Source organism: Talpa europaea (genome assembly GCF_964194135.1).
Source record: "Talpa europaea genome assembly, chromosome: 10".
In the NCBI taxonomy this organism is placed as follows: Eukaryota; Metazoa; Chordata; class Mammalia; order Eulipotyphla; family Talpidae; genus Talpa; species Talpa europaea.
The window spans coordinates 110426308-110498396 of record NC_140077.1 but is presented as its reverse complement, the minus strand read 5'-3'; the positions used below and the strand labels follow the sequence as shown (position 1 = coordinate 110498396).

General features: G+C 40.2%; 1 protein-coding gene across 2 annotated transcripts; it reads left to right on the top strand.

Moving 5' to 3' along the window:
• Positions 1-23772: 23772 nt before the first annotated feature.
• On the top strand, positions 23773-47803 carry USP38 (ubiquitin specific peptidase 38; the record flags this gene model as incomplete). 2 transcript variants are annotated; one of them, XM_084245158.1, is made up of 10 exons in its annotated part: positions 23773-24610; positions 25873-26008; positions 31346-31475; positions 33196-33297; positions 35288-35446; positions 37450-37643; positions 40729-40822; positions 42955-43061; positions 44145-45504; positions 47642-47803. In XM_084245158.1, exons 1-10 carry the CDS (start codon positions 23929-23931, stop codon positions 47801-47803), a joined length of 3126 nt encoding a protein of 1041 aa, XP_084101284.1. In that variant the 5' UTR covers positions 23773-23928. The 2 variants fall into 2 exon arrangements, with proteins under 2 accessions (XP_084101284.1, XP_084101285.1); XM_084245159.1 differs by lacking the exon at positions 33196-33297.
• Positions 47804-72089: the final 24286 nt, after the last annotated feature.

Sequence of the window (72089 nt, the reverse complement as noted above, 5' to 3'; positions counted from 1 at the left end):
TTTCAATAAATGGCAGAAGAACTTCTGCTCAAGTAGCAGAGTCTTGCTTTGCAAACCTGCTCCACAACTGTTGTGTCCCTCATCCTGTTCCCATCGCAAAGTGGCAACAAAGTTTCTGACACAACAGGTGGCTTCCATCACAGTCATAAGTATCTCAGGAATGACTAATATTTCAATGTGAAAATAATATTTCAAAGTGAAAGCTGGATAAGAAAATAGAAGTGATTCTGAAAAAACAGTACAGTAACTGGATAATAAGTTAATCAAGAAGTTGTTCATCAAGATTTGAAATTTGTGTCTTATTCTACATTCCTACTACTTACTCAGACCATTTCTCATGACCTCACTTGGATTTGTGTAAGGATCTGTGTGTGTAAATGTGTGTATGTTCTTATCTGGCTGTCTAGCCCTGCATATATTGCTAAGTTCACCTTAGTAATATACTAAATTTTGTTCATATCATCCCCTTGTGAAAAATTTACAATTCTCTTTAACCCAGCCAAAAAGCATGAGGCTATAGCTATACACAATAGGCACAACAGTACACGCTTCCAAGAACTTTGCCCTCATTCAAAGCTTTTCATAATTTGGCTCCACATCCAACCACCTTAATCACATTTCTCATCAGCCCCACTAGGATCATCACATTTTTTTTTTAAGATTTATTTATGAATACAAGAACTGGGGTACAGGACAGATGTGTGGGGGTGAGAGGATTCACCAGAGACAGAGCGGGGAACGGAACAGGCAGACTGACTGAAATACACTGCTGAGGGGAGCAGCTGGCGAGACAGGAGAGGTCTGCTGCGCCATGTGGGACCCTCACCAGCAGGCCAGGATTGAACCGGTGCTGCAGAGGCTACGGACAGCTTCACAGTGCTGCGCTCAACTGCCTGCACCACCAGGGGAGGCCCTAGGATCATCACATCTTAAGGTCTGTCTCTTCTCATCTCCACACTTTCACTTTATACTCATTTTACTCACTTCACAAGGGAAAGCCACTGTTGGGGAAAGGCAGAGGTTAGTCAGGGAGTTCCTTGAAGGAAATCATGCTTGAAATGAACCTGCAGTCATCTTGATTGATCAGAATTCCCTATGCAGAGAGAAAACTTTCATTCATGGTCCATTAAGGCTGGTTATAGAGCAGTTTTAGGGCTAAATATCCAAGGGGCCTCTCTGAATCATTAAAAGGAAAACACCTATAAAACAAAGCTATAAAGAGTACTATCTGTTCTATGATTTCATTTTATTTTTGAGAAAAAACAAATTTTTGCTTGTTCCTTATAATTTGTGTTCTGAAACCAAGCTATTCTGCAAATGAAGTTAGAAAAATTCATTCACAAAACAAAATTGTTTATCTTAACATTTTATCCAGTTTTTATAAATTTTGTTGCAATCAACCAGATCAAGTGACTCATCAGTTATAAGCTCTTCACAAAGATAAAATATTTAAACTTGTCACTGGTCGTATCACATACAATAGGATCCTGAAGCTACCAGCCTCATCAAGCAATAGGACAGCTTGTTCAACAGCCGAAGCACATTTGCTTGTGGAATCCACTCTCCAGGACACAGAGTATACTTTTAATCAATCAATTTTATATGGTACCACGTCTCCAAAAGGTCAGGGAGCCAGGGGTTCCTACTTCCCATCATTTCTAGTGACCCACTAGGGAAAGTATACTTTCCATACCTAAAATCCTAGGCTTTGTGGAGTCAGAGGTTCTGTTTCCCAATAGAATATTGTTTACACTAGTTTTTACATCATTAAACTACTAGATAGGGCTCTCTGCATGTTTTAGGCAATTTATGAAAGGACCACTGAGCAAGAAGTCGCCATCTTGCATGGATAATTGTCAAGGGGAAGTACAGCTGCTGCTATACAATATGTGCAAAGGATAATATATTTGACATCAGGTCATCTGTGCGGGTATGTTGTGGGCATTTGTTGCCACATGTCTATGGTAATAGACATGTCCATAAATTCTGTAAATCAGGCATTCAGACTTCATCCAAAGGTCTGGGTTGTGCCACCAACTAAGCCACCAAGACCATAATTCTAGCTAAGGGTGAGGGTAAAACAAAATGGATAAGAAAGGAGATAGAGGGTGAGACTCAACTGCACAACCAGCTGCAGTAGCGGGGCTGTAGTTCATCCCTTAATCTTCCTTTCTTTTAAGTTTTACCGACCAGAACACTGATGGAGCTACTTCCAAAACTCTTATAAACAACTTAATCTGAGCAGCATAAGGGATGTGGAGGGTTCTATAATACATTACTCAGGCCCTCCTTCAGGAATTCATTGACCCAACCTGAGAACACTACTAGTCGGCGTTCTGCTACTGGTAGGTAGCTGTCAATGTTCTTCTAGAATCATTTCAGTGAAAGAGAACCTCCTCATTCATAATTATACTTCTTCCTAGGGTGGCCTACACCCTGGCTTCAGAAGCTACCTGCAAGTTCAGCAGGGTCCCAGAACACCTACATTCCTGCCCTAGTGGCTGCAAATCCAAAGTTCTCTTACGACCTCTTCAAATTCCGTAATTCACAGGAGAGCACTATACTTACCACTGCAGTTTTGTAATAAAGAGATGAAACTCAGACTCCTCCCAATCATGTAAAATAGTCAAAAACACTCATCTCTTTATATTCTAAAGTGTCATGTTTCCTAGTATTCTGTCACATTGTGCTTCTCTTTCAGTTCCAGAAAATAAGTTGGCAGAATGAACGTTTTAGAAATTAATTTCACCTTTGTTAACAAAATCAAAAGGTCATGTTTCCATTTGTTTATTTTATTTATGCACTGTAAGCTCAAAACAATTGTACTCCCTACTCTTATACTAGGCATAATAGTATCCTTTTGGAACATTAAAATTTTTGATGTTAGATTCTACAATCTATCTTCTACAATTGCTGATGTGAATGGAAATGAATATAAGAGCTTCAACACTTTTCCTGAGACGCATTTTTAAATATTCTTGATGAGTTTACCTATGATACTTTCATCCAAGAAATATCTTTCAAACTTATTTATTCCTTCAATGACATTTTCTATTATTTATTCAACATGGACTAATTGGGCATACTTGACATATGAGGCATTTGGTAGGTATTGGATTAAAGATCTTATATTTTATATAATTTGGAAACTGCTACAGTTATAAAATTCAATGAGCTCCACTATGACTTTTTGCATGTAAATAAAGTTTTAGCATAAGATAAAACTTATTATTCATTCAAAGTATTAAATAGCAAATGTGGTTTTTCCCCCTTGCATTACATAGGTTATGTTCTCCTAATATTATGATAGTTTCCATCTAACACGCTAAGCTTTCGGCACCAGTTAGGACTGCATTCATCTCTAGATAACTAACGGCTGAACGGACAGTTGCTGAAACCACAGGAACTAATTTATCTCATGCAACAAACCAGGGAATAGGTAGTCCAAAGACTCGGTGGTGTTGTCAAGCAGACTCCTTCCACCTCTGGTGCCAGCATCCTGAGCTTTCCCATCCACATGAGCAAGATGGTGGCTGCACCTGCAGGCACCTGCTGGAACCATGTCTCATCAGAAAGGGGGAAGGAAGCACACTTCATTTATCCTAACTATGTCACATGAAACATGAATCTTAAGAGATTATCAACCACTCTAGTGGAAGGGGAAAAGGGATAGAACTATAAAATAATCTATGATATCTGCCATACTCTTCTAAAGCAGTTATTCTCAATATATCCACCCCTCCATAATGCCTCCTCACTCTAAATCAGAATCACTCTAGGGTATCATATTTCTCAGATTAGATGGGAAAGAAAAGCTTGAAAGACATATCATTTTCCTAGAGATAGATACTGGGAAATCTAATTTCCTTTTTTTTTTTTTTTTTAATGTCTGAATACCTGATTCTTAATGTTGGGACTTCAGAGAAGCTAAACTTACCTCTCTGAGTTCTAAATTTTGAAGTATTCCTAAAAAGAACATGTAACCCTAGAATCTGTTTTATTCAACCTAGACAAATGCCAAATCATTTAAAATTCTTCAAAAGACCCTTCTAAAGTGTTTCTATGAACCATGAGAACATGGATTGGACTTGAGACCTAACTGGACATCTTACTAACATCCCTGAGGCCAGTCCTTAAGACCCACTCATGGAGCAAGGCAGCATTCTAGAGTCAACTCAAAGTCAGACAGTTGCTAGGCAGCCAGAGCTGCCAGGTAGCAAAATCTAGGAGACTGCAGCCATTCAGGCCATGATGTAACATATAACATGCTGGCACAGGCACAGGCAGAGGAGCAAGCCCTTCACACAGAGGAAGATACTTCACACAGAAGAGATACAGCCTAATCTCTTAAGATCCTATCACATAATCAGAAATACAAGGAAAATAAAGAAAGTAAGAGCTGAGGTACCTACACTCAGGGTGCAGTCTATTTCACTTTTTTCCCATTCACTAAGCAAGAACCATCAGATTAATGAGAATTATCAGATTATCCCATATTAATAAAATCATCTTCTTCAGCTAACAAGGTGCAGAGATAGAACCTTCCCTATCAGCCTATCCCTTTAGAGTAGGGGTCAGTGAGCTATGCATAGTCTTTGGGTCAAGTTTTCTTCTGTTTTTGTAAAGTTGTATTAAAGACAGCTATGTCCTATTGTTCTCTTATGGTCTATGGCAGAGTTGAGTCATTGTGACAAAGACCACATGGGCCACAAAACTGAAAATATTCGTGTGCTAGCCCTCTACACAGTAAATTCTCCTTAGAGCAATTAATCTGGCAAGTTTTTTGAGCATATTCACATAAAAAAATACTCCATCATAAAGTGATCCACTACACATAATCATATATGTACATCTGAAATAAATGTTTCATGAAACAACACTTGTCCTTTTGTATATGTCATGTGCTCAGACATTAACATCATCCCTTTTGACATTAGTTCAAATGTACATCTTGAAAAACTCAAGAATCAGTTGGCAGGCATTGCAACTGGTCAGCAATAGCATCCTAACTGCTCTCCTTGTGCCTTATCTCTCACCAGTTCATTCATCAACACGCTGCCAAAAAATTGATCTATAACACATTAGCATAAAATAGAACTGCAGTGAACTATGATGTGAATACTTTATAGCTTCTTAATTAATTACATATGGAGAGGAAAGCCTCTCCAGGTTGGATCTATCTGAAAATTAGTGTCAGGTCAATGGTAAAGACAAAGAATTGTAATCAACTTTCATACACAATCACACTTCCAAAATCTTGACAAACTTCCTCCATAGCAAATACTATTTCTATCATTAGGCTTGACCTAACCAAAGCAAATGGTTAAGGCTATTATTCCAAGGCTCTACTTCCTGATTCTTTGTTGACTGACAAAACCTAAGGGCAATGAATGTTTACAACTATCTTCAATACAAAAGGAAGTCCACTAAGAATAGCTGGGTCATAGTGAATGGTTTACAAGTACTTTTAAAATTCTAGATTATCAATAACCTAAAAGAATTTTAGGAGCTGAAAAAGATGCAGTGTGAAAAGGAGATTTTGCTGAAAATCATTATTTTAATATAAGAATTAACCATATAAAGTCTTATCATGTTGGTAAAATACCATGTTGGTAAAATACTTATCACTGTTACTATATGTCGCTATATATTATGGAAAACTTGTTACAGAGCAGAATTGCATCACTGAATCCATTATCGCTATTATAAAGTAGAAGAAATCATATAGCACAAATTAGGAGAGAATTCCTGTTAACCTAATAGACTGGGGAAAACTAATGTCATCTGCATAAATACTAATCTATTAGAGGTTAGCCTGCCTCTTATTACCTACTGCCAGTGACATTTTGTCTTATCGTCACTGAAATAAAATCATCCTGTCTCTATCTGAAGCCCTCAGACAGGAAAAATACTCCCCATGAAGGGTATGGTTTAGTTAGTTTAGCAAAATAAGAAAATTAACCTGAAAATGTACAAATAGCTAGGAAAAATTTAATCAACTTTTTGCTATGCCTGAAAAAAAATTATTCCAGGAAGCAGCATTTTCTCTATTATTCATCCAATCATATTTTTAGTCAAATACAAACACAAATTTAATATGGTTCACTCTTTAAATAAATAAGGAAATGTTTCTCTCTTGATTATCAGTGCAAAAGAGCCAAAGAAAAATTCAGAACATCTTCTTTTTAATATTTGAATCACCCTGCTTTGAAGAGATTCTGCAGCACACCCAGTCTTATAAAATGACTGATGTCTTTACAACTGCTTTCTTTGGAAGTAATTTCATCTGTCATATAATCCCATCTTGAGCTACGTTATTAAAAAGTTATAAAGATAGAGACTGGAAGATCTAGATTAGTTCCTTCACAGATGAAACCACGAAATCAGTGAAGCAGCACTATTCATAGAGATAAACGGAAATGTACAACTTTTACTGCTATTTCACCAAAAAAAAAAAAAGTTAAAAGGCAGAGTTTCCATATCATCAGACAACAAATCCTGGCCACAAATTATTTCTGTCATTGCGTGTGAATACATTTGGAGAGCTGGAAAGGGAAAGTGTTCAGAGATTTTCTAAAATGGCTGAAGATTAGAGGTAATTTTAAAAAGAAAGGTAGTTTTCAAAATTCTACTTCTCTCTAGAACACAAAACCCTATTTCAAAAAAAAAAAATACCTGTTGGTAAATAATGCATTGGATTCTTTCTAAGATATTTGGAGCCCAAATTTTTACCTTCCTAAGCCCTGTTTAGGATAAAAACTGTGTGCAGATCTAAAGATATGTATATATTGATCTTTTTTGTGGCAGTTAGACTTTTAGCACATATGGGAAAAAAACTGGTATTTTAATTCAAAATAAATTTTATCAAGAGTATGTGATGAATAATATATTTACCTTTTAGCCTACCAACAGTGGCTCCCATAGATGGGAACAGAAAAAAAATTATATAATGTGATGAAAGAATTTGTGAATACATTCCTATTGCCTCTCTAGAATTTTATGAGGTTAACAATTCCCTACAAGGCCAATTAAAACTGCTGATGAGACTGCATAAATCATTTTGAACTTTTCGATTTGGGGTATAGTTATTACATTTTTCAGAAAACCTTTTACAATAACCTTATTGTGAAAAAGAAACATTGCAAGAAGTAGTTTATCTTTCATTTGATGCATGGAGTCTCAAGTCTACCCTATCTCTGGAGATAAGTTCAATGGCGTGTTCTCAAAAACAGCCTCTCAGTCAGTCCTATTTTCAAACCAAAGATGGCTATGTTGCCAGTATATTGCCGCTGTTTTGACAGATGGCTATGCTAACATATTTTTCCATTTAGTTAAACAGGCTCTGTTCACTGCAGGCATGTAACTCTCTACATTGGAGCATCCAACACTCATTTCTTAGCATAAACTTGCTTTCCTTCACATATTGTGCAACATGTGCTTGAGAACAAACATCCAATTTCTAACACCATCTTCACTGCCCCTACCTCATAACATCTTACAATGGCAGTGTGGCATAGTGGAAAGCATAAGGGCTTTATTTTTAAAAAAGAAGATTTATTTTATTTACTTATGCATATAAGAACTGGGGTGTAGTCCAGAGGTGAGGGGGGGTGAGAGGATTCACCAGAGACAGAGTGGGGAGCAGAACAGGCAGATTAACTGAAATACGTGGCTGAGAGGAGCAGTGGGTGAGACAGGAGAGGTCTGCTGCACCTGTGGGTCAGCTCCCTAGCGGGGGATGGAACTCCTTGCTGCAGTGGCTGCAGATAGCTTCGTAGTGTTAAGACTTAGCCCTTGAGTCACTGGGAGGCCCAGTATAAGGGCTTTAAAATAAGGCAGATCTTGGTTGGAATCCCAGGATAACTTACAGATATGTTATGTTTCTTGGGAAAATTACTTAACCTAAGTCTGTTTCATTATGTGTAAATAAGAATAATAATATTTTATTTGCAAATTGGTTATGAAAAGATGTAGAAAGTACCCCTCCCCACCAAACAATAATACAAAGGCTTACACAAAAACAGTAAGTTCTCATTTTCTCTTTTTGATTCTTCTCTTTCTGCACAGCAAGGTGATGCTTTATGTGACTATCTTCACAATGCTAACAAGGCCTCCATGAACTATTTACTCTCACTCCTGCTCTCCTAAGTTATCACTGATACATTTCCCACCTTTGTTCTCTCATTCCCACTAAGGTGGCCTGTGGGAACTGGAGTCAACTCCAGGATTTCTACACAGAAGGACCTTAGAGCTGGTAAGAAGGAGGCATTAGGAAAGTTGCTTTAAAGCTGGATTTGCACACGGGAACACTGTTTTAGCACCAGTGCACGAGTCTGATGCTGAGCTCACAGATGCTGTATGTTGTACATGCTGTATGTTCTTGCACGTGCTGTGTGTTAGAGGGGCAAGGAGCTCTTCGGGAGGCTGAGGGATATACAAAGGATCCTAAAAATCCCTTTCTTCCCATCACATCATGTCAAGGCATTACTTGGTTTATCACTAAACATAATCATCTATGACACTTTTGAAAACTGCATTCTAAGGTCACATTAGTATCTATACCTAGAACTTAACTCCTCTCTCATAACTTATTTATTCCTCTATGCCTATCCTAAGATACATTAAAAGTTAAAAATGGCTCAATCCTCACCACCTAACTTTGACCAAAAGTTCAGTTTTCTTGAATCAAGGGAGCTGTAATATCTTCATTGCCAGATCTCTGAGTCAGACTGCTGGTGTTCAAACAGATGGTGACTTTGGACAGGACCTTATCCCCTCTGTGCCTGAGTTTCTTTATCAATAAAATGTGGGTGACAGTAGTAATTTATCCCCATAGAATTGTTGAAAGGACTAAATAAGTTGCTAACTATAAAGTTAAACATGGAGTGATATAGAAAGGCTAGCTAGCATTATTATTACTAAGTAAAAATGGTACACTCATATGTGTGTGTGTACATATATATGTATATATAATTTATATAAGCATATACGACCTCATAGTCAGGTTCTCTAGTATCTGGTAATTAAGTCCCACTGAGTAGTACTCACTTTTTTTCTTTTTTCCTTTTTTATTATATTTTATCTATAATAAAGGGATATTTCTTACATTCATTCCATATATATTGGGGGTGGGGGTCTTTATTATGTGCAAGACACTGTGCTAGGAGCTGGGAATATAATGGTGAATAAAAACACAGGCAGCCCCTATCCAAGTGATGCACATGCACAGTGGGGGAAGAGCACCACCAATACAACAATCATAAAACAAATGGAAAAATATTATACAAGATGAGGTACAAGATACTACAGAAGCCAATTTGGCAGAAATCAATTTGCAGAAAGCCAATTTGCCAAAAGTCAATTTTCAAATGACCAGTTCACTGAATTCCCTAACAGACAATTCAGTGAAAGCTAGTTCGCCAAAAGCCAATTTTCAGAAAATCAATTTGATAAAAAGTAGTCTGCCAAATCACCATTTTACCAAATGACCAATTCACTGAATGATGGAGGGTTGTTTGAAGCCTTCAAGTCCCAGGCATTTTGAAGCAGTCCTTTCATGTCAGCTTTTTAACCTGGAATTTCAGTCTGTCTGGGCAGAACTTCAATTTTGTGTTTTCACATTTCACATGCCAAGTCCTTCTCTAATGTCTGATGACCCAATACTCCAATGTAAGCAAGTGGTGGGCATCTCCTCCAATGCTATTTACTGTCTTCAGAGACAGAGGCCTGTCTCTGACTCTTCCAGAAAGCTGGCTACAGGGAACCACAGACCAAAGTGAGGAACTGGCCTACTACAAACTGGCTTTCGCCAAATTTGTTTTAGCAAATTGGTCATTCAAGGAACAGAACAGTCTAGTTAACTGCTACTCAGTGGAATTATCTAGAGTCAAAAATTTGAGACACCATAACTAGGGAATCTGATCTTGTCAAGCAGGTAAGAGAAGGCTTCACTGAGTAACAAGTTAGCTGAACTGGGCTGGTAGCGCAGCGGTTGAGCACTGGGCTGAGAAGCTGCCTGCAGTGATCCCCAGTCACCGGCAAGGGTCCCACATGGCGCACAGACCTCTCCTGCCACCCACTGCTCCCCTCAGCGGTGTATTTCCTCAATCTGCCTGTTCTGTTCCCCGCTCTGGCTCTGGTGAATTCTCTCACCCTCCAGCGCTTCTGACTGTACCCAGTGCTTGTATAAATAAATAAATCTTTAAAAAAAAAAAAAAGTTAGCTGAACTGAGGTCAAAAAGATAAATAAAACAAACCAAACAAGCAAGAGTGGGAAGACACAAAGGGAACAACATATGCAAAAACTATCTGGAACAAGAAAGCACTGAAATTACAAAGGTTTGCAAAGTGGCCAATGTGGCTGGAGTACAGGGAAGGAGACTTGCAGCTAGAAGTGTAGGGGGAGTTAGACCGCGCTTTGCCCCACTGGTCAGGATTGGCCTTGATGAGTTCCTGGGACAGCAGTGTACCTCAGTAGGTGCAGTGCTGCAGATAGTAAGTGAAACAATGAGTGGGGGTAGAAAATTATAATCCTGAGACATACAAAGGAGGGATACTTTTCCCACAAAAATAATGATACCCAATTTTTCCTGGTGATATCAATTGTTGTCTATGAGATCACTCCTGAGTAAAATGTGAATACAGGAAAATAACGTTGATGTTCAATAATGAAAATGAGATTATACTCCTAGTTTCATAGATAATAACAGATCTTTTTACCGTCATTGCCAAGTGTATATGCCACAGTGAACCACATGGGGAAGGCAAGTTTCACGGGTAATTCTTACTGATGCTCACTGAGCTGGACTCCTGAGCCACAAGCGTCAAGTGCACAGCCTTCCTCATATAGTTCAAGCAGAGCAAGGCATCTGTGGTTTTCTAAAGTGTTGTTAACACACTGTGAGCCCCAGTGGGCAGACAGATACAATGACGACAGGACTGAGGCGAGGAGCACATCTGTCTGTGAAGGGAAAGGGAGGAAAGTGGAGAGAGACTGATGAAGCAAGGACATACCTGATGAAGCAAAACATCACAGAAGGGGAGAAGGAACAGAAGGCACAAATATTAAAATTTACAGAAAGGAAAAAGATGAGAAGATGGGAAGAGTGATAAAATATAAAAACTTTTTCTACTGAAGAGGGAAATTAAAGGAACTCATGTGCTGGTCCTCTGTCTTTCCAGCAGAGTAAGAAAGGGATGTTACCAGGAGAGGCAGCGGGGAAGGTGCTTGAGTGCTGGGGGATACAAAATATTTACAGGTAAATATAAAACTTGTTTAACAGTAGTGAGGAATCCAGAAGGTTGGGTAACAGGAATTAGCAATGTAATGTCTGGTTTCCTGACTAATTCTTAATAATATTTTCGTGCTGAGGGAACTGGAATAGGAGAATAAAATTATAGGTTTGACCCAGCATTTTAATTCAACCATAAAAATTTAACTGAATGAGGTGATGTCAGAGGTCTGTGACTACTGAGTCACTGGAAATCTTTCCTTTCTGTAAGGAAGGTCTTTTATTAATCTTACAAGAACCTGTAAGGAATTAAAGCTACTGTGGTAGATATCATTGATAAGAATCAAAAAAATCTTGGAGTACAAAAAATAAACCATTAAAAAACTAGAACTTGGGCCTCCCCTGGTGGCGCAGCGGTTGAGCGCTGGGCTGCAAAGCTGCCCACAGCCTCTGCAGTGCTGGTTTGTTCCCCAGCCACCAGCGGGGGTCCCACATGGCATGCGGACCTCTCCTGCTGCGCCCGCTGCTCCCCTCAGCAGTGTGTTTCATTGGTCTGCCTGTTCTGCTCCCTGCTCTGGCTCTGGTGAATCCTCTCACCCTCCGGTGCTTCTGACTGTGCCCAGTGCTTGTATAAATAAATAAATAAATAAATCTTTAAAAAAAAAAAAAAACACTAGAACTTGCATCTGCTGTAAGCTAAATTGAATAGATCAGTTAATATATTCCCTCAATCTATCCTTTACAGTGAGTTGAGTAGAACCACAATAGGGAATCCAATTATGAAAGACATTAAGACAGAAAATTTTTTGGTTAAATATAGTAGACTGACTTTACCTTATAAATGTCATTAAAAGGGGACAGGCTTTCTTTAGCTCTGGAACAATACACTTGTGGATTATATTCAAAGTTTACATTCTAAGCTTAGAAAAAAGTGACTCATGTGAGTCAAGCATGTGCCCATGCTGAGGTGTGAACCTGTACACACAAAATTACACAGCTATGGAAGCTAATGCCGAATCAACATTTGATTTCAAAAGTGCCTCATTATCTTTTTATCCAAAACAAGCCAACAAAAAATAATTTCTAGCTCTCCCACTCCCGCCACACTTCTCTTTCCATGTAACTAGCACTTAGACATATCTTAAGAAGTCAAGAATAATAAATCTCGTTGATCTTCCTTTAGTTGTTTCCTTCAATGTTTTATCATATATTTTCTCACAATAAACTAATCATCTCTTTCTGTGCTTTCTAAATAATTCACAATCCTGCTATGACTAGTAAAGGAAGTATATACCCTCCACTCTTCTCATCCCCTAGTCACCTTCCTCATAATTACAAAGGACAATCCAAACCACAACCTTTATCTTTTCAGGTAAGAAAAAAACAGAAGAAAGAAACGGAGAGAGGAAGGGAAGGTAGGAAGCCAGCAGAAGAGGGAAGGTGAGGCCTGTTCAGGTGTCAAAGGGCGTGGTTTGACATCACTGTGTTTTTTTCAACCTAACCACCAATTAATTGAAGAGAGGAAGAAATATTTGCTGTGCACCATTATGTGTCAGACATTTGGCCTCCATTAGATTATTGAATCCATAGACCATCACTAGGAATAAGGGGCACTGTACTCATTACAAGGACAAGAAAAATGAGTCCAAGCACATAACTCACCCAAGGCCACAGCAAAAAGAGGGGTAGAGTCAATTCACTTAGGTCCATTTTGAAAAACAGTAATAGTTCTTCTTCACTAATTAGCAACTGAAAGTAAAAAGTATATGACATATTAAGAAACAGATAATTTCCTACCATGTTCCAAATTCTCTGTTTCTTTGCTTGCAACCACCACAGTCTACTTTTTAGAACTATGGGGGACACTTCAAACAACAGTCATTATTGCTGTTCACATGAAAGTGCTTATAACTACAGCTGCCTCAAGAACCATCTTCCTAAAATACAAATATTTTCTTCTACATTGGAATTTACACCACACTATCACATCCTGTTATCTAAGAAACAAAGCTCACTAGTGATGCATCTTTGAGTAAGAATATGTACAAAGTTTCAGAAATAAAGCAATAACATATTATTTTAAATATTTAATAAACAATATGTTGGCAATGTCCAGATGATCTTAAGACTCTTAACAATTAAGTGCACACGTACATGCATACATATACTTCCAGTTGCTGTAAGGAAGTTAACATGCATAATTTCTAAAGATTTATAATAGATTTGTAATGCCACTAAAGAACTTATTTCCTGTCAAATCCCATTTTAAAAGTATCAATATATGCCAGGTGAGCATATCCCCAAAGAGAATTTTTACTAGAACCAAGATTCATTATTCAATAATTACTGAGGCCTGGGAGATACTATGCTGGGTACAGGGTAAGGGGCAGCAAGGAAGATAAACACAGAACTTACCGCCTAGGGTGGAAGAAAGATATTCAAGAATTACAGAAAACAGTTATCATTGTGACAAGTGCTAGAAAGATAGCATACTTTCTGGATACTCTGAGAATACTTTATATTTTACTTGAGCTATTTTAAGGAGTTAGGTAAGGCTTACCCTGAAGATGGGACATTTAAGTTGACATTTTAAGGAATGAGTTAGTGAGACTTAAGAAAAGACCATGACTGGGAAGAACTACTACGATTTAAGAGTGTGTGTGTGTGTGTGTGTGTGTGTGTGCGCGCGTGCCCGCGCACATTTATATGTGTGTGGATGATGGATGTGTATGTGCAGATAGCTTTCAAGAGCTTATCTAATTAAAGAGAATTGTTGCAACTAAAATCAACCATTATTGATTTCTGCAACTCATTCCAAAACCACAGGATAATTTCTAGAAAATGCAACTAAAGCCAAGCATTGGACTATATAGCTTGCGTATTTTATTTAATTTATACTTACAACAAAACTATGAGGTAGCTTTTTTCAGACTGTTTATTCTCTCTATAATGTGTGATGCCAAAGTTAGTTGTGCACTAACTGCAATGGCAGAAACATTAAAAAGAATCTATCCGGTCCTACCTCCCATCAAAACCTTCAAAACCTGTATACAAACACGGTGCGGTAACCCACTGCAGCCTTCTCCCTGCAGTCTTAGCAAATCTGAGTTTATAGACTCTGCAAACACCCCAAGTAAATAGCAAGTAAAACCACAACAACGCCACAGCCACCTGCTTTCTCTCCACTTCATTCCGACTCACACCATTCAGATGTTACAAGTCCCTCCCCAAGCCAGCCACTGCCTTTCTTTGTTGCAAGCAGAAGTCTGTTCCCTTCTCAGCATTCAACAATAGCAGTGATAGTTCCAGGTTCCTGTGCTAAGTGGAGAGGACAAACACAGGTCTAGTCTCAGGGAGGAGACTAGAGTGGACCAAAACAAGGACTGGACAAACATTTATATTCGCAAGTACTGTTTTTTTCTGTATTTACCTGGGGACAACTTTAGGCACACCAGAGGGAAAACTGTTATTTTTTACATGCCTATGAATATTTATGTAATTTTTTTAAGTTTGGAGTTCCAAATTTAAAACTTTTCATTTTTGTTTTGTTTTTTTGATTCATGTTCAGTCCGTTACAATTGCTTTGCTCTTTTGGGATTTTTTTTAAAATCAAATTTCAAGTTTCAAACGTTGTTTGAATTAACAGTAGGTAAAATGTCTCTAAGTCAACCCAATGCAACTGCTATTCAAACTCCTCTCAGGCAAGAGGGCAGGAATTTATGGCCTAGCTTTTGAGAAAGATCCTCTTACGATAATGGAAGTCTAGATGGCAGCAATAACTGCTATTTGATGTAAATTGAGGGCAATGAATAATAAGCTTTGATTATCTTCAAGGTCTTCAGATTACTCTATAAACTCATACCACCCTGTGCCCTTTACAGAGCAGACACTGTCAACAGTCACTTCATTCATGACTAATCTAAGGCCACGTGTGTCCTTGAGTAGGCATTGAGGTAGCTGATTGCTTCATTGTATCATTGATTCTGAATTTCAAGCCTTTATCAAAGACTTAAGTCAAAATTAATCCCATTAGGCCCTTTACACCTGTTAATTTTAGTTGTCCCAAGAAACCGGTCAACTCTCATCTTTAGAGCTCTAATTCCTATAAAGCTCTGAGCAATCCTTGTTCTGATCCCATTTTCTTATCTCTGTCCAACACTTGCAACCTTCCCAGTGTGCCCTCTGAGACCCAGTCATGAGCAAAATCACCTTCACTGTATATTCCCTTCACTCCTTGCTCTAAAACCTGCTCAGCAGTACAGCCCTCTCTTTCTCAGCCCAAACTCCACTACTAGTGGGCGCAGAGGCGGGAAGAGGACATTCCTGCTCCTTGTTGCTCCTTCCAGGCCATTCTTCCTCCTCCAAAACACACCCAATTTTTATGACATCAACCTGCAGCAATAACTCCCTCCCCTGCTACCAGGCTTGAACAGTCCCCAAATCAAGCTCCCTCCACTCCAATCTTTGGGGATTTTAGTTCCCTGGCATTGTCATAAATCCTATTCCTGTCATCATTCACACTGATGGCAATGTCCACTTCGACCTTTCATTCAACACATTCTCACTCGGTGCCTTGCTCTCTTCTCCTTCAGGAGTTTATCCTCTACCCGACTCCAGCTGACTCACACAATCATGCCTAAATCCCTGTCAATCCCAACAATGACAGCCTCTCAGTCATTTCAGTTAGAAGCATCCACTTTCTAACCATCTCTTCCCTTTGCAGCTCACTATTCTCTAGAATCTAGAGAATTCCAGTAGCCCGATGACCTCACGAGAACCTACCATTCATTGATTCTAACACCTTCCCGTCTCCCACCCCAAATATCTTAATTTCTAAATTTATCTGGTTTAAATTGCATGATGAATCCAAACCCACTCCCTTACAATCACTGTTAACTCTCCTGTCCTTCTCTTGTCACTTTGAACTTGACTAAGTTGTACTGGTTATGGCCAAATATCTGCATATCCCATGCCTGTGCCTGTGCATGTAAACATACCTGGAGGAAGAAAATAAAGAAATCACTTGGTCTCGTCGGCACTCACGATCTCTAAACGCACATGGGCCCTTACTACTGCCTAGGAATCATACCGTTTTTCCATCTCCTAAACAACTATTACATAGCTTCCCCCCCCCTCCGAAAATCTCTCCTCTTTCATTCTCACTCTCGATTAATGACCATGCTGAGTGTCAGTTAATGACATTCAGATAAAATAGTAGCAACCAGAACTCCTGCAAATTTCCACAACTGCTTTCACCCACCTGCTTGCAGATGTCATCTGTCCCGTTACTCTCTCCATGTTCCTAGCAAAGGGGAACCCCTCCATCTGTGTACTCAATCTTTTCCCATCTACTCAAGTAAAATTATCTCAGCAATTCTTCCTTCTCTCTCATAATCTCGCTTATATTTTTTTTCCATTAGTCAACAAACATGTTTTTTTTTCTATTTCCTTAAAAGGAAATGTTTGCTTAATCCTGTTAGCTTTTTTCTTCCCTTAATCAAATTTTGTTTAGTCACTTATACTGTGATCACCAATTTCTTTTGCATGTATTCGAGTCTACTACCAGACTTTAATAACACTCCATCCAAACACGTCCATGTTGTTAAATTCAGCAGTCAGTTCTCAATCCTCATCTTATTAGCTCATTTAGCAAGATGTGATGCAGCTGTTTTCTTCACGTGGCTCCCAGGATACTACATATTTTGTTTCCTTCCTATTGCACTAGTCACTTCTTCATGATCTCGTTTGTTCTTTCCTCTTGCTCTTCCAAATATCTTGGTTGGAGTGACCAGCTTAGAACTACTCCTCTCTGATGTACACTAATTCCCTTAGTGATCTCAACCACACCAAAGTAAGCAAATTAGAAATGTAAGGCCTGCTTTGGTTTAATGTAGTGGAAGATATTCAAAGGCTTAAGGAGATTGGAATATTAGAGTGGGTTTGTCATTTAAGAGCTCACCGCTACTGTGAGAAATAAATTTGTGGAGACCCAGTATCTTCTCAGTCAGTGATCACTCTTCTCTATAGGTGAGCCCTTACAGTAAGACCACAATCACTGAAATGGAAAACCTCAATGAAATCTGAGTAAATGGATCCAGGGATGACAGGGGTCAAGTGACAGCCTTCAACTGCCAAAGACAGGAGGGTATAGTAATCACAATGGCTAGCAGATCAAAGCAGCAATCAGAAGAGTATGACTTACATAGAACTACAGCACCGGGTGGTAGATTCCAAGAGTAATATCCATTGGAAGGCTACTACATTCACACTTGATCTGTAGCAGGAAAAAAGTTCTAGGTCAAGACTTTGTTCAAAAATCTAGCCTATAAAAGTACAATTAATTTTTATCTATTATTTTATCCTGATACTTTGCTGAATTTACTTATTAGTTCTAGAAGTTATATTCCTTAAGATTTTTTAAAATATGTTCCGTGTGTGTGCACATGCATGTATACATATAGTATAATTATTCATCCGCTGATGAACATTTTGTTTATCCAGTCACCTGTTAACAAACATATTTGGGCTGTTTCCACCTTTTGGATATTGTGAATAATGCTGCTGTGAACATTGCTGTATAATACATGTATGAGTCCCTGGTATCAATTCTTTTGAGTATATTCCTAGAACTGAAATTGCTGAATCACATTGTTATAGGGCAGCCCCGATATTGAACCGGTTGCCTGGCTGTGGGTCCTCACCCGCGCGCTTACAAGGGACTTACTAATACTCTACTACAGGCACACACAAAAGGTTAATAAAAGGTTTATTTACAAGGGAAAAGGAAATAAGGAAAATGTACAATTCAGGGAGAAAATAGGGAAATAAAGTCTTTAATGCGTCCTACCCGATCCGCCGACCTGGAAACCCAAAGGCCCTCTCAGAGCTGGCCGGACGCTGCGAGCTGGCGGAGAGTCAAAATGGGGGACCCCTCCAAAGCCCACGTGTCTGGCTTTATACCAACCTGGCTGCTGAACCCCACCCTCAAGTCCCAGCCACCTTCCCTTTGGTGGTGATGGGATTTGGAGTTCCCAGTGTCTTTGGCTTTGGCCTGGGGTGGGGGTGGAGTCCACAAAGCCTGTATGGAATTAGCTATAGGACATCCTGTTCCCCCTAACAACATCATATGGTAAGGAACTGTAACAGGGTGGTCCCCAGGAAAGGGGGAGGTTCCCTGCCCCACCCAAGGGAGGGTGGAGCTGAGCAGGAAGAGGAGAAGCTGCAGAAGAGACTGAGGAAGGAAGGAAGCAGGATGGAGCCAGGAGCCCTGGAGGAGGCGCATGGAGCCTAGAGACACGTGAAGAAACTGTGCTTGTCTTTTGGTCGTGGACGGGGTGACACAGATGTGGGTGAGACCCATGGGGAGGTGACAGTGGCAGTTTTTATCCTGATGTTGATTTTGCTCTTTTCCTTCCGGGCTTGTCTGGTTGTTTTTGACCCTTTACTCTGGGTCCCCACTGGAAGATGCTTTAGACTTGTGGCAGGCTTTGGGGCCTTGCTCTGGGCCGATCCCATTTGGAAGGACTTTTACCCACGAGGGGACGGGTAACTTTGGGTGCTTCATTTAGAAACTAGACTCTTTGCCTTACCTGTATTGTTTTCTAGTTTTTATTAAAGTTCCTTCCCATTAAAGTGTCATATGTTTTGTGTTGATGCGGCGGATGGCAAAACCCATTTAGAGCAGGCAGGTTTACGGGGTTTGGGCTGCCCCTCTCCCTGTCCTATAACAGAACCACCAAGATGTTTCTTACAGCAGCTACACCATTTTACATTCCTATCAGCAATGCAAATTTCTCCACATCCTCACCAACACTTATTTTCCATCTTTTTTTTTTTTTTAATAAGCATCCTAATGGGAATGAAGTGGTATTCCATTGTGGAGTTTCATCTCCCTAATGGCTAGTGACATTATCCATCTTTTCATGTGCTTATTGGCCATTAGCATGTCTTTTTGGAGACCTAGGAGTTCGTGCATTTTTTGTGTTATTTTGTTGTTGAATTGCAAGAGACCTTTATACATTCTGGATGTTAGATACTTTTCAAATAAAGGTTTTGCTAATATTTTTTCCCAGACTGTGCATTGCATGGCTTTTCACATTCTTGATACATCAGTCTTTCACTATTTAAGTTTTTTATTCTAGATACAAGCTTACAAAATTTGGTTTACAAATATTTTTTCACTCTGTGGTGTGTCGTTTCATTCTCCAAGCATGTCTAGCACTGAGAAAAAAAATTGACTTCGATGAAGTTAAATTTATCAATAGCTTTTGGTACCATATCTAAGTATTTTTATCAACCCCTACATCCCAAATATTGTTTCCTGTTTCCTCAAAAAATGTTATGGTTTTATACTTTACATTCAGCTATATGCTCCATTTTGAGTTAATTTTTGTATAAAGTGTGAGTTTTAGGCTGGGCATTTTGCCTATAGAGATTCAATTGCTCCAGTGTCATTTGCTGAAAAGGCTATCTATCCTCCCTTGGAACTTTGTTCTTGACCCGAAAGAGTTTGACCTGAGGAATATAATGGTAAGAAAGCCAGTGTGGCTCACAGAATAAAGGAAAGTGCTAAGAATGACTCGAGCTGCTTGAGGCAGGGCCCCATAGACAATGGTAAATATTTCCACTTTATTCCAAGTAAGATGGGAAGCACTGCAGGATTTAAAATAGCATAGTGAGATTAGCTTGGTGTGCATTATATGACATAATAAAATAATTATCCCACGATACCACAATGGTTGATGTATTTCTTTCCAGGTTTTTTGTCTTACAATTTAAAAAATGTACATGCTCATAAATTGCATAGTTCGAAGTAGGGATTTGTTTGTAATTACTCCCATTGATAGTTTATTAATCACAGCTCTTTCTAATCTTCACGGTGAGTTTTTGATTCTATACAGTGATATAAGGGAGGTTCACCTCTTAGCAACGTTGTTGCTGGACAACTCTAACCACTGTATTTGGAAATGCCTTTTTCTTTGCTCATCTTGTTATAGGACAGGGAGAGGGGCAGCCCAAACCCCGCAAACCTGCCTATTCTACATGGGTTCTGCCATCCGCCGCATCAACACAAAACATATGAGACTTTAATGGGAAGGAACTTTAATAAAACTAGGAAACAATACAGGTAAGGAAAAGAGTCTAGTTTCTAAATGAAGCACCCAAAGTTACCCGTCCCCTCGTGGGTAAAACTCCATCCATATGGGATCGGCCCAGAGCAAGGCCCCAAAGCCTGCCACAAGTCTAAAGCATCTTCCAGTGGGGACCCACAGAAAAGAAACAACCAGACAAGCCCAGAAGGAAAAGAGCAAAATCAACATCAAGATAAAAGCTGCCATTGTCACCTCCCCAAGGGTCTCACCCACATCTGTGTCACCCCGTCCACGACCAAAAGACAAGCACAGTTTCTTCACGTGTCTCTAGGCTCCATGCGCCTCCTCCAGGGCTCCTGGCTCCATCCTGCTTCCTTCCTCAGTCTCTTCTGCAGCTTCTCCTCTTCCTGCTCAGCTCCACCCTCCCTTGGGTGGGGCAGGGAACCTCCCCCTTTCCTGGGGACCACCCTGTTACAATCTCTCTCTCTCTCTCTCTCTCTCTCTCTCTCACACACACACACACACACACACACACACACACACACACACACTTTTCACCTTAAAACATTTACTTAATTCTATAAAATGCAGCCATTAACATCCACTTTTAAAAGTCTGCTTTAAAAACGATAAATAAGGCCTCCCCGGTGGCTCAGCGGTTGAGCGCTGGGTTGCGAAGCTGCCCGCAGCCTCTGCGGCGCCGGTTCCATCCCCGGCTGCTCCCCGGCTGCTCCCCGGCTGCTCCCCGGCTGCTCCCCAGCTGCCGGAGGAGGGTCCCACATGGCCCGCAGACCTCTCCTGCCGCCCGCTGCTCCCCTCAGCAGTGTCCTTCGGTCCTTCTGCCTGCTCTGCTCCCCGCTCTGGCTCTGGTGAATTCTCTCACCCTCCCGCGCTTCTGACTGTACCCAGTGCTTGTATAAACAAACAAATAAATAAAAATACGTGCCTCTTTAAAAAATAAATAAATAAAAATAAAAACGATAAATATGTGGAGTACCTGACAAACAGTGGTGCTAACTAAATAACTGCCCCTCCTAAGTGTTCTTCCTGCCCATTCCAGAACTAAACCATTTAAAAAGCCAGTAAACCAGCAATTGGGGCCTTAGACTAAATCCTTACAAATCTTAATGCTGGAGGAATAGCACCTACTCAATTCCATGATTAAAGGCAGGGCACACTACAATGAAAATGCCCACAGACTTCTGAAAATAATTTAAAATGTTGAACAGTAACATGGTGCCATCATGTAACTTTTAGTTATAAAAATAAATTACTTAAAGTTGGCGGCCGTCAACTGAAATCTTAACTGTGGCAGAGCATACTACAGACTTTTTTTTTTTTACCATGAGAATGAAATATGCTCTGAATGTTTTAGCATAAAACCTACTAAATACTTTAATTCACACATCTGTCACTCAGGATATACTTAAAAATACTGAGTCATGTTGCTTTTGGAAGCCTGATAGTTTGAAACTCTTTCATCTGTATTATCTAGACTAAGAACCAAGTGTCCCACATTCTCTCAGCCCTCTTATTTCACAGCACTCAACTTCTCAAGACGTAGTATTAACAGAAAGGGGAAAAGGTTACTGAGTCGAAGTAATCTGCCAAGTTCAGCTAACCACATTTTTCCCCTGATTTGGAGTAAGCAGACTCCTGATGAATGTGTGGTCAACAATCTTCATCTCGCTAGGCTCCCTAGCAAATCGTTCGTGGAGGCGAACTCCAAATCTTCACTGCACCTTAAACACACAATCCTAACACTGGCCTTCAAGCTTTTACTTCCTAAATAGTATTCCAATGTGGCACCATCACCAACAAAGTCAAACTTTTCTGTCTAGTTTTACCCCGTCTATTTCGGGGGAAAGACGTTTCAAAGCTATTCCTGTGCTCGAGCGTGATCATCTTTTCGCTCCATCAATCACCTCCCTTCCATTTTATCTCATTTTCTTCCTACAAACTCACTCAGCTTCCTGTTTGCTCTCATCTGAACAGTTACTAAGATTTCCCAAACTGATACGGTAACTATACTGGTGTGATCACTTGGTGAACAGATTTATGAATAAAAATTTTAAAAACTAGAAAAATTAACAACTTACAATGTTGTTCATGTTTCTATTGGACATTTTAAAAGAAGCATTTCTTTCAAGTTTGAATGACAGCCCCTGCCTGTCTGATTTCACAACTATTAGCCCAGCCTGAACAGGGCTATCATGGAGACGTTTTCCAAAGTAAACACCTCTGCTTCTGGCCTCAATTCTGGTCAATTTGGGGGCTTTAACGTGCAAAAGTGCGAGCGAGACGCCTGCACCCGCCCCTCCTGGCCGCGGCGTCGGCATCAAGCAGTCCGGCCGGGACGTCCTCCTCGGGCTTTCCGGGACGCTCCAGGTCCTCCTCCTCGAGACGCGGGCCGGTCACTCCTCCTCACCGGCGCTGCGCCTCACTCTCCTGCATCTGGGGGGCAGTTTACAAACTTTCCGTGCGCCACAGAAGTTCACTGAAAAGACTCGCTGGCGACTCGGAGAAAGAAACACGCCTCTCCCGAGGCTGCTCGGCGCCAAGGGGGCCGCCCGGGGCGGGGGGGGCTCGCTTTAAAGCCCCCAAGGCGGGTCAAAGGCCCCGCGTCCGGGACCCCGAAACAAAGACCGAGCCCGGCCGGCCGTTTCTCGACCCCCCTGGCGCTCTTCGCTTCCTCCGCACTAGTGTGCGGCCCCAACATTTCCTAAGCCCCAGGATTTTACATAAAGGGCGCCTTCCCGGCCCCTCGTGGGCGCACTGGTGCGGCCGGCACCCCGGAGCGGCCGCCCCGCCCAGAGGGCGCCTGTGACTCACAGTCGACCCCAAGTGACGCAAGCACCGCCGCGCCGGGACCGCGGGCGGCCGCGCGTGCGCAGCGGCGCAGGGGCGGGCCGGGAGGAGGCCCGTGGGCTCCTGGGAGGGAGCCTGCGCGCTGGGGGCGGAGCAGCGGGAGGGGGCGGGAGCAAAGGAATGGGCCGCGGCGAGGGGGCGGGCCTTCCCCGAGGAGTCTCTGCGCCTCACTTCCGGCTCGCCGGCACTTCTGGATCCGGGTCAAGGGTGCTCCTCGCGCTCGCCCCGCCCCGGCTGCTCCGGCCCCTTCGGTGACAGCGGCTCCTGACTCAGCCCGGGGCTGGTTTCCTCGCGCGACCGGCCGGAGCCCGGCCGCCCACACCTGCCCGCGGCCGCCGCGGCGCTGCTCCTCCGCCCTCGGCCTCGCAGCCCCGGGCCCTGAGCCGCCGCCGCCCGGGGGGCCCCGCTGGCCCCTCTGGCTGACGCTGGGAAGGCGCGCGGGCGCGGGCGGGCGGCCGGGCGCGGGCCTGCGGCTCCCTAGGCCGGCGCGAGCGTGCGGGGCCCGACTGCCCCAGGCTTGCCAGCTCCTGCCCGGGCTTGGATGGGCCCCCCTGGCCGATAAATGTGGCTGCTGAGGTGGTCGGTCCTGCTGCTGCGCTCCAGCTTCATCTCCGCCCCGGGGCTCCCCTGCCCCACCTCGGGGCTCCCCTGGCCCCCCTCGGGGCTCCCCTGGCCCACCTCGGGGCTGTCGCTGCCCGTTCCTTGCCCCCCGGCCCTGGCCTTGCAGCGTGGCGACCATGGACAAGATCCTGGAGGGGCTGGTGAGTTCCACGCACCCGCTGCCCCTGAAGCGCGTGATCGTGCGCAGAGTGGTGGAGTCGGCGGAGCACTGGCTGGACGAGGCCCAGTGCGAGGCCATGTTTGACCTGACCACCCGGCTCATCCTGGAGGGCCAGGATCCCTTCCAGCGGCAGGTGGGGCACCAAGTGCTGGAGGCGTACGCGCGGTACCACCGGCCCGAGTTCGAGGCCTTCTTCAACAAGACGTTCGTGCTGGGCCTCCTGCAGCAGGGCTACCACTCGCTGGACAGGAAGGACGTAGCCATCCTGGACTACATCCACAACGGCCTGAAGCTGATCATGAGCTGCCCATCGGTGCTGGACCTCTTCAGCCTGCTGCAGGTAGAAGTGCTGCGGATGGTGTGTGAGAGGCCAGAGCCGCAGCTGTGTGCCCGACTGAGCGACCTACTGACCGACTTCGTGCAGTGCATCCCCAAGGGGAAATTGTCCGTCACCTTCTGTCAGCAGCTGGTTCGAACGATCGGCCACTTCCAGTGCATGTCCACCCAGGAGAAAGAGCTGCGGGAATACGTCTCTCAGGTGACAAAAGTGAGTAACTTGCTGCAGAACATCTGGAAGGGCGAGCCCTCCACGCTGCTACCTTCCCTGCAAGAAGTGTTCGCAAGCATTTCTTCCACAGGTAAGAGTCGTTATGTTCCAAGAAAACTGCTCTTAGAAATCGAGCATCTCCTACACACACTCCATGTTTGCTTGCCTGTCCTGAAAGTGTTCTTAATTAATAGAGAGCGAATCCTAATACCCTCGTCCAAAATTTTATTCCCATCTACTGCCCTTATTCAATCTGTCACTTTGTATTAAAAAAAAAAATAGACAGGTGTCCCTATTTGAAAGGTAGAGAACGTCTTGACCTAAGACCTTTGACTCTAAACAAGTTGCTTCATTACTCAGCCTCTGCGCAGGTTATGGAATGCTTTGAGGATGAGGGCTGCTATATAAAGCTTCTATTCATTAGTGACTAATGGTGGCATAATAATGTTTACCATGCTATTATTGTACTGTAACCCTATCATCCTGTTGTAACGAGTGTTTTGAATGTAGACTTGGATTTTCCAGCTCTAAGTTGTGAAACAACACAAACTGCAAACACATGCTCTCTCTAATGGGTACAGTCATTCTCCCTGGCTGTTGTTCAAAACTGAACTTGTGAAAGAGGGGTCCTCCTTTTATCTTTAGAACAAGAGATAAAAGTAGAGTTTTAACAAGTTCCATGCATTCTGATGAATTAAACAGACATATGAAAGATTCACTAACTAGTATATATTTGTAGAATCTGAGTTGGTTTATTTTTTAGTTGTAATTTTACTGTATCATCTTTGCCAGAGCTGTTAGGTTTCCCCAGAACTCTAGCAGCAAAGGTGTTTACCTTAGATTTGCTTTCTTTTGTTTTTATGCTTAATTTTTGTATAGTTTAACCAAAGTCTTCCACAAAACTCACCTTAATTTCTACTTTTTTAAGAGATTTTATAAATCTTTCTGAGAGCAATGTAATGACTACTGTAACTAATAGTTTTAAGTTACTTTAGGCTCTAATTTTAATTTAAATGATACCTTGCATTTCTTTTCTAACTATAGCTTTACAAATGAATCTTTTCGCAGAGTAACTTAATATTAAAGAATGCAAGAAAGTAACTTAAGTAAATAAGGAATGATGTTTCTATTGCAGTAGTTCTGTTTACAGAATGAGACATCACTGCTGCTCTCTCTTAACTACTCTTTTCTGTAATTTAACATGGAATGTTAACGTCTGTCCATGAGGTGGAGCATAACAAATACTTCCTGATTAACACTTTTGCTGCATTTAGGTAAATTGGCCTTTCTAAATATTCACTTGAACCTTCTTGCCATATTCCTTTTTCTTTTTGATTAAAAAAAAAAAAATAGATGCATCATTTGAACCTTCTGTAGCATTGGCAAGCCTCGTGCAGCACATTCCTCTTCAGATGATCACAGTCCTCATCAGGAGCCTTACTACGGACCCAAATGTAAAGGATGCAAGTATGACCCAGGCTCTCTGCAGGTATGTTTTCACGACACTGCAGAGGGTAATTGTAGATTTGGGAGGAGGAGATATTTTTTTCAGTAATGGAAAACTTAAAGAAATGTTTAAAACTGAAATCATGGAATCAAATATATAAGTATATTCTTCACACTAGTTGGAATGAGTGGTCTCCCTTACAATGGTTTTGACAGTCATGCCAGTAATTCACAAATCTATTTTCAGTTCCACTTTTTAAATTCTAAACACACACACATAAATATGCACTTATTGTACAGTCAGGATTCAGTTGGATTATCAATATATTGTACTAGTTTCTTTGCTCATTCTTATTTCCTGCAACCTATTTCTTTCCTTTAGATTCCTTTTTTTCCCCCCAAGCTAAGTACATACTTTTACTTTCTCTTTTTTTACTTTCTCTTTTATATCTTGGTAATGCTCTCTCAGCCTTTGTTTATTTGAAATGTGTTTTTCACACCTTATACGTAAAGTGGTGATTTGGAAAGATAGAGAATTCTGATTCATAGTCTTTTTTTTTTTTTTTTTTTTTAGCATTTTGCAAATGATACTGCATTGTCTTCTGGCATCTTTGTTGATGTGAAGTCTGCTGTCACTCTGATTGTCATTCCTTTGGGAGTAGTTAGACTTTTCTGATAACATTTATGTTTTTCTCCTTACATTTCTATATGTGGTCCTAATATATTTTACTCTTCTCAGCTTTTATGCTTTTACTTAATCATTCATTCATTTATTCAAATCACATTTATTGAGCACTTACCATGAGTACCAAGAAGTTTTTCCTTTAATTGGGGAGGCAGACTGTAAACTAATAACATTTTTCATTGATTCCAAGATGCATCCTGATTTTAGAGATGTTAAAATATGAAAATGCACAGTCATTGCTGTTCTGGTTCAGTCTGCAGGCCTGTACTTGTCTAGTGCACATAAACTTATTATGGATCTTAAAATTGACTTTGTTTTGGATTTGATAAATATATTAAGTAAGCAATTTAGTGTGGTAAGTAACAATGAATGGTTCTGGGGGGAAAGTAAGTGGGAAAGGGTTAGAGCATGGGTCGCAGTTTGTAATTTTAATAAGATTGATGAGGATGGCCTCATTGAGAAGATGGCCAGGAAGTAAAGACAAGAAGGAAATGAGGGCACAAGCTTTGTGGAGATCTAAGGGGAAGCACATCAGTATTGTCTTACAATTAATTTTTTTCAAAGGTGCCCATTAATAAGCATTATTCCAGCTATTGCGTTTATTTCAATGACGCTATTTTGTAATTGAGCTTTTCCTGTCTCCCTATTCTTGTTTCATGTCTGCCTGCTTTTCTTTTGTAATATTTCCTCCTCAGTGTAGAGTGGGAAAGAGGAAGGAAAGGAGTATATTCAAAGAGAAATGTGAGAATTTGGAACAAAATAGTTTCTGTGCATCTGTTATAAAATTATAGTCATAAACATAAGTATTTTTGTTAAGGTCTAAAGTAGCTAAGTGTATACAAAAATCACTGTCTCAACACAAATTTTGTACACTTTCATATTCTGCATCTTCTCCCCTTTTCTACTTTGGTATTTATAGGCTTTTCAGTGTTTCGTTTTTCTTCCTTATGCTCTTAATTTCATTGAACCAATTCACCTGTAACTTGTACTTTCAATTTCTTATTGCTCATTCCCTCTTTAACATCCATAGATTTGTGAAAATGTTTTATAGATTTGAGAAAAGTCTACAATATAAGTATTCTTGCTGCTCTGTGACCTCAACCCTCATTGCTTGATCCTCCAGGCCATATTTGGTGGTCTGTATTTTTATTCTCTTCTTGATCTCTTTCTGTTCATAGTTTTTTTGAAATTCTAGAAGTCCAGTGTCACCATGCTGTTAGGATTTTCTTCATATTATCTATTCTTTTTATTTTTCCCTTTGTTCCTATCACTTTATCAATTCTCATCTTTATGTGGTTGATTCCCAAGTCATTAAAGAGCTCATCGCTCACATATTTTTAAGAAACACTCCATCCATCTAGTCATAAGGAAACTCCTTATATGTCCTGCTTAACAACAGTATTCCTTTGCCAGTGTGCCTGCAACAGCACTACAACTTCTTGCTCTTTGAGATAAATATTTTATAAATTATGTGTCCTCTTAGTAAAATGAGGAGATTCAGAGAATTACAGATTTCTCAACTTGAAGTGAAACTAGAAATCAATTCGTCCTTCACCTTCATTTTATTGCCTACGTAATAATAGCTGCTATCCTTAGTTACATGCCATACATCATTTAATACTTACCGCAAGTTCTTGCAGTGTCAATAGATATTGTTATTGGCCCCAAACTAATAGTTGAGGAGAATGAGAGAGGTTAAATAATTTACCCAAGTTCACTCAGGTAAGAAATGGATCTGGTATTCACACATAGATCTGGCCACAGATTTATCATCCTGTGTAGTCACCCATGAGGAAGCAAACCTAGAACCGTCAAGTTTCTTGCTGAGGGTCAGGTCATTCTGTAGTTAGTAACAGAATGTGTCTTCATAGCTTGTGGTTTTGGTTTTTTTCCCTGATTTAAGCCCCAGTGATACTCTTGTCATCCTCTATATGTAATCAAAACCTATAAGCAATTTTCAGTTCCGTTCTTTCTTTCATTCCCATTGATTAATGTAACTCCTAGTCCCTCAGTTCTTTCTTTAGGCATTTCTTAGAATGATAGTCTTCCTGTCCCCACCACCTCAAGGACATCAGCCCATCAAGACTGCAACAGTCTTGTAATTGGTCTCCTTGGCAGTAGGCTTATCTCTCTTCTCTAAATTGTCCTGACCCACTCATTTTCCCCTTCTGGTCAAGAAACTCCAGTAACTTTCACTACTCAATAAATCAAGGGTAAAATCCATTTCTTGCGATTTAGCACTCTTAGTCTTAATTTTTCAGCTTCAGAATAACCACAGTATTCAACTTATGAATTTCTTTTATTTAGAAAAGGTATTTGGAAATTAACCATTACCTATTTCCGTGGGAAGTCGTAATCCAGTTTTTGTATTGCATTTCCAGTTTATCCTACTTGATCCTTTTTAACCTATAATCTACATGGTGTAATTATTTTTATATGGCAAATATAATTGCAAAGGATAACGATGTTTGTCTTTATTATATTCCAACCTTATACTTCCCCAAACTCCGTACATTCCCATATATAGCACTTACGATGCTTTACTGTCATTTTCTGTCATCTAAACAAATGCAAATACCATATGAAAATCAGATAATAACACTAAGATTTGAAATAGGCCAGGTATACATCACTAGGGAATGGGATACACAAGCTCTTTCTAAAAGAGAAATCTGAACCTCAACTCCCATTGGATCTAGCACTCAAGCTGCCATCTAAGAGGGAAAATGTGTTTATTTTTCGGTAAATTAATGTTAAATATATTTTGTGGCCTTTCATAATATTTCCAATTTTAATGTTAAGGTCTATAAGATGTATATCTTTTAGCTATAAAAAAACATGGTTTCATTCATTTCAACAAATTTGAGCTTCTAAGTGTCAAGTACTATGCTGATAAAGTACCAAGGATCCAGAGACCTGTAAGATTAAGAAAAAGAAAGAGCCAGGTCACTATTCTTTGAGCTCACAGTCTAATGAAGACTTTAAAGTACATAAATTACAACTATAGCTAACTGTTCTTTAAATAGTGAGAAATTAAATCGGTATATCATGACTAAGTAAATATAAAATTCAAACAGCAGCCAATGCATAGTAGATAAGATCCTGTAGTAAGCCATAAAAATAGCTCATCCTATAGTACGCAACCCTGAGAGAATATGTGCATGTGCAAGTCCAATCAAATTGAAGCAGAACTGGAATAAAAGTGTAGGAAAACGAGTACTTTCTGGGGCCTCCCCTAGTGGCGTAGGTGGTTGAGCGCTGCGCTGTGAAGCTGTCGGCAGCCTCTGCAGTGCCGGTTCGATCTCAGCCAGCTGGTGAGGGTCCCACATGGCACAGCAGACCTTTTCTGTCACACCTGATGCTCCCCTCAGCAATGTATTTCATCAGTCTGCCTGTTCTGTTCCCCGCTCTGTGAATCCTCTCACCCTCCCACGCATCTGGACTGTACCCCGGTTCTTGTATAAATAAATGAATAAATCTTTAAAAAAAAAAAAGTACTGTCTGCCCACAGACCTCAGGCCAAATGCCAGTATTGCTGTTTATTAATTGTGTAACCATTGACAAATTTCCTAACTTTTCTTTACCAATTCAAGGACAGAAACCATAGCTGCTATATTCTCAGCACTTAACACAGTGCCTGTTATATAATAGATACTCAAATTTTTTTAGTGAATGAATGACTTCTATTTGTGTAACTGCTTGACGTTTTATCAGGGTGGTCAGGGGATAACATAGAATGGAGACACCTGTATGATGGGCAGCTATTGATAGAAATGGAGGAAATAGAAGACACAGCTGGTTGGGCAATTAGAGACAATCAAGAACTGTGGTCAACTGGAAATTTTTTTTTTGCCCACTCTCGCTCTTTCCCAGCACTCCCCTTTGGCCTGCCTCCCTGGTTCTGGCTTTCGGCCCGGAGTTCTGAGAGCCCAGTCGGGTTCTGCTCTGACTGTGCCATTCCCCATGGGGCAGAATCCACAAGCCAATCAGATGTTTGCATATCCACCTCCTCTAGACCACCTTCTTTTGGGTGTGCATATTGAATTCCAGAATTATACGATCAGTACTGACATGATTTTCTTTAAACAAAAGCAGTTTTAAAAAGACTTACTGATTTTTTTTTCTTTTTTAATTCAGCGATATCTCAGACCTGCCCATATGTCATCTCCATGAATAGAGTCATGTAGATCTGTGTCAATCTTTGCAGCTTTATAGAAATAGTATTCTGTAGTATCGATGCCATGCCTGGCCATCTCCTTATAGATGAACATTAGGTGGTTTGCAGTTTCCCCATGTCATAAACAGTGCTGTGTCTGCGCCTTGTGCGACATGCAAGTACATCTCCCACTCCAGAGTTGTGGAATGACCATAGGCTGTCATGAGTCAGCCTGATGGCAGCTGGAAGATGGGGCACAGCTGCCAGGGATACTTTACTGATTTCATCATCATTGGTAGAGAAGATGGCAAAAAACAAGAAGGGAAGTAAATGTGTGTAGGGGACATATGTCAGCTTACACGATTGGGAAGTCCTGGAGTATACCTTTCACACACAATTCTAGACCTTAGTGCTTTGCACAAACAAGCTTAGTAATATTGAGTCACAAAGGGAGTACTATCTATTGCAAGTCTTGTTATTCCTAACCAAATGACCCTGAAAATATTTTTAATACAGTTTTATTTTCCTTAAATTTTTAGAATGATTGACTGGCTGTCCTGGCCACTGGCTCAGCATGTGGACACATGGGTGATCGCACTCCTGAAAGGCCTGGCAGCTGTCCAGAAGTTCACTATTCTGATAGATGTTACTCTGCTGAAAATTGAACTGGTAAGTGCGAGTATGTTTCACTAGAATGTATGAGTGCATCTAATCAATCTTTTTTTCCTCTTTGGATTGTCCCTTGAAAGCATTGAATATAGAATATGTTCTTGGTTTTGGTTTTGTTTTGAATAATAATTTTAAATAGGGTTTAGAAATTTAAAATATCATTCAAGTGTAAGTAAGTAATTTTGTTTTCAAATATCTAGTAAGAGAATGTACTCCTTTCATTTCTCTTGAATCCAGCTAAGTGAGCTTTTACCACCGCTATTCTGCCAGGACTTCCTCGTGCTTTCCAGTGTTGCTGAACCCTCAGCTTGTTCTCAGGCCTCCTGTCCTTGACTCGTTAGTGATATTTGACACATTTGGTCACTCCTTCCTGAAACACTTTCCTCACTTTGGTTCCAAGACATTAACTTTCCTGGTCACTGTTTTGGTTCACTGGCATCTCGACCTCCTCTAGTAGATCTTTCTAACATTAGAGTGTAGTTGGCTTCATCTTTGACTGATTTTCTTCTCACCTGGTACTCACATACTTACGTGTTCCATGGCATTAAGTAACGTCTCTAAGTTAATGGCTACCAGGTTTTATTTAGAGTTTATTATTCTGCCCTGGCTCTCATATTCACCTGTTTAGCTGTCTATACTTGGATCTCTGACTCAGCTAATCCACAATCTCACTCTTGAGTTTTCCCTCCCAGACTTGACCTTCCCCATCTTAATAAATGACTGCTCCATCCTTACATTTGCCCAGGCCAGAAACATTAAAGCTGTCCTGCCGTTTTCATTCTCTATCAGCCTATATAGTGCGAATCCTGTTGACTCGACCTTTCAAGTATGCCAGACCTCTCCAGCTTTTAACAGCTACCTCACTAGCACCCTGGTCCTGAGTCATCACCATCCCTTGCTGCATTAATGGCTGTAGCCTCCCAAGTCTTGCCCTTGGTCGCCTGCAGATGTCATACTTGACCCTAAGTGATCTGGCCCACTGCTGCTTCTCTCAGGCCGCCTCCCACTATTATCGCCTCAGCCCCTGTGCTTTACTTAGCCTGTCCTCCTTGCAGTAACTTCAGCACAAGTGAGTGGAAGCCTCAGGGCCTTGCAGTGCAGTTTGCCCAGCTACAGTGCTCTCCTCCCAGGATTCTGCCAGGCTCACTCTCGTTCCCTTAAATATCTAATAGTCAGATGTCACCTTTTTCCTGAGGCTTTTTTAAATACCACATATAAAATAAATCCCTTGCCACTCAGCATATTCTTTTCACCACATCCTGCTTTATGTGTCTCCACAGCATTTATCTCCACGTACAATTTTATTACCTTCCACCCCCTAGACAGTAAGCCCTTAAAAGAGCAAGAGTTTTTTTTTTTTTTTTTGATCCAGTGTTGTATCTTCAGTGCCTTCAACAGTGCTGAGCAATAGTAGGTACTTAATAGCTATTTGTTGAATGAACTGAATGAATACTAGAACAGGGAGCTATTACCTTGGAAACATGATTTGACAGATTTTTATTTGATCTGGGGGTTTTAAGAGTTGGTTAAGCCATTATGTTTCCCTTTATCTCTGTCATATTATTTCCCGACTTTCTCCCTCTTCCAAAGTTTAATAGCATTGGTTATGATAGAACGTTCCAGGAAGGGGGGTGTTCATGTAAACAATTGGAAATAACCACTGATTGGGCTAATGACTGCTTCCAAAACCTAAAGATGGATGTCTTGTCTCATTTTGAAGGTTTTTAACCGACTTTGGTTCCCTCTTGTGAGACCTGGTGCTCTTGCTGTTCTTTCCCACATGCTGCTTAGTTTTCAGCATTCGCCAGAGGCTTTCCACTTGGTGAGTTCTGACACTGGCTTTCCACACGGAAAAGCCTGGTTTCAAAATGTAAGTGTAACACTGAGTCACGTGTGTATCGTGACCGGATTGTAGATTAGTCCTAAGTCTACCTACTTTCATGCAGCTTTGTGATTTCTTAGGAAATTGAGGACATGGGATTTCCCTCTACAGAACATCTTTTCATAATGTTTTGGGTCTCACTAAAACTGCGCTACTTGCAGCCACTCCCAGCAGTTTAAAGTTAATGCTCTATATGAGAAATCTCACGTGTAGTGTCACTCATGGGTGTCTGTGGCACTTTAAACAGTGTAGAGGAGGAAAAGTGGTGGGAAACCATGAACTCCTTCCGAATTTTGAAAACATCGATCTTTGTTACATAGCCTCGGAGAGCTGTTCACTCTCAGCCCATTTCCTACACATTCTAGGGACTTCCTCTACCTTTAAAACATGTTCAGAAGCCTGCCACTTTTAACCAGCTGCATCTCTAGTTTTGATTTCATTTGATTTCAGTTATTTGATTGCTAGTTTTTGCATATGAGAAGTATCAAATGTTATTTCGGGAACTTGCCCAATTATCTCTCTCGTTCATCACAGGAAAGCAGTGCTGTATGTGGTTATTCCTCCAGGGTCTGACCCTCAGTTTTACAGAACTGGCAACTCATTGTCAGTTCACCTACAATGTGAAAATACTAAGGTACTGACCTGCTACATCTCTATAAAACTAGTCACTAGAATGTGTAGGAAATGGGCTGAGAGAAAAGCTTTCTGGTGCTGTGCAACAAAGATGGATGTTTTCAGAGGAGACTGTGAAGAATTGCAGAGTTCCCACTGTTGGTCTTTAACTAAAAATATAACCAGCCTCAGAGAACCATCTGCTCACATGGGCTGCTCAGCACCTCATTTCCACTAAAGGAAAATTTGTAGACTTTGTTGTAAGTAGACCTTACGCACCAGTGATTACGTTATTTGTTACCACCTACAGAGTAATATCTGCAGTTAATTGTCCTAATTGGTGAGCTTGATCATCATTGATCAGATCTCACCCTGAATATAGCAGGTATACTAGCAAAGAATCTCCCAGAGGAAAAGACATCAATTATTACTGTTTTCAGAAGCCGCTTCTCAGTTTTTTGGCTAAGATAAAGTGTAATAATTAGTCAGAACAAGCATAGCACTATATTGATGGAATGAGCCATTTCTCCACAATAGTTCGTTTTATTAATACCCTTTCAAATATGTGATTACCTCTATTGACATTTTAGACTAATTTTTATTATGATTATTACTTTATTATTTATTATAAAAGGAAATTGTTGTGCCTGTTATCAATACTAACAGCTTTCTACATGTTTATGATCAATGAGTATATTAGATTTCCCTTTTGTTAAACTCCAGTTCCTTAAAGAAATAACAAACGCTTAGATTTCTCTTTGTGAAGAAGAGATGGGATTGTTAGTAAGGATAACCACACTAACATAAGACATCATCTCTGAGCTTATCTAAAAGAAAGAGATGTAATTTTAGTTCCAACCCTAAGCTAGTGGTATTTCAAAGACTTCAAGTAGTCTTGAATGCCAAGTATGTCTCATTCTTTCAAGTGAGAAACCCAGAATCCACACTAGATGGCACTCTCAAGCCTAGTATATGAAGTATATTTATAAGTTTGTTCCTATTAAACAATCTGGTAAATATAACAGCCCTAACTTTTTGCAGCTCAAGAATGGCAGGCTCCTGTTTTGGACCTTAGCGTATATTTTATAAGGGTGAATAGAGGTGTTTATATATAATTGCAATTTTATATAACTTTGAAAACTAAATTTACCTTGATATTCTAGAAAGTTTAGCTATAAACTTTTGTAGAAAAAGATTATGTACTGAGCTTACAGAAAAGTATTTTCTGGTCACGTAACGTTTCCATACTATCTGTAGTCTAGAGAATTTATTGCCAATTTGTATAAATTGAGGAATGTTTATCCTTTTTTCTCTTCAGGTTGTTCCTCACGTAGTTAATTTGGTTCACGCCTGCAAATGTGATGGCCTGCCATCCAGTGCAGCCTTCTTAGTGCAGTTGACAGAATTGATACACTGCATGATGTATCATTACTCTGGATTTCCAGATCTCTACGAACCTATTCTGGAAGCAATAAAGGTATGGTGATAGTTGCACCCGTATTTGAAGAGCTGCAGACCATGATGTGATCTGAATTAATAACCCTGTTTCTTCAGTTCCATGACACCATCAATTTATAAGACTTACCTTTATATTTGTAATAACATTTGGAGAAACTTGATTCAAAAGAGATGCTACAATAATTAAGTACATCTATCAGTGGTGTTTCCCAATAGCAGAGGTGTTAAAATAGGTAAAATACATCTTAGAGTTGAGGAAAGACAGTTTAATCAAATATTTGACTTTGGTTCCTTCCCTACATTTACTCCATTTTTTTGCTGTGGACTATTCATGATTGTCCAAGTTTCATAAAATCTCTACTTGAATTATTTGTTACCTTACCCTGTTTCCAACTTTGTCTACCTAGTGGATCTAAAAAAGCAGACATTCTGTTTATCTTCAATAAAGGGTCACAGTAAACACACTTTCCTCTTAGTAAGCTTATTACATAATTAGCATGTAGCTATACCAAGGACAGCTTGCCTCAGCCAGACTTAATCAGAAGATATTAGAAATCATATCTATTAATTATGCACCCATTTGGGGTCTGAAATACAACACAAATGTCTCATTACCTTTATATCTATCTGAAACAAACACAAAACGTGTTCCTTTTACTGTGTAGTTCGCTACCTCAACCTGAGTTTGGTGAAACCCAGAACATACACCTGTTCAGCTGTTAACCACCCCACCGGGCAGCCTTTGACCTTCAGTAGGAAACACCCTGATGTGGAGGAGCTTTTGTCCCGTGGATTTCTAGTTAACGTCAGTTGCTTTCTTAATGTCGTTCTTCAGTGCTTATAATGTTGAAGTACTAGTAACTGAAATAGTCTCAGAAGGAGCAAAGGGCTCACTGTTTGCCCAAGTACATTCTATTAGTTCTCTTCCACCAGCACAAAAATCCAGGAATTAAAGTTCCTCCCGAATGTGTTTTTTAGGAGCTTAGTGTCAGAGGGTAGTAGCAATACAAAAAAGCCTCCATGATTTTACCAGTTTTTCTTATCCATTGTTCTGCTCGTGCTTGAAATAACTCACACTTTAAATTATCTCATGTTGCAAAGCAGATTAGAAGAGTCTGTATCTTATAATAATTTCCTGTATGATTGAGCTTGAGGTTCAGTTTTTTTTTTCAAATTCAGAGGCCAGTGTGTTCCAATGCTTTTCACTTTTTTATTGAGGTATAATTGACAGCATATTAGTTTTAAGTGGCAGCATAGTGATTCAATATTTGTATATTTTGTGAAATGGTCAGTACAATAGCTAATAGCTATTAATAGCTATTACCACATATACAGGATTTTTCTCTTGTGTTGAGAACTTTTAATAATTACCCTTAGCAACTTTCAGAGCTGCACTATGTTGTTATAACTACTTGCCATGCTGTGCAACACAGCTTTTCTTGCATCCACTATTTATTTTATACCTGGAAGTTGGCACCTTTTGACACCCGTGCACCCAGGCTCCCCACCCACTGGCAACCACCGTCTACGTTACATGCTTTCATTTTCCATCCCCTGATTACTTTGAGCTTTTGAGCTAAGGGTTAAAACTGGGCAAATAGTAGAAGTGAATAAACAGATTTTTTTTTTATTATTATAAAATTTGAAAACGAGATTTTTTTGTTTGGCTTAGTCAGTTGTGCGCAATTTGCATCTTTATTCTGTTGCCTTTGAGTAGCATTGAAGTATAGTTTCTCACTTCCAAGTTTTTATTTTGTAAACATTTTCCAGCAAATGTGAAATATAAATAGTTGAATGTCTGCATGTTGAGTGTCCTTCAGCTTGATAAATTCTGTGTCTAGGGTGTGTTTATTTTTGCAGGGAATTTTGAATTTTGATGAGTGACCAAATACTGTCAGTGATTTCAGAACTAAGTAGGAGAAATCAAAGCTTAAATGTCAGTGGGAAAATCTTCCTTGTGGCGTTAATATAGTGAAAATAGTTTATATTTTTAAAACTGTTTTTTCTCTTCATGATCTATAGGATTTCCCTAAGCCCAGTGAAGAGAAGATTAAATTGATTCTCAATCAAAGTGCCTGGACTTCTCAATCCAATTCTTTGGCATCTTGCTTGTCTAGACTTTCTGGAAAATCTGAAACTGGGAAAACTGGTCTTATCAACCTTGGAAATACGTGTTATATGAACAGTGTTATACAAGCATTGTTTATGGCCACAGAGTAAGTTTAAACTGTACACATGGGTGCACACTGGTGAAAAGTAAGATGGTGGGCTTGTCTTCACGTTATTCCTTGTAAATGGCAAAAATGTTACTATTTTCATACATGCCTTATTCAGAAATGAAACTGTTTTTAGTGCTCAGGAACTATTGCATTGTTGACTTATATAAATTCTACTTTGCAGTTATATTATACATTGCATTTGGAATGCCATTATCTTTTGAAATACTCTCAACGCTCATTAACATCACACAGGGATTGTTTGAGCTCATTCCAAAGGACTTGTGACTTCAAGTACTAATTTGTTGTTCTGTAAGACTGAGTTTTTTTGACATGTATATTTTTTTGAGAGGGTCACATTTACTCTTTACTACTTGTGATACTCCACTACTTCTCAGATCAATAACTTATTTGTTGCTGTTAAAGAAGTTTTAGCTCGGGCCTCCCCATTGGCGCAGCAGCTTGAGCACAGTGCTGTAGAGCTGTCCGCAGTCTCTGAAGCATGGGTTCGATTCCCAGCCGGCCAGGGAGATACCCACATGGTGCAGCAGACCTCTCCTGTCGCGGGTGTTTTCAGTCCCATATGCTGTTCTGCTCCCCACTCTGTCTCTGGTGAATTCTTTCACCCTCCCACACCTCTGGCCTGTACCCCAATTCTTGTATAAATAAATATATCTTTAAAAAAAAAAGTTTAAGCTCTACTTCCCACCCCAAGTTGATAGATACTGAACAAATATAAACAGACATGTTGCTTTGCCCACTACAGATTTACTTCACGATCCATTCTCTTTTGCAGCCAAACAGGTAGAAAATTGGAGATTGTATTTGGAGATTGCTAAGTAAATTGTAATTGGAGATTGCTAAGTAAAGATAATGATAAAATTCATGATAATTTTTTATTTAAAAATGATAAATTTTTCCAAAATGCTGAAAGCATGGTTGAATTTTTCTCTTCAAATTAAAAAGTATTCATGAATTAAGTTCCAAGCTTTCATAAGTTTTTATGCCTACCTAGAGTAATCATAAATATAAGATGAAGAGTTAATTTTCTTTTTTGTTTTTGTTTTTGTTTTCTGACCCCAGAATATGCTATCAACACTTAGGTATTTTTGGTTTGGTTTAATGTTTACTTGGGTGGGGGGGTGATGTTTGGGATTTGTTTCTTCTTTTTTTTTAAGATTTATTTATTTATTTTATACAAGAACCGGGGTACAGGCCAGATGCGTGGGAAGGTGAGAGGATTCACCAGAGACAGAGCGGGGAACAGAACAGGCAGACTGACGAAATACACTGCTGAGGGGAGCAGCAGGCGAGATAGGAGAAGTCTGCCACGCCATGTGTGACCCTCACCAGGAGGGCCTGCCGGGATCAAACCGGTGCTGCAGAGGCTGTGGACAGTTTCACAGCTTGGCACTCAACCACCTGCGCCACCAGGGGAGGCACTGTTTATTTCTTCTTTAAGAAAATACAAACCTTAAACACAAGCGATAGTAGGCATAAGTCTAAAGGAATCCCATGTGTCACCTCCAAAGGTCATTTAGTTCAGCCATCCCATTTCACAGATGACAGAAAAAGGAGAGACCCAAAGCAGTTAGCAGCAGTTCAAAGAGCACATCTTACTGTATAGTGGGCAGTGATTAGACAGACATGTTTTGATTCTTAAACAGACATCATATTTTGTGAATTCTTTGTGATTTAAAAAAAAATTAAAAATATATAAAATGAAAATGAGACAAATATTTTAGTAAAAATAACTCTTAAATATAATTTTTAGGTAATTTTAAGTCAGAAATCCCCATTTCTATTGTAATTTATTGTTTTTTTTTGTACATCATTCCAGACCTTTTTTTGTAAAGTTATATATCTTATATACTGCAAAAACCAAATACATTTTTTTTCACTATTTATAGACCTACATAATCTCTTTTAGTCACTTGCTCTTTATCTTTTAATAATTTATGTTGGAAATCATCTCATGTTGGGGCAGTATAGGTCTATCATTCTAAATAAATGGGTTTACATAATTTATTTAACCGTACTTCTGTTGATGAATTAATGTCTGTGTCCACAGACAGATACAGAAGATATTCTCTGAACTGGGTTTATGCGGTAGTATTTTGAACTCACATGCTATTGCATGATTGTATCTATGGTCCTATCCCTTTACCAGTACAGACTTGCCCCTCTGTTTTCCTTTGTCTGTTTGTGTTTCTTTTCTGAATAATTTCTTTTCTAGACTTTCCTTTCTATTGGGTCTTTTTTCTTTTTCATAATGATTTATATATATACTGAATAATAATCCTTTGTTACAAGCTTCCTTCCAGTGAATGCAATTGAAATTTGTTAAGTGTCTCATTTGTGATATTTCATAAAATCCTTTAGTGAGATCTGCTTTTTATTGTAGTCAGATCTGCTATTTTTAATTTATAGTGTCTAGATTTTAGAAAGCTTTCCCCTTCCAAATTTGCCTCCTTTTTTTTTAATAAGTAGTTCTGTATTTCACATTTAGCTCACTCCTATATGGCATTTGTGATGGAATAAAATCTTTCCTAACACAGTAAGAGCAATTTAAAATGTGTGGTATTGTACAGAAAGGGAAAGAGATAAACTATTCAAAATATAATATAGGAACAATAGGGATAACAAAATACCAAAATTTTAATAGTTTATTATCCTTTTCCCTTTCTATATAATATCACACTCTTTAAATCACTAGCTGTGTAATATGTTTTGATGACAGCATATTTTTTTATAACTTTAGGCAGATATGAATAAATTTTAAAATTGCTTACTTAAGTTACCAATTAATAGCTTAATCTGTTTCTATTTGCTACTTCAAAAAATATGACTAATATATGACAGCACACAGGCCATTTCCAGGCCACAGAGTAAGTGCTCATTTACTGTCATTCTTCCTTCTGACTACACAGCACTGTGTAGGCAGTGACCAGGCGAAGTAAAGGGCCATCAGGTAAGTGAAGTTTTACTCTGAGGATAATCGATTATTGAACTAACTTCCTTTTAGATTTAAAAAATACATGTGTGATACACATGCGAACATAAATCATATTTTATTCTCTTTCAGTTTCAGGAGACAAGTATTATCTTTAAATTTAAATGGGTGCAATTCATTAATGAAAAAATTACAGCACCTTTTTGCTTTTTTGGCTCATACACAGGTGAGTGTGTACACAGTATATATGTATTAACTTCACAGATGATATTCTTTAAAACTCATATTCCAAACTTGGTGAGCTTTTTAACTGATGAAATATATCTCATCTAACACTAAATTCACTAAAAAATGATAAGGCTATACTGCCTAAAATATTTGGATATGGAAATATGCCCTAAGTTTTAATTTCTTTCTCTTCCATTAGTGTAGATGAATATTACGTTTACCCATTGTTCTAATTATTACATATAAAGTCTGATACTCTATTCAATAAATACGCTTCTTCATAAAGAAGTTTTTTTAAATGCATCTTTAATAGTTTACAGATACTAAATTGATGTAACAGTGAATAATAAAATAGTTTTATGGTACCTTTTTTCCTCCCATTTCTTATCTATGTACCCTTCATTATAACTAAAGATCTGTAGTTCTGTTTGTCCATTAAGTTCTATAGCTTGAAAATTTGTAATCTTTTACATCCACAAATTAATCCAATGAAATGAATTTTTCCTAATGTCAACAAAGATTTATACAGTGACTGCTCATTCATTCAGCAGAAATCTGTTGAAAGATAGGGGAGCAGTCTAGGGTAAATCTAGGTTAAATTGGAGACCCTATGTGTAGGAACTTATAGTTTAAGTTTTGAGCACTACTGTGAAAATATCTATCATTTATGAATAATACTCAATAGTATTTTCTGGTTTTAACTCTGATTTCGTTTCAAAAAGGTCAAAAGGACCAGGTTAGTTGGAGCCAGAAGAGTAGATAGATTGAAAATTGGTGGAATTGAATTCATGGAAATGTCTTAACTTCCTGTATCAAGCTGAGATACTAAAGTCTTTAGTATGACTTCTTAAATGGAAAGACTTGAGACAGGATTGACAATTAAGATGATAGTGATGACTCTTGAGTAGTAAAGTACTCAAAGTTTATCACTTTATTCTTTGTCTAGAGGAAATAAGGTCACAAACTTTGCTTCTCAAGAGCAAGGAAAAAGGGCCTCCCCTGGTGGCACAGTGCTTGAGTGCTGGGTTGCGAAGCTGCCCACAGCCTCTGCAGCGCTGGTTCGATCCCTGGCTGCAGGGCAAGGGTCCCACATGGCGCGCAGAACTCTCCTGCCGCCCACTGCTCCCCTCTGGCTTTCAAAGCTGTGTACTTCAGTCCTTCTGCCTGTTCAGCTCCCCACTCTGGCTCTGGTGAATTCTCTCACTTCCCACACTTCTGACTATACCCAGTGCTTGTATAAATCAATCAATCAATCAATCTTCAAAAAAAAAAAAAAAAGAGCAAGGAAAATAGTGTCTTCCTTCCAACTCCCTAACACTGTTTCCTAGTAAAGTGGCAAGCTTACATTCCATGCTCTTAGCGTCATGCAAACAAGCGGCAACAGTGAGATGAGAACCAGTGACTCTAGAGCTCATGTTCAACCAGGACACTAAGTTCCCTTCAAAAAGCTATAGCTAGCTCCCCTTTGGATATAATTTTCCTTAACTAAAGACAGTATTACATATTAGAAATACTCAAAATGTCAGGACAATTCTAAATTTTCAAATTAAAATCCTATCTTTTAGACATCTTTTTAGTTATTTTTTTGTTGTGGCAAAATCTAGCATTTGAAACTAGATTGCTTCAAACCCAAGAGCAGCCTTTTAATTTAAAGAAAAACCATAAATTGCCAGTGGACTCGCCAGGCTGCTCGCATTGTGAATGGGCATTCACATGTGTGCAGGCTCGCACCTACTGTCAGTGCACATGGCCCTCTACACTGTTTATTTCTTTATCCAAAATATGTATTCATTAACATAATCTTTTCAGATTTGGTTTTTCAAAAAATCGTAGACCCAAGCACATCACAGCCACAGAGGGGTAGTGCCAGGAGCATTAATTCTATCAAGAGTTAGAGAGACCTGGGTTCAGATTTAACCCCCTCTGTCACTAATTTGGCTACATGACCTTGGATAAGTCATAATAATTTTTCTCAGTCTTAATTCTTACCTACAAAATGAGAAGTTTTTACTAAGGCTTTTTAAAAGGTTAAATGCAATGTTAATTTTAAGCAGTCTTCATTAAACACTGTGAAGAATGCAGGTCATGGTGTGAGACTCATTTCCTTGTATTTTCTTTATTGATATCAAGAGGGAAGCATATGCACCTCGGATATTCTTTGAGGCTTCCAGACCTCCGTGGTTCACCCCCAGATCACAGCAAGACTGTTCTGAATACCTCAGGTTTCTGCTAGACAGGTAAAAAGTATTTTTAAAATTATAATTTGAATTGTGTTCTTTTATTACAGACGTTTTTAGAGAATGTTTTTTCCTTTAAAAAACATCTCAAGTGCTAATCTTTTTTAAAGCCGTGCTTTTACTACATGTTTCTTGTTTTCTTACTTTTAGATAGACTAGTTGTTCTCAAAATGTACAGCAACCCCAAGAGATCCCCAAAACACTTCCGGGATCTTCCCTTTCCCAACTAATTATCTGTGTATAAGTAGTTGAAGCAGGGTTTCTTTGAAGGATATACTGCTTCCAAAATAAAATGGTGAACTGCAGAGCGGTTAGAGGATCCATTTCTCTTTTATTAAACCAGATACTTGAGGTCCTTGCAAAATTTAAAACAATGCCATTCTCCTCACTAAATTTTTGGGATCTTAGAAAATACAGATGTTTTCCACACAAAAAAATGTATTTTTTTATTATTATGTAACAGGTTTTTTATTGTTTTTAAATGTATTAAGGTATTACTACTACTATTCTCCGTTTTTGAATACAGTATATATCGATAGATATAACCACACAAATGAAAGCTCTTGGTCTCTCAGTTAAAGAGTGCTAAGAGGTCCAAAAAATACAAATTTAGTAACTGCTCCTTTACAACTGTTCATAGTTGAATTGGTTTGGTATATTTTATTGTCTCCTTACCAGCTAATCAATAAAACCTATTCTTGTATCTGCTCATCTTTGCATCCCTCCTGCTATGTGAATAACTGGCAAAGCATGTGCAACCTTCCTTCATTCAGCTGAGAGTGTTGAGTCGTTTCTTTTTGCCAGGCTTTCTACCAGATGCCAGACAAAGATATGGGTTATAGATGTAGATTATTAACTATAAGTGCTATAAAATAGTGGGATGACGAAAATGTAATGAGAAAATAAGATAGTAATAACCCCTAACTTCTCTCCTAATCTGTGTTCTCTGTTCATTATTCCTCTTGATTGAAAGAGGAGAAACTTCATTTTTTTAATTAAGCATTATATTTGATAAAGAATAATTTGTACAAGCCACCAAAATGATAAACTTAAGTAACTGTATAATGATATACTCTCCTACAGGCTTCATGAAGAAGAAAAGATCTTGAAAGTTCAGTCCTCACACAAGCTTTCTGAAAGCCTGGGGTGCAGTGAAACTTCTTTACAAGAAATGACCAGTAAGACGGCTGTCCTGACAGAGACCACTTGCACAAGCGATGCTGAGAAGACTTTAATAGAAAGAATGTTTGGGGGGAAGCTACGAACTCACATATGTTGTCTGAACTGCAGGAGTACCTCACAGAAAGTGGAAGCCTTCACGGATCTTTCACTTGCCTTTTGTCCTTCCTCTTCTGTGGAAAACCTGTCTTTTCAAGGTGCAGCGCCATCGCTCAGTACACTCGAGGATGGTTCTGGGCCAGCCAGCGTGCCCCGGCCTCTGCAGGACCTCGGAGGTTCTGATCCAGCAGCCGCCTTCGTCTGTGACTCAGCGGTGACAGAAAGAATGGTAGGCAGCCCCTCTGATGAGTTTTGCTGTGCCGAGAACACCTCTGGCCCTGATGAACCCAGCAGCATTCTTGTTAATAAAGATGTACCTCAGAAACCAGGAAGTGAAACCACACCTTCAGTAACTGACTTGCTAAATTATTTTTTGGCTCCAGAAATTCTTACTGGTGATAACCAGTATTATTGTGAAAACTGTGCCTCTCTGCAAAATGCTGAGAAAACTATGCAAATCACGGAAGAACCTGAGTACCTTATTCTCACTCTCCTGCGATTTTCATATGATCAGAAGTATCATGTGAGAAGAAAAATTTTAGACAACGTGTCACTGCCACTGGTTTTGGAGTTGCCAGTTAAAAGAACTACTTCTTTCTCCTCGTTTTCAGAAAGTTGGTCTGTAGATGTTGACCTGACTGATGTGAGTGAGAACCTCGCAAAAAAATTAAAGCCCTCTGGGACTGAAGAAGCGAGCTGCCCCGCACTGGTGCCCTATCTGCTCAGTTCTGTCGTCGTGCACTCTGGTGTTTCCTCCGAAAGTGGGCATTACTACTCTTATGCCAGGAACATCACAGGAACAGAGTCTTCGTACCAGAGGTGCCACCAGGCTGAAGCTCTGGCATTAGCTTCCTCCCAGAGCCATGCACTAGGGAGAGAAAGCCCCAGTGCAATCATAGAGCAGGATTTGGAAAATAAAGACATGTCAAAGGAATGGTTTTTATTTAATGACAGCAGAGTGACGTTTACTTCATTTCAGTCAGTCCAGAAAATTACCAGTAGGTTTCCAAAGGATACAGCTTATGTGCTTTTGTATAAAAGACAGAATATCACGAATAGTTTAAGTGGTAATGACTCAGCCAGTGGACTCTGGGTAAATGGAGACCCGCCTCTACAGAAAGAACTGATGGATGCGATAACAAAGGACAACAAACTCTATCTACAGGTAAGCTGGGGGCAAAAGCTGCTTCGTTAGTGGGAAATATTTAAACACGCAACAGGCGGTTAAGTGAGCAGCCTCACGTGTACATTTTCCACAGTAACTGAAAGGTAGTAAGAGTAGTAATTCTGAAATCCGAGCTGAGTTTCATATGAAATTTCTTACCTATATGATTATCTTATTGGCAGATGTTGTGAATTCATTATGAAGAGCCATTTGTCTACAGATGGAGCAGATCTTAATTGTTTTTAATTTTAGAAGGTGCGAGCATTATAAAATCATGCCAAACAGAAATAGAAAGTTTCATGCAATGAAAGTATCTTCCCTCATCCCTGCAGTCCTACCCATCAGGGAGAACCAATGCTAACTTTCCTTTTGGGCCTTTGTATAAATATTTTAAGGGCTATTTACTGACATTTTGGTAGATAAGATAAAGGACATTAAAAGATAGAATATGTAAAGAAAGGATGTGTGTATTATTTGAGGATCTGAGCAATAAGACCAAAGAGTTAATAGAATAATTAGTAAATAAAAGCCATGGAATAAAGGTTTCATATGAGCTGAATTTACTTATAAATATGCTTTTGTACAAGAAGTTAGTGATTTTGTTACTTTAAAGTTAACAAAGATATTGGTGGAATTATTTTTCTGTGAAACCTGCTAACTTTCTGTGCACATAAATCACCAACAGTAAATTAAAGATGAAATTGTAGATATATTAATTGAGTAATTCAGGTAATTTTATGTGTTTAAAAAAGTTAAGTTCCTAAATATTTCATGTTTGAAAGACACAAAACTAGGCGACACCAGTAAAAGAAATGGGCCACTGTTGTAGTGATTTTCACAGGGAAGTTTTCTTAAATGTTTTCAAATTTACTATAAAGTACTCAACATGATACATTTTTAAAGAAATAGGGACATTCTAGAGTAACTCAAAAACTATATTCAGAAAAAATTAAAGGCTTAGAATGCTTGTTAGAATTGATTCAATGCCGGGCCTCCCTGGTGGCACAATGGGTTGGGACACAACCTATGAAGTTGTCTGCAGCCTCTGCAGCAGGAGTTTGATCCCCTGGTTGGCCAGGGAGCAACTCACATGGCATAGCAGCCCTCTCCTGTCTCGCCTGCTGCTCCCCTCAGCAGTGTATTTTGGTCAGCCTGCCTGTTATGTTCCCTACTCTGTCTCTGGTGAATCCTCTCACCCCCCCACACCTCTGGCCTGTACCCCAACTCTTGTGTACATAAATCTTTAAAAAAAAAAAAAAAAGAATTGATTCAATGCCAAAGATCTTAACATCCAGTCAGAAGGCTTGTGATTAAGGTAATAGAGTATATTCCACTGTGTCCTTGCCAGAAATCAAATAAACACTAGACATTAACCATGCAATTCTTGAAGTTTGGAGAGGTGGAGGAGGAGGGAAAGGATTAGGTTGCATCAGAAATGGCATATAATATAAAATATAGAAAACAGGACCCAGTGCCTTCTGACTTTTTGAAATATGCAGACTGTTTATGTGTCAGCGACTGGTGAGATATTTATCAAAGGAGATAAAAGTCCTCTGCCTGGTGCAGAGGACTCCGTGTGCCCCTCGTGCCATAGCCCCCGCATCACTATCTTTTCAGAGCAGAACTTCTTGAACTCTGCCTTATATATTCATTCAGTTTTATTTCTCTCCTTGGGGAGTCTGATAGGTATCGGATATGAAGAGGTGTTTCCTAGACAATGGTCATCTCACTGCCTGTTGGAATAGTTTAATAGTCTGAGGCGAGAGCAGTGAGGATTTTGTTTCTTTGTGTGCCCATTCCTAATGAATCTATGACTTTTATTTATAGTTTTCTGTAGGGAAATGTTAGGATTGTGGGGCATTAATTTCTTCTATAAAGTGAGGTATTAAAACAAAATGACCTTTCTGATCTGTCATTCTGTAGATACACCAGGGTTTTGCTCTCTATCTTGTTTGTGCCATCTGTGATTATGCACTGTAGTTTAGTAAGATTTGGTAAGGCGTAGTGGCAATATTTTTAAAGTCACTGGGATTTGAAAGATGTTTATTTAAAAGGATAAAAGGCATTTTTAAAGATGTATATAGGATGTACCCATTGTATTTAGGAGTTTGTTTATAAAAATTCTTTTTGACTTTAGGAACAAGAGTTGAACGCTAGAGCACGGGCCCTACAAGCTGCATCTGCCTCCTGCTCATTCCGGCCCAATGGATTTGACGACAATGACCCACCAGGAAGCTGTGGACCAACTGGTGGAGGGGGTGGAGGAGGATTTAATACAGTCAGTAGACTCGTATTCTGATCCTGAGTGTCCAAAATGCACTGAACGCAAAACATCCAATCCTATGACTGTTAAAATGTCAGACTGTAACAAATACCAGATCTATCTTCTATTTTTCTTTTCATTAGACCCTTATCCTTTAAGAAAACACACTCAGTGTTTGTTTTTATTTTCTTGACAATACATTTGTTAACAAAATGCATCATGGGAAAAAAATCTACCTCTTAAAATTCCATTTGCTTTTATGGTTAGACATGCTTGACCAAAAATTTTCGGAGGAAAATAAATACCTGGTCCCTAATTAAGCTGCATTAAATTTAGTAGAGGCATTTAAATGACCCTAATCGTCAATCTTATTAAACAAAAGGTATTCATTTAGCATCTTTATGAAAGAATTGATTTTAAAGGTGAGGGAACTATTGTTTAAAGAGAAACTTCTCTGTGTCCTGTACAGTTACCCAATTAATAATACAAATCTTTGAAAATGCTAGAGATGATATGGTCTCAAATGAAAGGCAATAACAATTTATCAGCTATAGTATTTTTCAGATTTTTGTTTAGTGCTGTCCTCAGCATCACTGTATCTGTATTTCAAGTACAAATGTTTAAAAAGATTATTTATACGTAAGTGCTGAGCTGAATTTGAGAAAGGTGCATGATCCTGTAGGAACATTTTTACCTAAAAATTGCTAACTTTGTAGTATTTCTAATTGTTTAAGGATTTTAAAATTCTATTTCAGGGAGTATATCTTCTGTGTGTGTTGAAGGAGGTGAGTTCTGTATGTGCCTTGCAGTACCGTAATTCAAAAATAGGGATCTTTGGCTGCGGAAGAGTTTTTTTTAATGAACTGTTAGGAATTAATTTTTTGTGCTAACATTAAAATTATAACTTTTTGAAAGGTATTAGATTTTCCTGAAGTAAAATCTGATTGTTCTAAATCAATAAGTGTGATAGTTTGTTTTTAACTTTCTGAAGTTGTACATTTGGGGTGTTTTCTTCATTTGAGTCATGTTTTGCACAGTTGTTTTCTATTTCATAGTTTCAGATAAAATGTTGAAATGTCAGGCCCTACCATCCCACATCTTCTTGCCGGGGAAACTGGAAACAAGTCAGTTCTCCTGGGTCTTGATTACATAGTACTCAGGAGTTATCCCAGCCCGCCCCCTTCCGAAAGAGATTTTTTTTTCCCCCTGAAGGTTTTAACTTATCCATGGTCGTACATTGTTCTGAAGATTGCTTTCATTTATTTTGAAAACATTTTAAGGAAAGAATGTTCTTTAGTGATTTAGGGTTTATCTCTTTCCCAAGCTTTTAATGGCAGTGGTTAAAAACAACTCCTCACTGCTCGCCCTTTTCTAGTCACTAAGAAGACTCGGAAAACTGATTCGATTAGTTAGAACCTTGAGATGTGCAGAATTGAGAATTCTTTCCCTTACAAATGAATGAACCAGAGGGTTTTTGCAGACCTTTCCTATGGCCTTCCTCTTGTCCTTATAGTGAATTTTTAAGCTACCATATGTATCCATTTAAACACTGGCTGGGTACTTTCCTCTGCCTCTTAGAAATGTTTTTTAAGGTCTGACTCTGAAGGCTCACGGAGTACTATTACTGTTTCTCCTTTGTTCAGTCCAAGGTAATCAGTTTAAATGAAGCTGCCACTTATTGCTACTAATAAGAACACATTAGGCCTCATACTAAGAAAAGTGAAAAACTGGAAATCTAATTCTGTTCCTTTCAAAGATCAATTAGCACATTGAGAAAAACAGTATCTTTTTGGCTATATGTTAGTAAGAAAATATACATGACGTCAATCATGGAGGCCCTGGTAACCCGCCCACTAAGCACTCTGACTCCCGAGAGTCACATAGCTCAAGCTGGAGGAGGAAATCTAGTGCATTCTCCATCCAGGCGTCTTCCCACCACCTCTCTCAGCTGAACAGTCAGTGGAGCAGGGCAGCTTTGAGCTAGAGACCCCTGACTTGTCTCCAAACTTCAGATCCCAGAAGGATCCTCTGGGTATAGAAATAAATGTCTGTAGGTGTTATAGGTCCTTGTGACAGGTTCAAAAGGCCCAGCATTAACTCACAGCTGGAAACAGAAAATACCTTAAAACTCTCTTCAGTTCAAATCTATAATGTTCTTTCTCATTTACTTCTATTTTTTAATGATGTCATTTACAAGGTACTTCTCTTCGTATACTACCTCTATAAAAATTTTTGCTGCTCTCTTATACGAGGAGGCTGAATGCTTATTGTGTGCCCAGCACAGTTTAAGGAAAATATAACCTACATAATCTGTCCAGTACACACATCTTAATGGAAATCACCATTTCGATGATGTGTGTTTTCTTCCATCCTTTCTTCTCAGTATATCTTTTTCTGTGATTGCATATTTCACATAATATACCTTATACAAAGAGAGCTTTTTAGGTATTTCAGAGGAAATAATGTACATTTATATAGAATCTTCTCCTAGTGCTATACTTTGTATATTCTTTCATATTCTGTTTTTTTTCCTAATGAGTTTAGATTTCAAAAACTAAATATTGCTGAGTAACAAAGGAGAAGTTACTCATATTTTATAAAAACTTATAGAAAGTGTTAGCTGTTATTAATAATTAAGTAACATCATCTGGAAGAATAATGTTAAACCTTGGATAATGTGTTCCTGTAACTAAGAGACTAAAGTTCAATAGCAAGGAAATTTGAAGTTAAAAATTACCCCAATGCAGCTTAAAAAATAAATCTAACATAGAAGCCAGTCCATATTTATCCTTACCAAACTGTCATATATCACCATCATGTAACCTTACTTTGTTTTACTGTTAATTTTCTTACATATAGTCCTTTTCGCACATGAATGAATTTCAAAATGAAAGGGGCATTTAAAAAATGGTAAGCAGTGCTTTTAAAAAAAATGCTAGCTTGTAAAGAAAACTATAGCTGACCCATGTAAGAATAAATTACTATAGAAATAATTTTAAAGAAATAAAGATTTTTGTAAAATCACCAATCTGGATTTTACAAACTTGAATGGATTTGTTATATAAAACCTTTAGCCCCAATGTTACATAACCAGTGTGGATTTAACATTAAAAATAGAATCTAAGAAGTCAGCCAAGTGTGTTGCCAACTCTCTTCAGTGTCAGTTATGGCCTGCAGTTGTTTTTCTCTTAATCTCATGTTTTTATGTTTTGCTTTGTGTGTTAGACGCATATGCACGTGCACACACACCGACACACACACCTTCATTTCAGAGGGATGAAAAAGTTAGCCTTCCCTGGCTAAATCAGCAGTATTCAACTTCTCATGTTAAATTCCCTTTGAGAGCCTTTTAAAAATAATACCAGACCAAGCAAATTACATGAAGACTGGGCATCAATATTTGAAGTTCCTCATGTAATTTAAATGTACACCCTGGATTGAGAATTTTTGTATTACAAAGGCGTTTTTCCTAGTGTTTGGATCCAAGGAGTTGAGTGTCATATGTGCTGAGCACTGGTAGATGTTTTTTTAACCTATACCCACCCTGTAAGTGGGCTTATATCTTTGCCCTCCCTTACCTTCTCATAGATAAAGGAAGGCGCAGATTAATGCATTTGCTCAAAATCATGCAGCTAAAATATCAGCAACTGATATTTTTAAAAATCAGAATTGAGTTTTTAACCCATGTCTTCACAATCCCCAAATCATTGCTCTCATGGAGGGACAGTAACAGGAAAAGGTGAGCAAAAGATTTGAGCAAATTACATATTAATAACAGCTTGCAGTAAATTTTATGAAATAAAATTTCTATTTCACTTGTCTTTTTGCACTTGAAACATAATTCCTAAAAAAAAAAAAAAAGAGAGAGAAAGAGAGATCTGCCTATTAAAACTTAAAGGTAATGATATAAATGAGTGAGGAATATGGTTCCTAGAAAACTCACTTGCTCCACCTGTTTGATCTCTTACTTTCCTAGCTTCATGGCTTCCATTCTTCCCTTCCTGTCCTTTTTCATATTGGCCTTTCATAGTTCTTATTCAGATATTAAGCACTTGCCACCTCTTGGCTTTTGCACACGTAAGTCTCACTACAGCACAGCATTCTTCTTACACTACCTCCCTTTCCCTGCTTTCAGTTGACTTAGTTCCTGCTTACCTTTTCACATGCTCAAGTCTTCTTATACTAGCCTTCCAGACTGATGAGTCTCCCTTTTTATCCAGGGTGGTTTCTCATGCTGCTGCTTAAAAAGGCCCTTGTGTAGTAGTGAAGCTAAATTAGCACTGGAGTAAAAGCTGATCCTTTATACCCAACAAAGGCTAAAAGCAGACCTTGAGAGAATGAAAGCCATCTGTGGAAGTCATTTAACTGAACACAGAATAAAAGTTCAACACTGAAGGAATACAATAAGCCCAGTATTTAAGAAAGTAAAGTTCATAATATCCAGCATCTGATGAAAAATTATCAGGCATTCAAGGGAGGAAAATATAATTCATACTCAGGAGATACCCAATCAATAGAAATGAAGATATGAAAAGTAAGATTTTAGCTTAAAAGACTGTAAAGGAAAACATCAACACAATGAAGAAAGAAATGGAAAATCAAGAAGCTTAACAAACCCTCAGCAGTAAACATTAAAAATCACACCAAGGCATATATCATAATCAAAATTAAGAACAGTGATATTGAGAAACCCTTAAAAGCAACTAGAGAAAAGAACACAATGCTTATAGAACAGAAATCAACAAGCTATACACAGCCTTCTCCAAATTTATACTGCCTCCTGGTTTTTCGTAGTTTTATTGGAACATCTATTTGCTTGCCTGTTGCCTATGGCTGTTTTTATACTACAATGGCAGAGATGAATAATAGTCACAGATTATAGGCCTGCAAAGCCTAAAGTATCTACCGGACTACCGAAAAAATATATCATCCCTGGTATAGAGAGAGAGGAGAAAGACAGCAGCCTTCTTGTGAGAAAACATGCAAGCTAGAAGGCAATGGAATGACATCTAAAATGCTCAGAAAGAAAAGATTGTCAACCCAGTGACTATTCACTATATCGTACCAGTGAAACTGTCCCTCAAATGAAGGTAAAAAATAAACATTTTTAGATAAAAGTTGAATTTTTCCTTGGATTCTTGCACTATATGACATGCTAAAATTCTTCAGACTGAAGTATTTTACCAGATGGAGACTTAGATCTACAGAAAGACAGGAGAGGCTGGGAATGGACTTGGCACCACTGGGCCTACAAAATCTCCAGGAAAGGAAGGACAGCTTTAGAAAACTCAAGACTCACACTGTGCCCAAGAATGACAACTGAGACCTCCTGCTGCATTCAGCACACCAGACACAGATAAGAGACACCCATCCAGGGAAAGAAGAATAAACATGACTATAGCAGGGTTTAGCAAACTACAGCCTTTGGGCCAGCCAGGTATTTATCTATGTAGAAGATCCAAAAACAATCAACATAAGGATGTTCAAATTACACAAAAATTTTTAGAAAGAGTAAGTGAGACTACCAAGCTCCCTAAATACAAAATACAATAAAGGAAGTATTAGTGTATATCTATATTCCAGGAAAATTATTAGAATATAAAAATTATAAGTGATATATAATATTTAAAAAGCAGTTGTTTAGAAATCTAATAATAAATGCACAAGAGCTCCACACAGGATATTACAAAACATTAGGCAATTAAAGAAGACCTACAGAACCATGGCTTTAAAAGTTCAAGAATTATTAAGTATTGTACTTTTCCTCAAACTGACGTACAGAATTAATACAGTCTAATCTTGGAGTTTTTTGTTGTATTGAGAAGCTGATTCTAAAATATAAGTGGAAAAATTGCAGAAATAGTCAAGACTGTTCAAAATGAACAAGTTAGAATGACTTGCTTTACCAGATAACAAGGTTTATTACAAAGCCTTGTTATAAAAACTTAAAGACAGTGTGGGCTTCTTACTCAATTCAGAAGAGAGAATCCAGATGTAGACCCTGAGTAGCTCTATGCACACATAATTTATGACTGAGGTAAGATGGCCACGCCCCCAACATCTTCTCAAACCTCATGGGCACAATCTATTACTCAGTAACCCGCTGCTAGGCTGATTGGGCAGAAAGGTGTGCACAAAACAAACTTTTAAAAGTTCAAAGTAATATTACAGCAGTCTAAAACTTGGATTCATCAATGTATCTATGAAAAGCAGGCTAGATAGATAAATTGTAGTATATTCATAAGTTAAATTCCAATCAGCTGTGAAAATGAATGCACTCCAGATACACACAACAGCGTGGATGAATTTGCAAATGTAATATGGAGGAAAACTAACCAGATACAGAGGGATGCATAATTCCACCGATATAAAACAGCTAATTTGTGAAATAAGTACAGATGCTGTTACCTTTGGAGAAAAGAGAAGGTTGTGACAGGAAGGGACCAGGACTGAGGGCCTTCTGCAGGACTGATGTCCTCTGTTTTGCCTAGCTGGCTGCTTCTCAATTGTTTTCATTTTATGAGAACATAGGAGTTTATCCTTTTTTTTTTTTTCTGTCTTTCACACTTCAAAAAAAAATTGAAAATTTAATTATAATTGGCACTTCTTTTGAGATCAGCCTAACAGAGCAAGTGACCCAATGATGAATAATGAGTTGAAATCATCAGTTGCAGAAAACTGGAAATAATGAGAATGAATTTGTTTACATATATCTAAACTGAGTGTCTATTTTTAAATTATAATTAAGTTAAAATGTCAGCTCCTCAGATGCACTAGCCACATTTTAAGTGGTCAGTGGCCCGAGGTGACTCCTGGCTACCAGAATGGACAGAACCACACTAAAAAAAAGTGATGACCTACATTTTGTCATTTTATGCCTCTTTCTCAACCTATCCAGTATCTGGATAAGTTGTTAAAAAATTAAAGATATCGGGCCTCCCCTAGTGGCACAGCAGTTGAGTGCTGGGTTGCAAAGCTCCCCACAGCCTCTGCAGCGCAGGTTTGATCCCTGGCCGCCAGCAAGGGTCCCACATGGCGCTACCGACCTCTCCTGCCACGCCTGCTGCTCCCCTCAGCAGTGTATTTCATCAGTCTGCCTGTTCTGCTCCCCGCTCTGGCTCCAGTGAATTCTCTCACCCTCCCGCGCTTCTGACTGTACCCAGTGCTTGTATAAATAAATAAATAAATCTTTAAAAAAAAAAAAATTAAAGATATCTCTTCTCTAAAATGAAAATGCATATGGAAAAAAATCGGTCTACCAATCTTCCTGAAAATTTCGGGCTCAATTATATTTGGAGAATGGGCCACATGTGATTTCTGAAAGATGAACTTGTAACAATATTGGTGAATTTCCCATTATTAAGGCAATAAGTAATAAGTTTCTTTTAATACTGCTCTTGTTGACCACTGATTCACCAGAATGTCCATGGCTGCAAGAAAAGAACTGGCTCATAATGTTTATTTGCCCAACTGTTAGAACATCTTGTCTTTCTCTGAAACTTATTTTTATTTCTTGAGTTTGGGGTTATACTCTGTCCTCCACTCCCTAACACTGACCCTACTTTCTTCAAACAGACAGTAAGTAAGGAGCTGAAAATTTTTCAGGATGCCTGCCTTTTGGTATGAGAACTTGATATCAAGTCACAGCATTCCAGTAGAGTGCACTGCTACCATTCAATTCTGCCAGGATGATGCCTACTTGGCTAAGTCCAAGGCACATGTTTATAAGTATTGTTATTCATGCTCTATTTCTGAAAGATTGTATTTCCAGAGAACTTCATCATCTTCAGGTATGAAAGACAGATTTGACCTTAACCTGGAGCTGTTTGGAGCAGTTTGTTCTCAAACCCAGACCAGAGTTAAAGAGGAAAAATATTAAAATCAAGGCTCAAAACATGGGAAAGAAATCTGCTGCTATAATTGATGGTACACCTCTGTATGTCTCTGCTGAATAATTTCTGGCCTTGGATCATTTCCACCCTCTTGGCTTTCAGTAATAGCAGCTATTGCATAATCAAATTAGCCAATAGTCTGAGACCAGTTTATTGCTTTCCTCACCATGACTAAGATGAACACAAAACTAGTAGTAAAATGATTATAATGATAATAATGCAAAACTCGCCTCTCAATATCCATCCACTGCCCTCCCTGAAATACTGGCAAAACAGTAATAAAACATTCCAAGTTAAACTAAGAATCTTGCTTTGGAAAGTGATTGTCCAGAACACGATGTTTTGTCTTCAGCAAGGACACCAGCTACAAATATAGATGATCAGCAATTGTCTGAAACAGTTATTGAATATTCCACGATTCCTTGAATATCATACAATAATTGGTATATAAGGGGCTAAGTTTGTGTTAAATAGTAGAGACAAAATAATAGATTGACCGCCATATGGTAAATAAGCCATATCCCCAGACATTAAACATCCCTATCTCTAGTCACCCAATATCAGTGACTCACACCCAGTACATCGGAGGTTTGGTTTTAAGGCTTTGGTTTAAGAACAATGAGAAAGTAATAATGTTTTTTTTAAAAAAGGATCTTCATTTAAAAATATGTATGCTCACAGTTTGCAAGACTTCAGCGGTAACCTCCAGGGCATTAGGCAATGACTACTGACTCTCTCCACACAAATTTAATAGAGCTGCTGACAAGGAACCACGTGACTAATTGGGGTATATTTGAGCATTGCTCTCAACTTCATTTCCTGCCCCCTCCTAGTCATCTTTAGGAGAGATTTTAATGAAAAAATAAAGTACTCAAAGGTAGGCAACAGAAAAACGGAAAAATTAGGGATCTGAGTCATCTATTGATCCAATAATCACACACATTTAAGAATAAACTGGTTTTTTCCATCGCTGGGAATAACAAGTAAAGGAGTTGTTTTTATGATTGTCAAGTAACTTTACACATTCATCACTAACATAGTGAGCTACTGATAAACGTATTCCTCTGATACGCTATTTGTATCAGAAGTTTGTTTCTAATTTTCACATTTTAAATAAATTGACTAATGTGGTTTTCTTGCCATTACAGGTTCAAAAAAATAGATTTTACATCATCTTCATCCGTGTGAGTGAGGATAGTCTTCTGTTAATTCTGTATATTCAGGGGTGTTTCTGAGTGCAGCTGGCTTGACTTCCCACTGAAGGAAAGCCTTTTTCCTCTGGCACATAATAGCACCTGACATGAACAGGTATCTAACAGATGTGTGAGGAAATGAACCGAACACAAGGTTATGTTAGGCAGGGTCATTTCCCTAGCAGTCTTGAATTATAAGGGTCTTGAAGAAGCTGATAGATGTCAGTGATCACGAAGTATCTGGATGGTATGTTAACAACAACAACAACAACAAAAAAAAAAAACCCACCACAATTTGGGACAGACAGAAATACTTTACACTTTGGAGCTGGATGCCAATCGAGAACACCAGCCATAACTGGACCAAGGATTGAGATTCTACCAAAGATGAACAAATTTAGATACACTTCCTAGAAAATACTTTTTCAAAACTAAAGAAAAAACTAAATGTAAGGCAATTTTTTTAATTGCTTTTCTGCACTTGGCTATGTAAATGACAGTCTAGAAGTAAAAAGGTGTCCTAAGAAATCACACACTGGTTTTTGGTAATGATTTGAGCTGTATTTTTTTCTTATTTTTATCTTTTCTTCCACATTTTCACTTCACTCGAGGTGTTTGGTTATGTGGTTTTTTCTTTAGTGCGGCACCATGTAGCAATCTTTCTTATGGCTTCTATATTTTGTGTCTTAGTGCAAAAGATCTGATAAATCGTGCACTGAAAACTTTTAGTAGGTCTTAAGGAAAGGAAGTATTGAGAGATGGAGAAACACTGCAGACTGAGGAGGGTTCAGAAAACCCTGCCTGTAAAGTGTGGCCATAATAAAAGTCCAGTGGAAAAGCCACACCTGCTCTTGGCCAGTTTGGGGGCAGGGAAAGAAACTCAAGAAATTGGATGTTAGATTACTCAGGCTTTTTACATTGATGTAAACTGGATCATAAACTGGATAAAGGGCACAAGTCTTAAGGGCACAACCCCAAAATTTTTCACATAGGTGTATTCCCTGTGTAAGTACCGCAATGACCAAGGTGCTGTGAATGCCAAGTTCTTGATCACCTAGGAAATGGAGGGAGGAGGGAGTACTGAGAAATTTGCCCTGAGCTCAGCAGAGCAGGGGGAGCAGGGGAAGGCTCCCCTCAGCAGTGTATTTCAGTAGATCCACCTGTTCTGTTTCTGGTGAATCCACTCACCCCCAGCAACTCTGGCCTGCACCCCACAGCTCTTGTATGCATAAATAAATAAATCTTTAAAAAACAAAACAAAACAGAAAAGGCACTGGCTCCGTTAGTGTTGAGCCCTCCTCACCCCCGGATCGTGCCAGGCCAGGGGCAGATGTACCAGCACCAACTGAGGATTGTCTGAGTGCAGAGGACACGCAAGGTGGCAGGAGGACAAGGATGAGAAGCATCCAACACTGACAGAGGAGAAAGGTGTCTCCAGGCCGGTGATCAGGAGGCTGGCAAGGGGCAACATCTGGGCTAAGAACGCAGACATGCCTGAGGGCCGAGTCTTGGGCTGTAACTCCCTCTAGACTGCGCTCCAGTGGGGACCGCAGCTTTCCCGCCACCACCCCATCCATCCTTCCACCCACCCCCTGGGCCTGCCAGATAAAGGCATTTATAATTGCCTGTGGGTTGGGCTTGAAAGATCACATATGCTGCATGGCCTGGAGCCAGACTCCTCAATTACATGGTAACAGCACCTTTTCATGTCCCCAGACGTGGTTACAAACACTCTATTATTCCTGCAGACTTGACTTTTGCTTCATCGTATTTTGATTATCACAGTGAAGATAGTCAGAATAAAGCTAATTATCACCAAATTTTCTCCAAAGTGAAGGCCCCAAAGATGCTATAACTAGATATTATTATGCAGTATTGTATTTTTCTATGTTCAAATACAGAGCCAGTCACACTGCCAGCCATAACTTTATAAATATATGCTTATATTTCTTTTTAAATTTTGTTACTCTGAAGATGTGGATATAATTAATGGTCCATTGTATTTTCTTTGCTTGACTATCTTGCTTTTAAACTTTCTAATTTTGATATCCCATTCACTGCACATGGTTGTAATGACACACTCCGCAAATCTTTCTTGATAGAAATAAAAACTAATTTAATAAAGATGTCAACTGGCATGTAAAATGTGGCTGCTGCTTCCTGAGATTTCATCTGAAGAAAAGATACTCAGGGCAGTTAGAGGAACCCCCTTCCCTCCTCCTGCCTCCAGAACATCACTTGTCACCTGTGGTCAACACACTCCCTGAACTAGGACAGGAAAGTCTGGAGCAAAAGAAATGGAAAAGAGAAGAAATTCACAACCAGCCCAGAACACATTTCCACCCACTTGGGAGTGCTTCTCACAACGTGCTAATGCAAATCTGGCTCTGCAATGTGGATTTCAAAAGGTTGGATCTTAACTGTGGAAAGGAAATTGAATTGCAGAGCAAGATCGAAGGGTTGTGTGAAATTTCAGTAATTGTGCCCATTAACTGAAAAATATTTGCTTAGGAGCCCCCTACAACAGCAAGAGGCCTGGCATGAACAGCGACCCTCCAGGCCACTTACCTGCATGACTAGAAGCCAGAGCATGTGCACCCTGCTTTCCCACAGGGCACTCCTACTCCTTCCTATTTTGATAAATAACGTGAGGAATGTTAATAGAGGCTTACAGTGGAAAATATTACAAAAAGAGTAAGTTTTCAGCATCATCTTTCTGCTTCTCCCCAGCTCTGCTTCAGGCTTGGAGTGTTTTTTTCCCCCTAGATTTTATTTTATTTTATTTTTATTTATCTATTTATTTTATTTTATTTTATTTATACAAGCACTGGGTACAGTCAGAAGCGCAGGAGAGTGAGAGAATTCACCAGAGCCAGAGAGGGGAGCAGAGCAGGCAGAAGGACCGAAGCACACTGCTGAAGGGAGCAGCGGGTGGCAGGAGAGGTCTGCGCGCCATGTGGGACCCTCGCCCGGCGGCCGGGGATCGAACCGGCGCTGCAGAGGCTGAGGGCAGCTTCACAACCCAGCGCTCAACCGCTGCACCACCAGGGAGGCCCCTCCTCTAGGTTTTAAAAAGTCATCTAATTTTTCTTTTTGACATATAGTAAATTTAACTTTTACCTTGGGGTGCTGGCCTGGGAGGTGTGTATATATATATATATATATATATATATATATATAATTTTTTTTTGGTTGGTTGAACACTTAAATAGGCTTGAATGAAAATCAGCTTTTGATTTCCTAGTTTTGTTCTTGACTTAAGATTATTTAAAAGCAGATCTCCAGCATTTCCTTTTCTTGTATTTTTTAGTAACTAGTTTAACTAGAGCCCTGTCTTCTCTTTACACACACTATCCTATTAAAGTTCTTTTGCTCTAAGAGAGTGCTTTGTGTTAATGTGTTGGATAGCAGAATCCGTTTAGAGTATGCAAGTTTGGGGATCCCGGGGTGGCCCTCAGTCTGCACTCTTACCATCTTCACCAGTTCCTGGTCTTCCTCCTCTCTAGCTCAGGGGCTTCTGTATGCTTCCAACAGCCTGTATGCTCAGGCAGCCAACAGGATGCACCCTGTCAAACACACTCGACCTGATTTGCTCTTTCCTAGCCTCATGCTGGGGCACAGAGAATGAGGATCTAAAAGCAAAGGTTTTTCATCTTCAGAGAAAAAATATCCATGCCGTACTGATTGACCTAAATTTTTTAAATCTGAGTTCAGCTGGCCTATGGCCTGACTCTGAGCACAGGTTCTTTTGAGTAGAGCCAAATCCCAGCTGCCCAAAAGTCATTGAGGCTGGAAAGAAACAGTGCTAGCGCCTGGTTCCCAGTAGCAATTCTGGCTCATCAGCCGATCTTACCACACCCACTCTCAGCCCTGCCCAGGCCCCGGCTCACCGGATGCAGAATCATCTCCCTCACCATGTGCTGTAGGGCAGGAGGTAAAGCCTGAAGAAGGAAATGAAGGCCAGTGTTCTCAGACCTCTGTCAACCAGAACCACATGTATGTATACATAAAATACATGTTTATGTATATACATACTAAACCTGTATGTATATGAAGTTAATGTATCTCCATCATTTATTCACAACTATATTGCTTGATATTTCAAGGTACATATACTGTATTAGGACTAACTGAAAACGTATCCTTTTCAAAGAAAGAAAATCTACCAAGTTAGTCAATGAGTTAGTCTCATGCCAGAAATCACCCAGAGAGGGCATATGAGTATAAAAAAAAAATGAGGATTTCTTCATGGAACCGTATGCCAAATATATAAATGCAAGAAACCCCGGCCTGGTTTATGTCTAAATTGAAGCATATGTACTTATTTAGAAATGCTCTAAATCACTGGTAAGAAGAAATTTGAGCTCCTCCCATTCATGGCACCCACACAGAAACCTGATGGCAAAGCAGTCTGAAAAATGTAGCTTTCAGGCTGCTAGCCCCACAATCCAGGAAGGGAAGAGAAGAGAGGTGGAAAGATGCTAAGATCCCAATCGAAAAGATTTAAGTTAAGTCGATAGTCGAACAGAGATGGTTTTCACTCAGCATGTGGACTCACTCCCCCTCCAGTTGCCGTTTTGTTGCAGTCATCATCATGATGGTCTTCCTAAAAATATGGTGCTAAGAATCCCTTAAGGTACCATCGCAGGAAGATTGACGGACCTAGTAGAGTCTGCTGACCACTTGCTCTCTTGCCCCCAGAAGGCACAAAATCTGGCAAGCAACTTGCCTGTGGGCTGCTTTGAGAATGATGTTCTTGTAAAGACTGATTTCCACGAGGGTGTGTTGCTCTGTGCACTGGGCAACAAAACAAGCTGGGGAGGAAGGTTTTGCAGAGGAAGTCTGAAATTTGAACAGCAGTCCCCTGAACACACAAGAAAGCTGTAGGCATTCCAGGCATCAGAAACAGCATGCGTCAACCTCTTCCAGAAGCGAACAGGAGAAACGTGCCTCTGATGACTACCTTGAATGTTTTCTCACATTCACCCCGGAGACCTTCACGACAAACCCTCCTGTAAAGGTCAGGAAGACACAGTGCAGGTTTTCTGATCCAGCAGACCAGGTAAAGGAGGAGTCAGAGTCCTCAGTGGTTTTTGCAGGTCTTTTATTGGGATTTACCCGGTACACAGCAGGCAGGGGTGCTGGGGGGCCGGGAGGCTGACAGGCCTCCCAGCCCCCAGCAAGTCTTCACTCTATCTGGGCTCTCGGGCCTTCTCTGCTTCTCTCTCGGCTTCTGCTACTTCTTTCTCACCTTCTCTTTCGGCTTCTGCTGGCGTCCCCATGACGCTGCCCTTAAAAGCCCAGTCTCAGCCCAGGTGAATCCCATCTGCCTAGGCCCACACCCTACTCCAGGTGCCGCCATCAGGCATGCATTCGGGACCGCAAGGATCCACCATCTATCCTGATGGCGGGAGGGCAGAAAAGCCTGACATTTTTCCTTACCCTACACCTCCGTAGGCTAATCTGTTGAGAAAAATGTTATCCTCTAGCAGTAGGAGAGAGAGAAGATATAGCCTTATTCTCTTCATTGAAACAACACAACTCAAAAAATCGTTTCCCTTAGCCCTCCCCACTTGGGTTCCAATGAAAGGTCCCTGGGCTGTGGAAGGAGGAATGAGGAGCAGCCACTCACCTTCCTGCGAGCTCCCGCCACTCCCTGACCCTCGGTTCATCCCTCCGGGAGGAAGCTTCCCTGGCCACCCAGGCTGTAAGCAGGGTTTGCTTGGAGGGAATGCCTCTGGGACCCAGCCGGCTTATGGGGAGAATGCCCTGCCCTCCCTCCTCTGGCTTTTTTCCTTTGTCCTCGGGTTAGGGAGTGCTGGAAAACAGAGCCAGGATCAGGTTCCCATTTTGATCTATAAACTGAGAAAAACACTCTTTTATCTCTTTCCCTCCAGCCTCTGGAGAGTTTTCTCCTCTAAGGGCAATGGAAGTTCAGACTCCAAGAAGCCACCTAGGAAGATGACCCCAGGTCAGCCTAAGCTCCACACCCCTTCTCCCCAGCACCAGCAGTGACTACCCCAGGCCACTCAGCCAAAAGCAGCACGGCAGGAGTGGTGCGAGGAGACAAGAGAAAGGAGGAGAAAGCATATTATTACTATATTACAACGGGTTGCCTGACTGTGGGTCCTCACCCGCGACATCCTTTCCCCCTAACAGGTCCCATTACTCAAAATGGGTAGAGATAAAGCCCTTGAAGAATAAAATTATACTGAGTCAAAATACTTGTAGTGCTTCTATAAGAGAGGAAACAGGGAGAAAACCTGGATTTAGAATTGCAAAAATGTTCTTATTTTTATTTACAGTGATGCATATTACATTGATTTTTATTTTTTTATTTTTTAAAGATTTATTTATGCATACAAGAGCTGGGGTGCAGGCCAGAGGCATGGGGGGGTGAGAGGATTCACCTGAGACAGAGCAGGGAACAGAACAGGCAGACTGAAGAAATACACTGCTGAGGGGAGCAGCAGGTGAGACAGGAGAGGTCTGCTGCGCCATGTGGGTAGCTCCCTGGCTGGCTGGGGATCGAGCTCGTGCTGCAGAGGCTGTGGACAGCTTCATTGGTTGCGTCTCAACACTTGCGCCACTAGGGAGGACCTGTATTGATTTTTAAACATTGATGATTTATTTTTTTGAGTTTTTCTTAAGTTTTTATTGAAGTGACATTAGTTCATAGCATTATATCTGTTTCAGGGGGACAGCCTTATGAATCAACATCTGCATGTAATACCTACGGCCACCTTGCAGACACTGTCAAATATGTTAGTTACATAAACAAAGACTGAAAATAAGTTGAGAATATTTCTCTTTTCAATGCGTTCAATTGCCCGTGGCCTGATGGGTGATATGTTTCTATTTATCCTCTTCTTCACTCTATAGTATAGAATGCAATTAAAAGAGGATCATTGCTACATTAATCCTTCCCTTATATTAATCCTGTATAATAATGAAAAATCAGTAATAGGGAAAGAAGATTAAAATAAAAAGACTTAGTCAAACCCTAAAACTATGGGTTAAACAAACATAATCTGCGGGATACCTAATCAATGAAGAATATGCATTACAGAGACTTACATATGCTTTTTAAAAAAAGATTTATTTACATACTGATACACTGCTGAATTAAATATAAATTAAATATAAATATATTATTAAATTAAATATTAAATTAAATATATTAATTAAATTATATTATTTTCATTGCTGAAAATATTTAACGTTTTTCTTTTTCAGCTTTTTTTTCCTATTACAGATAGAAACATCTGCCCTACATCTGTCAAAATATTTCCTTAGGAAAAAAATCTCTAGTTAGGATTACTTGGAAAAGCACATGAATGTCTTTGTAGTTTGTCCTAAATGTTATTTGATCCCTTCAAAAAAGAAATTAGCCAATTTGAAATGCTTCTTGCATTTCTTATCTTAATTTTATCCTCACCTCAGGTGACATGGGACGGTAACTCTGAACTGCATTTCTTTGGTTACTAACCATCTCTGGCTAAGCTATGCTCAAATTCTCTCATTTCTGTTTTGCAATTTTTTCTCAAAGTTCAAAGTATAACATCAACAGCCCTTGGTGAGTTTACTGTTGCTCATCCAGAGTTAAGTCAAATTATAAAGGAAATCACTCAAGGAAGACAGAGGAAGTATCATTTAATCTTTGTATTTGAACATTTTCCAGACTTCCTCCTATGATATAAAGAAAAACTTCAACTAGTTTATGAAAGATCTGCATAACAAGTGAATACGTCTACATAAGAAGTCATCTAATAAATTAGTATTTCTTTCTGCACAAAGTAGGAATTTATTCCAGTTACCACAGGTGGCGGCGGGGCGGGGGCGGGGGGTATAATCTATGGGAAATATATTAGTGAATTTACTAGAATGTAGGGAATATAAAGGTCATATAATTGAGCCTCTGAGATACATTTTATTGCAAACAACCAAAAATCCAACTAAGAGTGTCCCTAGAAATTGGGATTTAATTATCTGACAAAATCACATTCCAGATATTCTAGGCCTGGTTCTATCACTTAACACTGTCACCAAGGAGCCAGATTTTCCATCTTTTCATTACACCAGAATTAGCACATCATACATTCCTATGCTTAGCTCCCTGGCGGTCACAAGATGGCTACCTTAATATTGGGCATTCCCAAAAGTGGGATGGTGGCAGGAGCAGAAAGAAATTCATTATTCCTTCTCTTTTTCTCAAGGAGCACTGAGTAGTTCTCAGAAGACCCTTAGCACACTGCACGTTTTATCTCATTAGCTAGAACTGAGTTTATAATTATCATTAGCTACAACTGGATCTATGATTATCATTAGCTAGAAGTAGGTTTATGATTATCATCTGAGAGAACTGGGTTTATGAAGATCATTAAGCAGAACTGGGTTTATGATTATCATTACCTAGAAGTGGGTTTTAGTTACAACCATCCCAAAACTAGAAGTTGAACTCACTTTGCAGAAAATCAAAGAATCTGCATCTAACACCACTAAGAAATTGTGGCATGTGACAGTGGATAAGAAAGGAAGTGGCTCCTCTTGATAGACAGTGTCTCCCATGGGAACAGGGAGTTTGTTGACCTTCCTTTCTGCTGTTAATGGATTCCTTTAGCAAGAAACTCAAATGTCTAGTGGGGGGCGGGGGAGGGGAGGCAGAGAGGAGTGGTGGTGTTAGGTCAAACTCCAAATGTCAATGGGAAAGAATCTTACTGTCTCTGCCAGAACTTTCAGGGAGAACCACATAGTGAAGACATGGTTTCTAGGACTGTCTTTGGTGATTCACAGGTGGGAAGGGAAAGTATCAGTCCTCAAAAATTGAGAATTGTCTTGAGCTGAAGATAAAGAGAATTTATATCCCTTACACCTAAGCTAAGTGCAGTATCATCAAAAGTTATTTACTGACTTTCTAACTTAGAGAAGAAATTGTACCAGATCCTATGAACACCAGATAAGCTCTGCTCCTTGCTCCTAAAGAGACTACAGTCCTTCTGAGGAGAAGCTGATGTAATGAACTACATGGAGAAGATAAGCACTAATTACCAGATTTGGACATAAAAGCTTTGACCCTAATATGCTTTGTTGAAGATAATAGGACACAGACTATTTCCAGTGGAGAGAGGAAAGACCTGGAAATGTTTAACCAACCCTCTTGTAGTCAGTTTTGCCACAAGGCTATCTTGGTCACCATCACCCCATCCTGAGGTAGCCCACCATCCTAGTAGCGGGACCAGGGGCCTGTATTTGAAGATTGCTCATGAAATCCTGCCTCCTACAGACAGCCTGCATCTTCCATACCTTCTCTTGCCCTCTTCAGGACATTCATTTTAACTCCCTCATCCCCATACTCACCCCCTCATCTTCTGAGAAGTTAGTGAGAATCATATTATTGGGGACAAAATTTTTTTAAAACTCTCTTGTAGCCAAAAACAAAGCATAGAAAATATAGTTCATGATTCTGCTCCTGATCTTTTGTGTGACAAATAAATAGCAAATCACTTAAACTGTATGTGCTGAAAAGATCATTTAAGAAAAATAACATGATTTGTCTCTTTTCCACATTTGTAACCAGGCTCCTGTGAAGATCAGTGAGATTGCCCCCCAAAACATGGTTATAGTTCAGCAAAATAGTTCACAAAAATGTGCAGTCCTTTCATAAGAAAATAACCGAGTTCAAATGGATTTTTTATACAGGCTCAAGAGAGAGTTAATAGCCCTCGGGTTGGAAAATCCAATTACTAAAGTCTATATAATTTCTCTTGGTCATCAGAGAATTCAAAAGCACTATGAATCCAATTAAGAAAAAAAAATGTTGACACCCTTAAATGAATTACAGTCAGCAGGACTTCAATCTAATTAGAAATGCTTCCACCAGCTGAGATTACTTATGAGCCAAAAACAAATTGCTTAAACCAAAACAGAGAGACTCCCAAAGGCCCTGGAATAGAATTTAGGTTGAAAATTTGGTTAGAATGTTCCTTCCAGACTGAAGCACCAGATCTGGATCCCTTATGATCACATAAAGTTTCTTGTTTTTAAATCACTGAATGCTGTGCAGGACTTTCCACGGAAAGCAGACCCTTAGTAACAGGAAGACTTTGTAAAAATTTCTCCTCTAAGGAAAAAGGACAGAAGATAGGAAAAAGCAAGTGCCTTCTAGAGAAGGAATCTACCACGTCCTAGACAGCATTATTTCCAGATGCAGCTAAAAACCACTTCCTTTGTAAAGCCTTCTTTGATCCCATAAATTAGCAATTAACTTCTGTGTGTTGGAGACAAGCAGGGCTGATGATTTTAATCTCTTCCTAGTATTTATTTTAATGATCTACTCTCTTGTTAGCTATTTCCCTATTAATCTTCCTCACCAGAGTCTTAAGTTCTTCGGGAAACAACCAGTTTTTTCACATTTTTAACTCCTCACCCTACCAGTGTCTGAAATAATCAATTATTAAGTACCAACTCCTGTTGTGGGTTAGGCACTGTGTCCACCACTGGAAAGAAAGTGGAGAGCAAACTTAGCTCCATCCTCTTGGCCCACTGCTGATAGTCTAGAATGTGCAGAGATAAGATGAATAAGTGTAGGGTAAGGAAAAAAGTATCAGGCTTTTCTCCCCTCCCGCCATTAGGATGGATGACGGAACCCTGCAGTCCTGAATGCATGCCTGACGGCGGGCACCTGGAGTAGGGTGTGGGCATTGGTAGATGGGATTCACGTGGGCTAAGACTGGACTTTTAAGGGTGGCGTCACGGGGACACAAGCAGCAGAAGCAGAAGCCAAGAATGAACGGAAGCCGAGAGAGAAGCAGAGAAGGCCGGAGAGCCCAGATAGAGTGAAGACTTGCTGGTGGCTGGGAGGCCTGCCAGCCTCCTGGCCCCCCAGCACCCCTGCCTGCTGTATGCCTGTCAATCCCAATAAAAGGCCTGCAAAACCCACTGAGGACTCTGACGACTCCTTCACCCGGTCTGCTGGATCAGAAAACCTGCACTGTGTCCATTCCTGACCTTACAATAAGCAATAAGGACAAGATGCACACATCTATGGAGGAGTGGATGAGCTCAGTGAGGCCCTTCTCCATGGCAGACCCGTCTCACGAGTCCCTCGAGGGCGGGATTCCACGGTCAAAATGAAGTGTGGCATGTCCAGCAGCACCCCACTTGAGGTTGACTATGAGCTCCTGAGAAGCTAAGTGAGTTCAGGTGTTCCTAGTTTTTGCAGTCAAATGCTCTTCCACTGAGCTATACCCCCGCGCCCAGTTCCTAGTTTTTGAATCTTTGGTACAAATCCTGAGCCTCACTCCCAGCCTGATATGCACTAAACAGAAACTGGTCCCTAGTGGCATCCTGAGACTGTGGGGTGGGGAGGTAGAACTGAGCTCCTTCAGCCCCCTAGCTTTACCAATTACTCCTTTTAATGTATGCCTTCGTGCACTTTCCTAAAGCACTGTTTGCTTACGCTAACAAAAGTGCAAGGTTCACCATTCATGAGGAGTCACGAGTCGGATCGGCAGACATGACTTTCATGAAGAGAACAGGAAACTGGGAAACATAGAGCAGAGGTGCATTAAAAATAAATTTACAAGAAGCAATTATTAAGGTCTAAACTAATCATGAAGTATCTCTTCCCTTAGTTTAACAAAGATGCTCCTGCTGCATCAAGCAACTTCCCATCTCTCTTCCAGCCCACATCTCCACAGGAGACAACAGAAGCCATGAAATACACAGCACAGACTGACTGACCGGCCATGTGACCTTGGGTTATTTTCTTCCTACTCAGCTACAGGCTCTAGGAGGGGCATAAGTGCCGACCAAAATTGAATTCTGAAAAGCGCTAAGAGGATGAGCTGCTCTGGGACCCCAGGGTGAGAGCAATGGCTGAACGGCAGGGGCCCATCCAGCTGGGAAGGCCATCCAGACCTAGGGTTTCCCAACCCCCAACCTCCCACCGAAGACAGCACAGGCAGGCTCACTGCACCCCCTGTACTGAACATGGGTCCCTTTGACAACATCAGGCAAGGCCAAGTCCACAGGTGGGGGTGTCTTGATTCCTACCCTGAGCTACCAGATGTACTTTCCTTCTGTAGGATAAATGATTTTCAGGCTTTTCTGCCCTCCTGCCATTAGGATTGCATGCCCAGTGGTAGGCACCTGCATTTGTTACATTGTTACAAGTTGTGTTGTTTACTTCTGGGCCATGGCAGCAGTATTGAAATATTAGCCAAGAGAAGCAGAGGCAGGAGAGAGAAGGGGAGAAAGAAGCCAGAGAAGCCCAGAGTGGAGACTTGCCAAGGGGTTTGGAGGCCTCCTGGCCTCCCGGCCTCCCGGCTTCCCGGCTTCCCGGCCTCCCGGCACCCCTGCCTGACGTGTACCTGGTTGCTGCACTACATGTAAAAGCTCAATAAAAGCCTGAGAAAGCCACCAAGGGCTCCAGGACTCTCCTTTACCCATCTGCTCAATTCTTAGATATCCTGCTCTGTGGTCATCCTGCCACTACACCTTACCTTTAGGGCCTGAAACCCCCTTTTCTGCTGAGATTCTGAAGCAGGTAGGTGGAACTAGCAGGAGGGACCTGCCCCCAGCAAGCCACCCTTGGGCCTCTTTATCCCCATGGCCCAAGACTCTTTTGCCTGGAGACACTGAAGCAGCCAGAAAGAACTGGAGGCACAACCTACCACACCCCTCCTGACCAAGAGTCACCCAGCCCCGGGCCTGGGCGCAACACCGCCCCTGAGCCAGCACCAGCGAGTTCTATGCAAGGAGATGAGCAGATGGCAGGAAAGAGGAGGCACAAGGTCTCTTTTTATGGAGTGCATGTCCTGGGGGTGCTGCACAAGACAAATGATAGTTCTTTGAAGAAAACCAAGAGAGGAAGGTATGGTGGAAAGTGCGTGCACTTACTTGGATGAGTTAACAGGGAAGGCCTTTAAGCTAGCATCTGCAATGATCATATAAAGATCCAAGGACAAGCATCCCAGAGAGGCAATCCCAGAGAGAGGGCTTTGAGGTAAAAATGAACTTGGTGCATTGATGGACAGTGGTTAAGCACAGGAGCAGGAAGGAGCGCCACAGAAGGTAGGATTGGGGAACACCGTAGACGCCACAGGAAGTTCTGTTTTCAGTTTATTGTGCAGTAGGACGTTACTGGGAAAATCTAAGCAGAAATATAACAAATGCTTATGTTTTTAAAAGTTTGTTCCGGGGCCTCCCGGGTGGCACAAGAGTTAAGATGCAATCTATGAAGCTGTCCGCAGCCTCTGCAGCACAAGTTCGATTCCTGGCCGGCCAGGGAGCTACCCACATGGCGCAGCAGACCTCTCCTGCCTCGCCCGCTGCTCCCCTCAGCAGTGTATTTCAGTCCATCTGCCTGTTCTGCTCCCCACTCTGTCTCTGGTGAATCCTCTCACCTGCCCCACCCTGTGCCTCTGGCCTGTCCTCCAGCTCTTGTATGCATAAATAAATAAATCTAAAAAAAAATTTAATTAAAAAATTAAAAAATAAATAAAATAATAAATAGTAAAAATAATAAATAAATAAAATATAAGATTGTTCCAGCTGCTGTCAGAAGAATGAGCCATAGGAGGCAAGACTGAAGACTGGGCTGATTTTATTTTTGAAGGGGGTTAATTTTTTTTCCTTATTGAGGCAACATGGGTTTGCAACAATGCATATGATTTAGGGGTACAGAGTCACACCTCACACACCATCCCTGCCACCAAGGCACCCACAGTCCTTCACCCTAGGCCACTGGGCTCCATCCCCTCTGTCCCCACCTTCCTTTCCCCTCCCCCTCTGGCAGAGTCAACTTTCTAGTTTTTGTTCTGATTTTATTTTGCCATTTCTTTTTTTTTTTTCCTTTTCTCTCTATTCCACATGAGTGAAGTCCTCTGGTATCTTTCGCCTTCTGATTGGAAGGAAATCCAAAATTTCACATTTTGGGGGGAAGAGGAGGAAATCTCACAATGTTCCTCAGATTCCCAAGGGAGTGCGCAACGCAACAGATGTCAGAACTGGACTCAACGCTGGCGGTTCTCCAGTGTGGTCTCTGCACCACCCGCGTCAGTATCACCTGGGGCTTTGATAAAACTATAAAACTACCAGCGCTCAAGCTTCAGCCTGATCTGCAGTGTCGGCAGCTGTGAGATGAGGTGCAGCCAGCGCACCTTAACAAGCCTCTCTGGTGATAGGCCGGAAGTTGGGGAGCCCTGAGCCAAGTGGACACAAACCATCATCTCTTGGATTTGCCTGCAAGAATCACTAGTTCTCATCTGGCCTCAAAGGGTCTTCCCATCTCCTCAGAGAACTCCCTTTTTAAGGAGTCCCTTTTTAAGTTCTTGTTTAACTTCATCTCTGGATGCTTTCTATGCCTGGAGGAGCTAAATTCAGTTTCCACCATCATCTGGAAAGAGCCACCTCCCGCTACTCCCACCCTACCCCAACACAGGATATTCACATTGTTTCTTGAAAGAAAAATAAACACAGAAAACCAGAACACAAACTTCAATCCAGCCACAAAGCTCTTGGTTTGTGTTTGAACAATGTGTGGATAAACAAGTGATATGTTTATTTTACTGTTCTAGAGTTTAAACTTCTGGACAAAAGGAACTGTATCATATACATACATCGGGCAGCAGAGGAACCAGGTGCATTTCTAAACACCAGGTAACAGTAAAAGTCTCCTCAAACCATGATACTGCTCAATTACCCGCTGAAGAACCACAGGTCTGGATTTAATCAAGGTTATGTCAGTGCTCGCATTTGAAATTGTTTTCCCCTTGGTGCTTGACTGCTGCCCCGAATATCTGAAAGTCCTGACCCCTGTTCCCAAGACCACTTCTCTGGGGCATTCTGTGCTTCTGGCTTAGCTTTCCCTGGGAAGAAAAACTGAAAACTTTCTTGGTACTGGGCCATGCTCCCATCTGGGATAAAGATTAAGAAGGGAAGGGAGCTTTGTTCATATTATACATGCCAGATGCTGCCACGTGAACAGCCCCACACATCCCCATAGCGCTGGCTTCAGACAGCTAGGGTTTGAACCCTCCTCTCTAAAGAATGTGCTGGTAACTGTCAGCCATCACAGAAGAGTGGTGAGCGGCATTCGTGAACACCAACTCCAGGATCTAGCCCGCAGAATAAAGGGAAACCCTTAGACCTGACTCTGGTTTATCAGCTTTCACAAAAGGGAATGCTTTCCAGATTGGAGACTTCCACACCCAAGGGAACCGTGAGAATCATTCA